Source organism: Pteronotus mesoamericanus, unplaced genomic scaffold, assembly GCF_021234165.1.
Source record: "Pteronotus mesoamericanus isolate MK-2021 breed Mesoamerican mustached bat unplaced genomic scaffold, CSHL_Meso_final contig_171, whole genome shotgun sequence".
Classification (NCBI taxonomy): Eukaryota; Metazoa; Chordata; class Mammalia; order Chiroptera; family Mormoopidae; genus Pteronotus; species Pteronotus mesoamericanus.
The window spans coordinates 1,281,943-1,351,756 of record NW_026555070.1 but is presented as its reverse complement, the minus strand read 5'-3'; the positions used below and the strand labels follow the sequence as shown (position 1 = coordinate 1,351,756).

The following is a 69,814-nucleotide window of genomic DNA, read 5'->3' as shown; positions in this document are numbered from 1 at the left end:
TCTAACAAACCATCCTCAGCTCATCCCAGTTGAGTATGCCTCATAAAACACATCCCGAAAATGGTTGCTGGGATTCGGTTGCTCACGTATTTGAGGAGCACACAGGTCACCCCTCCTTGCAGGGGGAAGGGGACTTGGATATCTGTGCTTCCCCAGAGGATGGCTCGTGGTGGCATGAGATGAGTGCAGGCGAAGGGCAAGACACTGGAGCGTCAGGTGGCGATGGCACTCGGTTGCTATAGCAACCTTGACCCCAGAATAGCAACGGCCCTGGAGCAACACTGTCAGAATGCGGCATTCCAACCTCAGGCCATGCCATCCGCTGGCTGCTCGTTGCCGGTCAGAGAGGACAGAAGCTCAGAAACTGAGCATGTTTGGACACCTTCCTAGAGCTTTGGTCAAGCATGACGCGTGCTCTTGTCGCTCAGGGCAGAGACGTGTGCGGGCACTGTCCGTGTCACACGCAAGCCCGCTGTGGTGCAGGCGAGTCCTCAACGTGCACAGCAGGACTGTGCCGCCACGTGCAGAGTTCTCAGGTGAGTCTTCACTGCAGCCCAAATGCATTCTTTCAAATACAGAATCGTTTCTTTGAAAGGTCGTTTAACTGTAACTCAGAGAAGAAAGTGTTGGGGCTGCTACCAATGAAGAGTAGGAGATGGGTTGTTAAAGCGGGACATCACTTTATTTGAGACAAAGGCTTGAAGTGAACACCTTGCGTTTGCTGGTGGCACTCTAAAGCCCCTACCTCCCTGTCTGTCAGTGTACCTGTGGCAGTGGCGGCGGAGGGGGGACTGGTTTCCCTGGCAGCACGACAGACACCCAGGCGCGGGGACAGAATGATGGCTGGTGGAGGGGAGGGGCCGGGAGACTGGGCGGGAGGATTGGGAAGCACAGACTGGTAGTTACAGAACAGCCACGGACGGCAAGTCCCTCGAGCGGATGCCGTGGGAAACACCGCAGGGACTGTGGTGGCGCCAGGTGGGGAGGGGAACGTCAGGGGGGCCGGCGCCGAGCTGCGCGACTGTCTGACCACCGTGCTGTCCGCCTGAAACGAACACAAACTAATATTGAGTGTGAACTGTAATTTTAAAGGTCCAAAACCCAAAGGAACACTGAAGGGTTAAGCCAGAAACTCAGAAAAATGGTCACCTGTGAGGGTTAGAACAGGTCAGAGGGAAGAGAGAAAAAGCAGGATTCCCCTGATACTGGTTGGTGTGGTTTTGACTTCTGTGCCATGTGTTTCACATACTCAGAAAATAAAGTTAAATAAAGAAGATAAAATTACTAAAGCAAAGACAAGAAAAAACTGAGGCGTGCATTGCTCCCTGCAAGGAGCGTTGTGCCAATTGAGGCGTTAACAAGCCAGGAGCAACTCCACTGAGACCTTCCAAGCGGGGAACATCATCAGACTCGCCTTTGTTGCAGAACGGCAATAGGCTATAGATTAATTGCATTCCTTTATATTAGTCACCTATATGTAAATGTTGGTGAAATGTACAGCTTTTGTGATTTTAATAAATTTTTCCTACGCTATGCTTGTTCTAATTTATTGAAAAGTAGGTTGATGTATGTCGAGTCTACTGTTTTGTAGGTCTGGTACTTCTGTATGTCCGTTTTAAAATGTTTTAAGTCACTTGTTTTCATTGTGATTTTATAGCTGTCAGTGCGCAGTGGACTGGACATTTTTGAACGGCCCTTCCCCACGGGCAGCAGAGAGGCCCCACGCTGCAGAGGGCGCTCAGGGACGCAGGTGCAGGGCGAGGCGTCCGTCCGAGAGTGCGGGTGCGGGTCAGGGCGCGCGTGGCAGCTGCGGCAGCAGACGGCGCGCAGGGCCTGACTGGGACGTCAGATGCTCAGCTCTGCTGGCCTCAGTCCCACAGGGTAAGGGCATGGGGGAGACAGGGATCCCGGGACGTGGGACAGGCAGCTGGACAGGCGCAGGTGAGACTGAGCTTGGAGTCCCTGGATGCCCCCAGCCTCCCTTCACAGACGAGGCTCCTGCTGCCTGGGAAGGGCCCTGTCCTGCCTGAAGGCCTCAGGGACCGTGCCTGGACATGCCTGCGCCCTCAGGGCCGCCGGCCCGCAGTGAGGCACAGCCCGCACAGCCAGCCAGAGAGGTCTAGGGCCTGATCGCCATCCAAGCAGGGAGCCCGAACCTGCTCCAGCTGCATGGCCTTGCCCATCAACCCACATGGCCAGGCGCCCGGAGCACATGGGAGTGCGGAGGGGGGTGCAGATTCTAACGCATTGAACCAAGCGGATGAATGTAAGACTCAGCCGGCGCTCGTTCATTCATGGATGCGCCCGGCTGGCATGTGACGCTGTCCGTCGGCCAGGGGACGCTTGAGAGCCGGCCCCCGCGGCACACGGCCCCAGGAGTCTGGAGGCCTAGGGAGGCGGGCACTGGGGTCCTGGGCTCGGTGCGTCCTGCGTCGCCACTGCCCAGCCACCACGCCCGCAAAAGCCTGGGGCGGAGCCTTCACCAAGGCACTGAAGGAGACTTTGCTGGGGGCCACCCACATCCTTGGAAAGCTTGGTGGCAGCTGCCTCTGGGGGACATACAGTCGGGGACGCCGCAGTGGGACTGGATTTCCCGGTCTCAGCGGGAATAACATGGCCCTGGAGAAGCAGAGGCCGGACAGCAGCGTGCAGTCAGCGCTGAAACATCCAGGTGGCACAATGGCCGCAGGCACGCGTGGCGGCCGCAGAGCGGTCTGACCTGGGGCCTGCGGTGGCTGAAAAGCGACAGAGCTCCTGAGGTGAAAGGTAATGAAAGCTGGCACAGCAGAGATTCATGGCCTCTGCCAAGGCCCTCCTAGGCCCAGAGCGCTTGGCAGCAGGGCAGGCCAGGCCCGTTGAGGAGGAACCCTGAAACGCCAGCGCCATGCCACACTCTCCCCTCCGCTTCCCCCCTGGGATGTGCCGCCACTCGCCAGAGTCACTACGCACCGCAGGGGACACCTAGGCCTTCCAGGAATTAGATACCCCTCTGAACAGACGCTGATCCTTGGAGACCTGGTCAGGGTGGCTTACAGAGGTGAGGGGACAGCGGCGTCTCGGCGAGGCCCACCCCAGGGTGGGTCCAGCATTCGTTTCCCTGCTCCCGGCTCGCGTGGTGAGGGCAGCACATGGCGCAGCAGAATCCCCACGAGGGGTGCTGACGCGAGGCCCTTACGGTGCAAGGGTGGCACCGTGGCACGCTCCCAGCAGGCAGCGTACCTGAAGCCACGCGGTGCCACTGGGGGCAGGCGGAGAGTGGCCCACCCTCAAAGAAACGCAGGGCGGTCTCGCCACAGCCATGCTCACCTCACCCGCGTGTTCTGTGCAAATGCTGAGGGGCAGGGAACGACAAAAGGTTATCACGAACCCCACCAAGCGAGGACACTGGTAAATCTGCACCTTCCTGTGTGGCATCTTTACCGGGACAAATAAGCTCAGCTCCTGGCACCTGTTATCCAGCGAATGGCCAGGAATTTGTCCTATTCCCTTTGGTAAAGGAAATTCAAAGCAGCTTGTCCTCACAGGCTCTGGGGCTGCGTGACTTTCATCTTGAAATCCCACAGAATGCACCGCTGGGCCACTGCACCAACCACAGTGTATCTGGAGGGTCAGAAGGGCAGGGAGCAGCAAACGTCCATGTGGCAGAGTCCCGCCGGAGGGTGGGAGGTAACCCACGGGCCCTTTAGGGCCCTCCGCACCCGCGCAGTGTCTAAGGAGCCAGGACCTCGGGCCTCCCTTCTCGGGTGAGAGAGAATTGCTATACCTTGCTCCACCCACCAGGAAAAAGAGGCAAAAGTCTTTGGATTTTGGAGCAACATATGCTATTTTGAGTTCCTGTTTCAACCCATTTCGTGGGTGACGTGTGGTTGTGGGTGGGGTCTAGAGTAGGAAAGAGCCCCCTCCCATGGGCGCCAGGGTCCTGGAGTAAGTGCCTCCTCCTGCCGCCCGGTTCTGCCCCTGGAAACAAGGTCTGGGCGCTGGGCGCTGGGCGAGCGTGCCTGCCTGACCTTGGGAAAGCAAGTGCTCCGAGTGGCCCGCGGTGCCTGGCAGGAGCTGGGTGGTGCCCGAGCCAGCGCCTCGCAAAGTGGTATGTGCAGAACAGCGTTCCATCTGAACACAGAAATGGTAAGTGCAAGCAGGTCTGGCAGGCACAGTGCGCCATCGGAGCAGGGGGCTGGGGTCCAGGCACGCCTGTCCCGCGCTGCCTGCTGCCGCGCCGGCCCCACGACTGTCACCGGGCCCTCGTCCGGCGCAGGTCCCTCAGTAAACCAGCAGCAGAGCGTAGTGAACGGCAACTCCCCCAGCACCCTGCCCCCAGCCGACCGGGAAGAACGCGGTGAAGGGAAGTCATCCTGGAGGAGGCTGTGCCCCACGTGGAGGTGGGGACAGGGCGGAGGCTGTGCTTCAGCTCCGCAGCACAGGTCGGGCTGCACGAGGCCTGATCTGGCTTTGGTCACCGCTGAGGGTCCGCCTGCCACGACAGCAGCAGGCGTCGGCGCCCAGCCCCCACAGTGCACCGCTCCGGGGGCCCTTCTCTGGTGGGTTTGTTATGGTGGGCGCCTGCTTCGTCCTTCCAGGACGACACACATTCTGAGCGCACTCAGCCTCCGCTGCCTAAGGGCCTCTCGGCGCAGACCCTGGCTCACAGACCTGAGACCCCCTTACCCGCTGTGCGGCACCCACTCGACGTTGCTTCCCACCAAGGCACGCGTTTTACAACACAGGAGCCTCCCAGGGGGCTGTCACCCCCACCGTGGGGAACCGGCTTGTGGGGCCAGCGGGCAGACACCAGCCGAGAGATGACACCTGCAAGGCTGCAGCGCTGGCCCGCAAGGTGTGTTATCTGCCTCAGATGGCGGCCAAAGACAGTGCCGTCTGTCCCCCGGCAGAACCCACAGGCCTGCGCCCCAGCGGTGGAAGGGGGAGTGGCCCTCTCACTGTGTCACTAACAGCCACTTACCGAAGTTTTGCTTTCTCCCCCGTCCCTGGCTCTGTGGGAGCCCACAGGTCCTGGTGCCCAGGGAAGTATTTCACAGTTACGGGTCCTACTACCAGAAGCTGAGGCATTCCCTTGTCACTGGGGCTCTCCGTTCACTGCACCAAGAGGCAGAGGGAAGGGGACACTGGACTGGGCGGGGGACGGACCCTGTAACCAAGAAGCTACGCAGTTAGAGGAGGAGGGCCCCGTGTGAGCCTGGGTGCCCCCTGGCCGGGCAGTGCTGGCTAGTGGGAGGGCAGGCCGCCGCCCCAGTGAGGACTGGCCCAGGGAGAGAGGTCACAGACCTGCAGGAGCGGAGGCTCCGAGAGGGGCCGCCAGCCGCAGCAGCCGCGCTGGCCCAGGGCCGGCAGACGGCAAGGGGAGCACAGAACGGGCGGCGTCGGAGGGGCTCCCAGGGCCGCTCGGGTCCCCGGGGCAGCCACAGAGTGGGCCCCTCAGGCAGCTACGGGGTGGCAGCTGTTTCTCCACTGACCCATCGCCCACGTTCCTCCTGCCCTCACACCTGAAAAACGCTGATGTGGTTGGTGTGCGGTTCGGGTTTCCTGCTGGCCCAAATCGAAGACCCACCCATCCCGTAGCAATGCTATAGCTGGCAGTTTGGCAAACTATGGCCTATGAGCCAAATCCTCTTTGTCACCTGTTTTTGTAAATAAGTTTTCCATTGGGACATAGCCACACTTGTCGTTCCTGAATTATCTGTGGCAGCAGAGTCGGGGTCGCGACAGGACAGCACGGCTCCCAGAGCCCGAGCGTTCACGGCCCGGCCTCGGCAGGAAAGGTGGTTGGGGCGGGGGGCGGGGCGGGGGCACGGCCGGCGGGATGTGAAATGGTGCAGCCGCTGTGGACAGTCCTCAGAACATTAAACACAGAACTAAGTACCACCTGACCCAGCTATCCCACCTCTGGGTACTTAGCAAAGAAAATGGAAGCGCTAATTCAAAAGGATACGTGCACCACCACGTTCACGGCGGCATTGTTTACAATAGCCAAAGCATGGCTGCCGCCTAACTGTTCATCAGTGGATGAAGGGATAGAGAACATGTACGCGCGCGCGCGCACACATACATTTGTATACGTATACACATAATGGAATGTTCTTCAGCCATAAAAGAAGAAGCCAGTCCTGCCGTGTGTGGGCAGCGTGGGTGGACCTGGGGGCACAGGCTGACTGAGGTAAGTCAGACGAAGAAGACAAGCACTGTGTCGCCTTGTTTCTGCGGGGTGTCTACGCAAACAAACAGACGGAATCCATAGACACAGAAGAACAGACTGGCGATCGCCAGAGGCAGGGGTACGAGGCCGGTAAATAGGTGACGGGGTCAAAGGCACAAACCTCCACTTATAAAATAAGTCAGGCCGGGGGGTGTGACCTGCGGCACGGTGACGGCAGGGAGTAATGCCATAGTGCTTATGTGAAAATCGCGGAGAGAGTCGACCTTAAAAGTTCTCATCCCAAGAAAAAAATACTGTGACTCTGTGTGGTGATGGGTGTGACACCCGTGGCGATCATTTTGCAACATACACAAACGCCGAATAATCGTCCATCTGGGACTGGTATAAAGGTGTACGTCAGTTACAGCTCAATCTTTAGTTTTTATTTTTTTAATTATGTTTTATTGATTATGCTCTTGCAGTTGTCCCGACTTTCCCCCTGTGCCCCCCTCCACCCGGCACCCCTACTCCCTCAGGCACTCCCCGCACCATTGCTCACGTCCATGGGTCTCACACACGCTCTGCGGCTGCGCCATTTCCCATACTGTGCTGTACCTCCCCACGGCTATTCTGTGACCACTTATTTGTGCTTCTTAATCCTCTCACCTCTTCACCCGTTCTCCCCAACATCCCTCCCGTCTGGCAAGCATCAAAATGTTCTCCATCCATGATTCTGTTTCCATTCTTCTTCTTTGCTTAATTTGTTTTAAAGATTCAATTGTTGATAGATATGTATTTTTTTTGCCATTTTACTGTTCATAATTTTGATCTTCTTCTTTTTCTTAAATAAGTCCCTTTAACATTTCATATAATAATGGTTTGGTGATGATGAACTCCTTTAGTTTTTTCTTGTCTGGGAAGCTTTTTATTTGCCCTTTGATTCTCTATAGATAGCTTTGCTGGGTAGAACAATCTTGGCTGTAGGTCCCTGCTTTTCATGACTTTGACCATTTCTTGCCAGTCCCCTCTGGCCTGCAAAGTTTCTTTTGAGAAGTAAGCTGACAGTCTTATGGGAGCTCCTTTGTAGGTACTAACTTCTTTCCTCTTGCTGCTTTTAAGATTCTCTCTTTATCTTTAACCATTGGCATTTTAACTATGACGTGTCTTGGAGTGGGCCTCATTACGTCCATCTTGTTTGGGACTCTCTGTGCTTCCTGGATTTATATGTCTATTTCCTTTTCCAAATGAGGGAAGTTTTCTTTTACTATTTTTTCAAATAGATTTACAATTTCTTGCTCTTTCTCTTCTCCCTCTGGCACCTCTGTGATGCAAGTGTTGAAACACTCGAAGTTGTCCCAGAGGTTGCTTATACTATCCTTGTTTTCTTGGATTCTTTTTTCTTCTCATTGTTCTGATTGGTTATTTTTTTGGTTCCTTATGTTCCAAAATCTCGATTTGATTCTCAACTTCATTCCCACTACCGAATTGCTCTTTATTTCGATTAGTGTATCCTTCATTTCTGACTGGGTCTTTTTTGTGCTGCTGAGGTCCTCACTAAGTTCCTTGAGCATCCTTATAACCAGTGTTTTGAACTCTTTATTTGATAGATTGCTTATCTCCATTTCATTTAGCTGTTTTCTGGAGTTTTGATCTATTCTTTTATTTAGGCCATGTTTCTTTGTCTCCTTATTTTGGCATCCTCCTTGTGTTTGTTTCCATGTATTAGGTAGAGCTGCTTTGACTCCGTGTCTTGGTGCTGTGGCCTAATGTAATAGGTGTCCTGTAGGGTCCAGTGGCACGGCCTCCCCTATCACCCAAGCTGGGTACTTGAGGTGCACCCTTCGTGTGGGCTGAGTACACCCTCCCCTTATAGTTGAGCCTTGGTTGCTGTTGGCAAATCAATGAGAGGGATTTACCAATGTCTATCAGCTGCAAGGACTGGCTGTGACCACTGACCACCAACCTCCACTCTCTGTGGAGGATCAGCTGTGCAGGGGCAGGGTGGCGGTGCTCTGATGTGGTCTGTAGCTGTTCACTGGGTGCACAGGCCCTGGGGTTACCCGGCTGGTGCAGGCCACGGTCAGCCCCCACCTGTGTTTTGCCCAGGCCACCCTGCCTGAGCGATAAAGAAATCTGAGATGGCGGCTACTTGTGCTGGCTGGGAGATTCCCAGGCAAAGCCAAGCAGTGAATATTGCTTGCCTGGCTGCTGCTAGTGCCTGGCCTGGGGCTCACTGTGGCCAGCTGTTGCTTTTTTGAGAGGACTTAAGAAGTTGTGAGGCATGAGCCAAGACCACCATTCATATGGAAAAGCAGCTTGGGTGGGCCTGTAAATTTGGTGGGATTGAGTCTCTGGGGATCTCCAAGGTGGGTCAAACAGTGTTAGCCAGGTTGACTAAGTCTCAGATATGGCACCAGCTTGTCAGCTCTGTGGGGTGAGGGTTTAGAAAAGGGACATTGGCCTCTGCTTGCCTTGATGCCAGACACTTCAGTTTCTCCCTGTGCACCACTGGTGCCTTTCAAGCTGCTACCCTCGTGCTGGAGCTCAGAGGGAGTAAGTCTGAGTAGGTGAGTCCATGTGTGGATTCTTTAAGAGGAACTGCCTGGGGCTCCAGAAGTTTCTTCCACCGACTCAATCCCTGCTGGATTTTGCAGCCAGAAGTTGTGGGGACTTATCTTCCTGTCACTGGAACCCTGGGCTGGGGGTCCTGGTGTGGGGCTGGGGCTCCTTGCTCCCAAGATATCCCTCCCGAATTTTTGTCCACCACATGTGGGTGTGGGACCCAACCTGTTCTGCATCTGCACCCCTCCTGCCAGTCTAGTAAGGTGTGGTTTCTTTAATTCCGTAGTTGCTAGACTTCCATTCAACTCAATTTCTGATGGTTCTGAGTGATAGTTGCTCTCTATTTTAGTTGTAGTTTTGATGTGGTTGTGAAAAGAAGTGAGCCATGTCTGCCTATGCCGCCATCTTGACTGGTAGTCTTCCTCAATTTTAAAAAAAAGACCAAAAAAAATGGCTGATTCCTGCTATCATTACTGGGAATATTGGGCCCCAGTACACACACTTTTCCTTGAGTGGATGAAGGCTGAGGGCCAAATGGGAGGGCTGTTTGGGGGCCTTGAAGAAGGAGAGAGTTTTTTTACTGTACATTTCTTGTCACTGGAGAATCGAGCTCACACTTCTGAGCACAGCCCCTGAGGTCTTTCACACCATCTGCTGACCTCCAGCTTGTTCTTAATTCACACACACACACAGACACATGCAGGCACACACAGACACACATGTACACACAACTGCCCAGAATAGGCTGGACCCATCTGAGCCCATGCTGAACGAACACGGGCCACGGATAGGTTCGGAGGGTGCGCAGCACGGGCCAAGGCCGGGAGCGCGTCCCGCCTGGAGGGCCGCTGTCAGCACCGAGGCCCCCAGCCAGCCCGAGGAGTGCGCCACGCGCCCAGCTGCCCTGGCCCTTGCCCGTCGGCCCCGCGGGCGGGCTGGCCTGGGGCTCCGAGTCCCCACAGCCCGCATGGTCCGTCTTACTCGCTCTCTACAAACAAGCAACCCATAGCTCATGTTCCCGTCCATTGATGATGAGACGATCTCCAAAATCCCCACTGAGCTGGGAGGGGTGGCAGAAATGCCATCTGGCCAACACCCGTCTCTATGGACAGTGGTCGTTTATTTCCCAGCTGTGTTTTTAGAAGAAAATAATTAAGGCTGCAGATGCTGCCAACAGGGCGGCCCTGTGACTGTCCTCAGAAGTCACCCTGCAGCAGAGCTTCCTGCCCTGGCTAGAGCCCCGCCCACTGGTGCTTGCTGGGCCGCTGGAGTCCAGCTCAGGGGGCACCAGCAGCAGCTGCCCCGCTCCGTGGACGGCGCGCCCCTCCTGGCCGCAGCCTTCACGCCCCCTCTGGCCGCAGCCGTGCCAGGCGCGCCCCCGCTGTCCTCTGAGCGCCTGCGCTTCCTCGCTGCAGAGCCCATCCTTATCTGTCCTCAGAACTGCCTGGGAGCTAGGCTTTCTCAGCTCTGTTTTACACATGAGGAAACTGAGGCCACAGGCCAGCAAGAAGTGACCACAGCTCTGAGCAAGCCCCTGGGTTCCTCAGCATCGTCTCCCTCCCCCTCCCCCTCTCCAAATCGAAGTCCCGACTCCAAATCCTTCCTCCAGCACAGTCTTCTCTCTAAGCTCCGCACACGTATCCAGCAGCCTGAGGACTTTCCACGGAGGGGGGGGGCGGGGGAACAGGTATCCACAGGCACCCCAAGTTCAACAAGACTCAAACAGTCGCCCCACCCCCTTGGCCTGCTGCCATCTTGTATTCAAAGACCAGCAAATGGCTCTCCTGTGGCCCCCAGAGGTGGATACGGGCCAGGCCTCTGCTCTCTTCCCCCCACCCACCCACTGGTAGCCTGCACAGGCCCCCCAGAGCCGCCCCGCGGCCTCCCGCCCCCCCTCAGGCCTGCGCCACAGCTGCTCTCCTGCCACCCGCTGCCCCAGAGGGGGCTTCCCGAAGTTCGAAGCCCACAGCCCCTTCTGCCAAGGACTCCCACTGAGCCTCCAGCCGCAGAGGGGCCCTGCCCAGCCCACCCCCCATGCTCCACCTGCCACCCGACCTGAAGTCTGGTCTGGCTGGGCAGTCTCACCGCATGCCTCCCTCTGCCTGACCCGACCTGTCCCACCCATTTGTGACGGACAAAAGGTTCTTACAGCCCATTAGCCATGCCCTTCACCTGGTAGCCGTACCTCAGATTTTACTTGGGGACGCCCACCCTCGCCTCACCCCCACAGTGGGTCTATGATGACACATACAGGGATTGGATGACACCCAAGACTTCTGTGGGCCCCCAGGGGAAGGGTGCTACAGCCCTCGGGCTGCTCCGTCAGCAAGGGACTAGCGGGAGCCGCTGCCAGGGCCCGCCCGGGGGGAAGGCCAGCCCGAAGCCAGCGCAGAGGCGAGCAGAGCCGCGAGGCTGAGGGAGAAGGACCGGGGCATTGGGTCCAGCTGCACCTGCGTCTACCCCCCGCACTTCAGAGTCGTGGGAGACAGGAAAGCCCTTTTAGACTGGCATCAGTTTGAGTTTTTTTTCTCCCAGTGACACGCCATCGAGATCAGTTCACATAACCCTCCACGACCCGGGACAGTCAGTGGCTGCCTCAACTTGTTCCCCATTATCTGTTGGTCTTTGCAGCACAGGCAGGGTTTACCTCTGTCTCCCACTCTGGCCGCGAGCTGGCGAGGGCGAGGCCCGGCACGGGCCGGTTCAGGGTCAACCTGGGACGTGCTCAGGGCTGAGGGAGGGTGGGAGAGGAGCCACAGGGGAGGTCTCCTGAGCAGGCCCTCATGCCTCTGGTGTTGCTGCACTCCCTCCGTCTCCCCTCAGGAAAGAGCCGAGTGTGTCTCTCTCTTGGGCAAAGGAGAGATGGGGAAGGAAGGCTCTCGTTGCCTCTGCGGCCTCTCCCAGCCTGAGCCCTCCTGTGGCTCCCAGACACCCAGTGAGTGCGGCGGGAGGATGAAGTCCTGGACCACCCAGCACCTTCCCTTTCCCATCAGGGCGCCCTCCCCTTCACCTCTCACCCCAGGTGGTTTCAGGGTGAGCCCCAGCCCCCAGATCCCAGGACTGGTCCAGGAGCGGGGAAGGGAGCTCATTTCTCACCCCTCACCAGGGTGCCTCATTGTATAGACGCCAGCCACCAGGACCGGGCACCTGCCAGAGCCCCAAGACCACCCAGAATCTGGCTGGGGAGGAGACAACACCATGAAGACACTGTCGGAGTCCTGAGGCCTATTTTCTCAGAAACAGTAAAATTTCTTTCTTCCTTTCTCCTCACCTCCTCCTTCTCCTTCTTCTTCCTGGTGACTTAGCTCAGGCTGCTGTAACAAAATAACCGTAAATCAAGTGGTTCAAGCAACAGACATTTCTTTCTCAGAGTCCTGGAGGCTGGGGAAGTCCAGAGTGAGGTGCCAGCCGAGGTGAACCTTTGGGTGTTTGGTGAGGGTTCTGTTCCTGGCACAGAGACAGCCTCCTTCTCTGTGTGCCCACGGGCTGGCCCTCGGGTGTGCACGAGGAGAGCCCTCTCCCTCCCTCTTCCAGGGAGGGCTCGCGTCTCTTCCCGGGGCCCCGCCCCACCTAGCTTTGATCACCTCCCTAAGGTCTCCCTCTGCCCCATTATACTGGCATTAGAGCTTCAGCGTAAGAATTGTAGGGGAACATGGGCATTCAGCCAGTCGGCTGGTGCAAGAGGCTCCTGCTCCGTGGGCTGTGCAGAGGCCCCAGGCCAGCGGCCTGCGGGACTGCAGCCAGCCTCTGCGTGGGAGTGGGGGGTAGAAGGCAGGAGGGAGACCTAGTCAGAGCCCTGTGCCCAGTGGAGGCCTCAGGGCCCCGTCGCAGTGAGCTGTGGAGGTCGCTGGAGTGCAGGGGTTTTCTTGACAGCAAATGACAGAACAGCATGTTATGTGCCAAATTCTCTTCAGTCAGCCGGGTGTGGAAGGCACCTGGGACAAAGTCACATAAAAGCCAGCACCCCTGGAACAGAGAGTCACCACGGCCTACCTGTGTGTTTGGGGCTCACAGTAAGGATGTCCCTTCCTGTAAAAACTTCTGCCTTCGCCAGGGATCAGTAGCTCTGCTCGCCCCGGTCTCACCTGTACACACGGACATGCCAGGTGGGAAGGCTCAGAGTCTGCGCGTAGGCCTGTGCTCAGTTATTTTTGCTCCCCAACATCTGCAGACCCATGAGAAGACCCAGTGCATTTCCTCTTCCAGCTGAGATTGGTCAGCTTTGTGACTTGGGACAATTTGCAGCCCTAGGGGATGCAGAGCCCCTCATTCCGACTGCCCTGGCTTCTCTGCAGGAGAGGCTGGCGACCGCAGCTCCACACGGGGGCAGGTGGGTGAGCGCCAGGAGCCACAGAGGGAGCCGGCAGGGCAGCGAGGCAGGGCCTCGTCATGCTTCTGCGGGCGCTGGCCCTCCAAAGGGCTTGCAAGGGTCCCAGAACTCAGGGGCGTGGTCCTCAGAGGGCCTGCACGTGCTCCATAGCCCAGGGTCTGAGCCACAGGCCTGCACCAGCCACTTTGCAGGCAGGACAGGCAGCCCGCCGTGTCCTCCAGGGCAAGGGGCTGCTGCTTTGCTTCCCAGGCCCTTTGGATGGGAAGCCTTTCCCTTCAGGCCTGGAGGCTCTCAGTTTCCTTCCTGCAGGGGCTGATGAAAATGCTCTCAAGTTGGTTGTGCTGATAATCACACAATTCTGAATGTACTAAAACCATTGGACTGCAGGCTTGGAGCGGGTGAATTGTACAATCTGTGTATCATAACTCAACAGAGCTGTTACACATAAAACAAAACGCAGTGAGAATTATGCATGCACAGCACCTTTGCAGCCTCTCTGCTTACTCAGCATCACAGCTGTGCGCACCTGTGCCATCTTCTGATCCTCAGGGCTGCGCAGCCTCCCGAGCAGGTGGTTCCTTCTGGAACCGGTTGCCCAGAGAGGGGCATGCCTCTCAGAAGGCTGTGCCCGCGGACACTTTCTCGGGCAGGGTGTGAGAGAGCCTGCTCCCCTGTGTCATGGAAGTCGGCCCCGGGAGGCGGGGGGAGCCAGGGCGCAGACAGCCCATGTGGCGTCCCCTGCCCCTCTGGCTGCCTGTGCCTCCTGGGGCGCGTCCCTCCTTCTCTGCTCCGCGCCCCCTGCTAGGACCTTGGGCCGCTGCTCTGCCAGCAGCACGGGGACTTGAACCGCCTCCCGCCTGCCCTGGGCCGGGCAGGACACGGCCAGCGCCCGAGGCCGCAGGGCCTCTCAGGGCATGAAAGCAGCGGCTCCTATCAGACCACCCCAGGGGCGGAGGGCGCCGGCCCGAGGCGGATTGTTTATGTCTCACGGATTATACATTTGAGTCTCAGGGACAGGCAAAGGCAATGGGCAGACACTGTGGGTCCCAATTTGAACCAACAAGCTGTAAAAAGACATTTCTGAGACAATTGAGGAATGTTGAATATATTCCAATATATATCAACTTGTATTGATACAAAGTGAGTGTTAGATAATATTAAGGCATTGCTATTAATTTTGTTTAGTACAATATCGGTACTGCAGTCATAGAGCCTGTATTTGTAAATACACATAATGAATTTTTTAAAAGATTTTATTTTATTTATTTATTTTTAGAGATGGGAAGGGAGGGAGAAAGAGAGGGAGAGAAACATCAATGTGTGGTTGTCTCTTGCACACCGCCCCCCCGCCTCCAGGGACCTGGCCTGCAACCCTGGCATGTGTCCTGACTGGGAATCGAACCGGCGACCCTTTGCTTTGCAGGCCAGCACTCAGTGCACTGAGCCACACCAGCCAGGGCATAAATACACATAATGAAATATTAACGAATCAGATCATTTCAGGGCTTGTTCCAGCAAAACCAAACCAAACAAAGGCTGGGCAGGAAGGTGGGGCAAGGTGGGCTAAATGTCAATTACTGTGGACTCTAGAGATGAGCATTCGACCAGTTTTGAATATTTTCCTAAGAAAAAGTTGTGTGTGGGGGTGTGTGTGAGACATATCTGCTAAGATCAAAAAGATCGTCTAAGGAAAGGAAGTTACCACTGCACAGGCTGGTTTCCATTGACCAGAACGGGGAGGTGGTGTGTGCGGCCCCTGAAGGTCAGAACGCGGGCAGGACGTGGTCGTGCCAGCAGAGCAGGGAAGCGCCTTTCCCTGTCCTGTGGCCTTGTCTCAGCAGGAGGCGCTTGTCCCCTCGAGGCGGCAAGGACCCGTTTTCAGGCTCTGGCAGGTAGAGCTGGACTCTGTCCCCAGAAGCATAGGCAGCTTCCTGGTGCCAGGACCGCAAACCAATGCGCAGCGAGCGCGCCTGCGCTCTCGGCAGGCTCCTGCCGCCCGGGAGCCGTGACAGCCACCGATGCCTGCACTCCACGGACCGTTGGTCCGGGTTACACCAGCAGTGGGCGCGCAGGCGACCTAAACAAACACACATGGTGCCACCCACCTTCTGTGAGACACTCTAGCCTTTCCCAAGGATCAGTGCTTGGAGGACCCCCCACTATAGGTCCCGGCGCGTGAAGGCAATGCGTGCCTGCTCGGTGAGTGGGCGGGCTGCCTGGAAGCCCCCACACATGGCCAAGCGCGAGCAGCGGGGCCTGAGCACCCCTGGAGCCAGCGCAGTGGCCCCGGGGGGAACGGCCAACGGAACCAGGGAAGCCAGGGCCCCCACCCGAGCAGCGCAAGTGCCTGAGAAACCCTGTGCATGCCTTATGCCAAGGGGGGCGCTGACAGAAGGCCGTGGGGCACGCCCCTCCAAGGACACAGCCACACTCGGCTCCAGGCAGCTGCTGCCCGGCAGGTCAGGGCCAGACCTTCCCATCCTCCGGAGACCGGGGAAGTCCAGGCCAGAGGCTGGAACCTTCCTAACCTCAGCTTAGCAGGCAAGAAGGCAGGAAATGAGAAGGCAGGATCGCAGTCTCCACAGGAGACCACCCCGGCCTCCCCAGGACTGAACTTCAGTGCTGAAATCAGGACAGAACTGGGCCAGCTCAGCGGGCGCCCGGGGCTGTGCCCTCAGGCAGGCAGGCAGTCCGGGCGGCTGAGAGCGCTTTCCGAAGGGACGTGCAGGGCTGAGAGAGGGCAGTGGAGGCCCAGCCCTGGGGCCGCGAGGCCTGAAGGTGTACGACCCAGACAGGGCGGCTGGGGGGAGGCCACCAGACAGAACCTGGGCCCCTGGGGAGACAGCAGCCTTGTCCCCCCGACTGCTGCGGGGCATCCCCCACTGGCGCGGCCACCCGGGAGTGAGGGACCCTAATGACTGGGCCGCAGAGGAGGGATGAGGGCTGGACCTGCAGGGCAAATTTAAAGACCTGGCCAGAGGCAAAATCGCCAGAGAGGACAAGGCCGGACACAGGCCCCTCAGGAGAATGCAAACTCGCCCGGGCAGGGTCCACCTGGGCCCGGACCTCTGCCTCTCCCGACCGTGGTGGCTCAGAGAGTGGCCCCGGCAAGTCGGTCGCCCCTCAGCTGCGTCAGAGCTCCTCCCCGGGGATGTGCCCTGGGAAGCCTTGGACTCCCCACACGTGGGGCACCTTCTAGGGGCCCCTGGACAGAGCTGCTCTGACCTCCCTGCCACACTGCCTGCGGAATGGGCCCGGCAGCACGCAAGCACCTTTCTCGGGAGAGCACCCAGACCTGGTCCCTGGCGTGCAGGGAGGACTCTGGTCGCAACCCCCTCCCTCCACTCGTTTTCTGAGCCTGCTCCTCTGGGCTCCCCACTGAGCATGTGCGCTCCGCCTACCCCGTGCCGGCAGCGGGGGCGGGGCGGGGGGGGGTGCTGGACGGCCACGCAGTGGACCGGTGCAGTCACCTTCTCCCGAGCACTGTCCTCAGAGCCTCGGGCAGCTCCCCGGGCCTGTTCCATATTCCCAGAAAGCTTGGAATGGCTTTCCTACTTACAAAGGACTGTAATAAGCACAACAACAAAAAAAAAAATTCACAACACAGAGAGATCTGCTGTGGCCCATAAGCCTAAAATATTTACCAGAGGAATTCTCTGCTGGGTCCCTGCCCAGCCGTCGGCCGCTCCCGGCCAGGCCAGCCACAGCCGTGGCTCCCCTCCGGGAGTGCACCGGAAATGCCCCAGCAAAGGAGAGGCTCGGCGGGCCGCGGGCCACGCTGCGCCGGGCCTCCCGCTCTCCGGCCTAAAACCACGGGCGCTCCTGCGGCCCCTCGACCCACGCTTGCGCCAGCGCTCCACTCGCAGGGGTGCCTTCCAGGAAACGCCTGCCTGTAAACAAAACTGGAAACACCTCCCTTGAATTATTACTTTTTTAAAAAAGATTGTATTTATTTATTTATTTTTAGAGAGAGGGGAAGGGAGGGAGAAAGAGAGGGAGAGAAACATCAATGTGTGGTTGTCTCTCATGTATCCCCACAACCCAGGCATGTGCTCTGGCTGGGAATTGAACCTGAGGCCCTTTGGTTCGCAGGCCAGCACTCGGTCTCCTGAGCCACACCAGTCAAGGCTGAGTTATTTTTTTTAAAACAGCCGCTTAGAACCTTTGGGTCCTCCTTCCCCTAGCTGATCCCTGCTTCTTGGCCAGTGTGGATGAGAAGGGGGCCACATGCTGAACCTGACAAGCTCAGGGGGCCCGCGTGCCGGCCTTAGAAACTCAGCGACTGAAGTGACCACATAGGATGGCCTGAAATTATTAAAGCTTTCCAACTACAAGCCTGTCATGGCAGGTAGTCATGACCCAGGCCAGTATCTGCCCCGACAAAGGTCCCATCTCTACCTTAGCTGAACCTGTGTGTTGTCTTTTTGCACCTAGGATGACACCCCTTTGGGAGGTCAGGGGCATTTCCTTTTTCCAGACTCCTCAGGGCACCATCGGTGCGCCAGAGAGAGACCATGGAGACCGTGGTGATTTCATTATTGTATCATGTTAATTGTTAACTATCCTTTACCCGCCTGTGCAGAGGAAGCAGTACGTGTTTGACCACGTTAAGTTTTATCCAGCCTCAGAGATTTCCCCGCTTCGGTTCTTCCCGCCTCCCTGATCCATCTATCACCAATGGCTTTCACATAACCACCTTATAGCCTCTCCGTTGATGCTAATGTATAAAATAAGGTACAAAACTGCTGTTCTCTGGAACATTTCCTCAGTCCATTGAGATTTTGCTTCTTGGCAATTGTCGTCAGTTTGTCTCAAATAAACTCATGAAAATTTTCTACCGGTTTAAACGTTTCTTATGGCAACACCAGCTCGTGTCTTTCGTTTGGTATCAGGACACAGGGTCCCAGGGCCCACGGCCCCCACTGCTCTGTCACTCCATCGTGTCCTCATCTCCACTCAGCTTCCCTACCTGCGTTACCTGCTTGGACCCGGTGCGCTAGTCCCCGACAAGGCGTAGGCTGCACCACTGAGCAGGTCCCCCTTCCCGTGCCTGACTTGGTTCTTCCCACCCCTGAGCCTTTGCATGTGCTGTCCCTCCTGCCTGGAAAGTCCTCCGCTTCACTTGCCATTTGAATACCCTCTCAGCTTACAACGTTCAGCTGGAATCTGAGCGCGTACCTATTTTCCCTGTGCGTCTGTATGTGCGTGTGTGTATGCGGGGGGCCCCCAAAACCCAGTATTTATTTATTAAAAATTGTGTATTTATTTTTCCATGTTTAAACTTTAGTCGCCTTCAAATTACTCTCCATGTGATGCAATACACCTATTGAGACATTTTTTCCCCTGCTCAGAACAGGTTTTGAATTCATAGACTTTGATGCCTTTTAGTGCTTCTGCTGTTTTTTGTTTTGCCTCTTCCACATTGTCAAAATGATTCCCTTTGAGGACTTTTTTTTTTGTTGTTATGGGAAAGACTCAGTTCTTCTTGCTGACCCTGTGAAGAATCACAGATCAGCAAGCTGATTAGTTTACAGGCAAAGTTTTTTAGTGACATGTTCTCGTGGAAGAGGCCGGGTGAGGTGGGGAGGAAAGCAGGAGGCGCGGTGAAGGCAAGGCAGGGCCAGCGGCAGGTCCTTTGTCCTGAGGACTGACTGAGTTAGCCGGTGGGCCACGGAGCTCCATACTGATTGGTGGGTAAAGGTGGAGCCAGCTTCCCCCAGGGGGACAGGAACATAACTACCAAAAGCAGGTACGCGTGGAGGGTTGTTAATCCAGAATCCTTACCTTGCTCCAGACCGCATTTGTTCATCTTGTTGTAAGACAGATACGTGACAGGGGACAGTTAATTCCAGTTGAGGCACGTACCCAGTTATTTATGGGCTCTTTCTGGAAGCACGAGGGACCTCCCAGTAAAACAGATAGTGACCAGAGGCAGGCAGTTAGCCAAAGCTGTTTTATGGGCTTTTCTTTGAATGCTGTGGACCCCCTCCCACCTTCCTCCTGCATTCTGCTAACTGCTAGCTTACGTTTTCATCCGGGGAAACAAAAACATGTCCCTCGGGGTGAGATCAGGTGAATAGGGAGGGTGGGGCACAGGGGTCCTGCTGTTTTTGGTCAAAAACTGCTGAACACTCCGCGTGGTGTGGGCAGGTGCACTGGTAAATCCCCCGTCGTGAAATGGGCAAATGCACTGAGAGTCTTCAAACAAAATTCACCGAAGCTGAACACAGCCTCGCACAACAGCGCCAGCTGGTGCAGTGATACAGACGGGTTCCTAGGACACTTGCCCAGCAGGGGAAACCTGTACAGCAAGGGGCCTGCCCTCCAGGAGATAATTCTGGGTTCTGGGTCCCCTCCTGTGTGTTGATGCACGTGTTTGCCTGCAAAGGCCCGTCGGCTCCTCACCGGGCTGGCTTCCTCTCTGCGCCGCCCCCTACCACGGAGCGGGGGCATGCGGGAGAGTCCAGGGCATTTGTGGGAGAAACGCATAACCGAGCTTTATTTCACCTCATTGTCGTGAATGTGAAGCCTCCCCCGGCTCTGGCAGGAACCCCACACGTGCCGTTTTGTGTCTGAGGGGATGTGTGCCAGAAAAAAATCGAGCTTGAAGTATTATGCTGCTCGGAGCAGGATGAGCTTCGGGAGCAGGTGCTGCCGCAGACCCTGCACAGGCAGGCGCGGCTGCGCCAGCCCCCTGCGACCTCGCCGGGGCCTCCAGGGCTTGGCCGCACTCCCGACTCACCGCTGTCCCAAAGCCAGTGCTCAGTGCAGTCCAGGTTTCTGCTCGTCCCACTCAGACCTCCAACCCTCTCCTGGCCCAGCCAAGGTGCCTGGACTCAGGGCGCGAGAGCCTGGGCCAGATCCAGGCTCTGCAGCGCGATTTGAAATTCTTTCTCATCAGAAACCAAACTGCAGCTACAAGACAGTATTTGCAGTATGATCATACCATTGTTTAAATAAGGACTACAGATGCAAAGAATAACATGGAGTATAAAAATTGACAATTTTTTATTGTTTTTCCTAAAATGACTATGCATTTCTTCTATGAGAAAAAAAGTTATCCTAGTAAATAATTAGCCTTATACTTTTGAAAAATCAACAGGCACTCATAAAAGAGCACACCAGCCCAGCCCGGTGGCCGGCCACCCTCCGCTCCAGCCCTGCAGGAGGGTGGGAGGCGCACGAGCCCCGGTCTGGGAGCTCCTCGGGGTGGGCGGCTCTGTGCAGCCCTGGCCTGTGCCGGGGGGGTCCTCTCTCGACCCGCACCGGGCTGGGCTGAGGTGGAACCACATGGCAGCCACGGCTTCCCCCTTTACTGTGTCCTAGCCAAGCCTCTGAGGCCTTCCGCCCCCGGGCCCTCACTCTGTAAAGGGATTTCTGCCTCAGTTCCCCACCCAGCTCTCCATTGCTGGCTGTCCTTGAGCCCTGGTCAATCTCTCAGACCATCCCGAGCCCTGGGCCTTTGGCACCCCCCTGCCCACCCACCCCAGCCCAGCGGCACAGGAGGGCGGTGGGAGAAGCTGACGAGGTGGCTCCCGACCTTGCCATTCCTTGTCCCGCCCGTCTGAGGTCTGAGCTGAGGGTTGGCAGCCCTGAGGCAGGGCACCCATATCTGGGTCAGGACACCCAGGGCATCCGACCTGGGCTCCCCGAACCCTGCCCTCTGTGGGTACCATTCAAGGACCCCAATAGAATCTCCTGCCCAACCCAGATGAAGTGACCCAGTGCAGGGCTCTCGGCCACAGGCCTCGGTGTGCTGCACCCCCAGCCCCGGGCCCTCCCTCCACCGAAGCCTGGGAACCCCTGTGCTGCGCGGCGCTGGGCTGGGTCTCTGGGCTCCGGGAGTTGTCATCAAGGCCTGCCTGGCATGTCTTCTCTCAGGGGGCTGCAAGGCGTTGGGAAGAAGAGGGACCACTCCTGACCGCTCAGCAGCCATGCCCAGCTGAGGCACTTGGAGGCTGGTGGTGAAGACCCTACTGACGACGTGGGACCTGGTAAAAGCCCCGTTGGGACTCCCGCAGGAGGCAGAGGGCAGCCCTCGCCGCAACACTCTTGCCGGTGGGAACGGTGTCCTTTCACGGAGTCCCAAGGAAAGCATTCAGAGAGGTCCCCGCGTGGGAAGTGGTGGCGTGGTAAGATTAGAAGGCTGCCCCCAGGTTTCCAATGTCTCATCTTGGTGCCCCCTGCTGTAGAAAAAGTCCAATTTTGTCTTCTCCACGTCTAGAAATAAGGCCAACGTACACAGATCCCGTGTTCCGGGCCCCAGGCGGCTGTTAGACCCGCATGGTTGCTATTGAGCATGCAGGGCGAGTGCCTGTCACAGTGAGAGAGAGAGACACGGCTCTTTGCTAGCTGGGAATATATTATGTTGGGCTTGGGAAGGATCAGGAGCTTTTTCAAAATAACTAATTAACTCTCCAAGCTTTTGCAGGCTTCTGATGGGCCCACCCCTAACCCCTCCGTTTCCTAGATCTTCCAAGGCTGTATCCAATCCAATCTTTTCCCAGGCCAGATTGCCAGGCCCTCCAGGTCGCCCTCTTGGCTCGTACTGTGCAGTGCTTACCTCTCGCTTTGCGGCCCGCTTCCCTCCCCCAGTGATCGGCAGTGCAGACGACGGGGACCTAGGGCGTGTGTGAGGCTGTAGCTCCCCGGTGAAGCAAGCAGGCTTCTGCTCCCTAGTTGATTTTGCCTTATAATGTCTGATTCCCTTTGCCCTCTTCCTTTATTAATATCTAGCTACCTGCGCTAACGCCATGGACCCCATAACCCTCCCCAGGGCCCAGTGGAAATGTCAGAAGGAAAAGCAGCTGAGCAGGGCTGTGGTGGGGAGACCACAGGCTGCTCCATGTGTACCACACAGACATGGGGCTCAGCCAGAAGCGGGGCAGAGGGCTGGGGAGCAGATCTCTGGTTGTTTGGGAAAAGCCAGGTCAGTAAGCAAATCTCCCAACTATATAGAAGTTTACTTGAGGTTTGAAAAAAAAAAAACTGAGGCAAGAAAGATGTGTTTGTGGCTGCTGTTTGCAAATTCCCAGTGTGTGGTCCCATCCCCTAGCCAGAGGGGTCCGGTCATTGCCAGAAAGTGGGGCCTGAGACAGCCACACAGGTCAGCCATGACGCTGGACGCCACAACCCGCTGGCCCCGCCCCACCAGGCCCTCTGGGCCTTTGTCGCCAGCTGCTCAGGCTCACCCTCCTGGAAGCATGAGTGTGGGCCAGGTTGGGGGAGCCACCTATGCCTGGTCCCACATCCTCCCTTGTGACAGGGCCAAGCCTGGCCTCCTGCCTGACCAGCCCCTACCTCCCAGCTGTGCGACTTCAGGCAGATTGCTTAATCTCAGCCAATTCGGGGGCTGCTTGGGCTCTACCTGGACCACGTCACTGACAAGTCCAAGGGCAGGAGGGGGCTTCAGGCTGCAGGACATTATGGGCTGGGGCCACCGGCTGCCCAACGGCTTGCAGTTCCAGTGGTTTGAAGGAATCAGCATTCTACTTGGTTACAAATGGAAGAAGTCACTGAGAGTGCCTCAAGCAAAGAGAGGGACTTACCAAGCAGTTCAGGGGTCGGTCCTGGCTTCACACCTGGCTGAACTCAGGGCCTATGAAAATGGCAAGAGGGTCCCCAGCATCTCCAGTCCCCCTGGCCACCAGCTGTGCCACCGCAGAGACAAGTTCATCTTTTTTGCTGGTGACCCCCATCGGGATGCCAGGGGGATCTCGTGAGTGCGCGGCCCGGCCCAGGCCTTTGTGCTCCCAAAGAATCTCGGGGGCTGGTCCCGGTAGCAGGGGGGATGCTGGGCCAGCAGCAGCTTCAGATACCTCCACAGGGGGCCTTGCATTCACTCCCCACCGGGGAGCTGAGAAACCAGGAGAACGGTGGGAGACAGATCTGGGCCCTGCTAGAGCCTCGGGCTCTTGGTGCCTGGGTGCTCGCAGAGAGCTGCTGACATCACCCTGTCACAGAGGGTGGAGGCTGGCCTGGGGCAGAACAGCCTGTCCTGCCGAGGCTAGCTCTAGCCCCCCGCATGGGACTTCGGCACATTCCTCTTCCGCCCTCCCTTCTGGACACTGTTCTGGTAACTGCCCTGGCCCTGCACTCACCTGCGCCAGCCCCAACCGCAGCCCGGTCCTGGCAGAGGCCGGCATCCTCCCATAGCCCCGCCTGCCCCTCCCCTTATGCCACCCGGAATTGTCTGGCTCTGTGTGACACCGGACTCGTGTCTGCCTCCCAGCGCTTCGGAGGTGCCAGCGGGGCCCAGGCTGGGTCTGCTTCCACTCCGCGTTAAACCCCTTGCGCCAGGACAGGCATCAAGCCCCGCCCAGAACTGAGGGCGACCCCGCCAGCCAGCGCAGGCTGAGCGCCGTGCAGAGGCTGCTGAGCCAGCTGCGCTGCTCCTTCCTGCTCCGATTCAAGCCAAACTCCCTCCTCGCTGCCACTGATCTCTTTTCCTCAATAGGCGAGTGTGTACCATAGACATCTCCCGCAGGGCCCGCAGAGCCCGGTGAAGAGAGATTGCATCAGGAAATGCTCTAGACAAGACGTAAAAAGCTTCGTTTTGTTCTCTAACATGACCGGGAGGATCTGTTTGTAGTTTCAGGATTTTTTTTTTTTAAGTTAAGTAAAAAACACCAGATGGCTTCAAAGTACGCAAATGTTGGGCCAGTCCTCGTGACCTCCCACGGGAGACTGAGGCCGGGAGCGCAGCGGAGAGGGGAGGGGACGGCCGGGAACGGGCGGGGTGTGTCGGCCTCGGTGAGTCACGGTGGGGGGGGGGCGGGTTGGGGGACTCCCGGCCCCGGGGGCAGGGACGCGGTCGGCGCGCGCGCGGGCGCGCGCGCGGGGCGCCGCGCGAACAGCTGGCCCGCGCGGCAGCCAAGGGGCAGCTTCTTGGGTCGTCCCAGCTGGGCTGACCCGGGAACTCGGGAATCCCCGCCTCCGGTTCCAGCTCTGCAGTGGGGACCGAGCTCGGATTCTGCCACCGCCTCCACTACCCAGTTTGGTCAGTCCCTTTCCATCTCTGAGGAGCCTCCGTTTTCTCATCTGTCAACCAGGCGCTGGAGTTCTCTCCTTAGAGGGCGGCGACCAGGTTGAAGGCCACCTGGCGCTCTGAGGAATCTGGCCCGCGGGGGGGCGCACACCTGAACCCGCACGTCGTGCCTGACAACGTGCTCTGTGCGTTACACAGACTGTCGTAACCCTCACTGCGTCCCAGTTGGCGTACCATTGCCACCCCCCTTTCGCAGACGGAGGAACAGGCACCTGCCTCAGGTCCTGCGCCTCCGCAGCATGTGAGGCCGAGTCCGCCGTCCCCTCGAGCTCCTCCAAACCCCTCTTCAGGACCCCGTGCCCGACACCCGCTTTCCCGACGGGACTGGCGCCTCCAGCCGCCTCTCGTCCTCCTCCTTGACTGGAGGGGCCCAGTCCCGGCCGTTGTCACGACAACCGGGGGCCAGTGGGGAGCAGGGACCGGAGGAAGCCCCGCCCCAGCCCCGCCCCTGGCGGAGGGCTCCGGTCTTTAAGGGCCGGCGCCCGGCGTCTCCGAACTTCAGCGTGCACTGAGTGTGCGGTGTTTGCTGAACGCAGGAGCTGCGAAGGGCGGGAGCAGTGGCCACGATGTGCGGTGAGTGCGGCCCCTTCATCCGCAGGGGCGCGGACTTCGGCGCCCCGGCCTCTCAGCGCCTGAGCCCGAGAGCGGGTTTCTGGGGACCGGGAAGCGTCGCGGGATGGGGGCGTCGATCGGACTGGTCCAAGGGTGGTAGGGGGAGGGGACTGCCCAGTTCCGGTCTTGCACTTGGTGAGGGCGATCTGGCCAAGTCTACACAGACGGAAGGGAATCAGTTCTCTCCCGCTCCCGGACGCTTGCGACACAGCGATGCCCGCAGCCCCTGTGCAGTGAGGGCGCTTTTCTCTGCTTTGCTCCAAGTCTCGAGCAGAGCCGGCCAGCGCGGGGTTCCCCCACCGGCTCTCAGTGTTCCGCGCCCACCGAGGAGAGGCGGCCCCCACCTGCGCCCTCCCTGCAGTACCGGGGGCAGCCCTTAGTGTGTCCCAGACAGGCCTGCGCGCCCTCTTCACGTCCCAACAGGAACCTCTGCCCCATAGAAATGTTGATTCCGTGTTGCCGTCGCTTTGCTGGAACGAGCTCTGGGCGAGGCGCGGGGAAGGGGCAGCAATGACCGCGAGCCTTTGGGCCGAAGCTGGGAGGGGGCCCAGGACTGGAGCGGGGTCGGGCTCCGGGCTTCCTGGATACCGCGGCGACCCGCAGCTGTCCGGCGAGGTAGCCCTGCCGTGGGGAAGGCGGCCGTGGCCCCGCGTGCACATCTGCAATTCCTTACTCCCCTGGCTGAGCCGCCTCTGCTGGCTGGGGAGAAAGCCGGGAACTTCTGCTGGGACAAAAGGTCACTGTGCCTTTTTTTTTTTTTCCTTGAGTAGGATTCAGTTACCCATTCCAGCCTCCTGTGGCTGGAGGACCTGGTGGAACTTTTGAAGCCATGAAAGGCCTCTGTCTGGCTTTGCGAGCCCTGCGAGGTGGGGTGCGCCGCGGGGAGCCCTGGGCCGAAGTCTGTGCAGGCCTTGTTTCCGAGGCCAGGCCGTCCTGAAAAAAAGTGAAAAAGGAACCACCAACCTAAGAGCAGGCAGCGGGCTTAGGAGTGCAGCCTTCCCCCGCGGAGCAGGCATCAGTTTCAGCTCCTGAGCCCTCAGTGAAAACCTCCGGACTCCCAGCATCATTTGTAGTTTGTAGGGCTGCCTGTGGGCAGTTCTGGGGAGAGAGATGAGGCAAAGGGGGCAGTTTTGCCAGAAACCCACTGGATTCTAAACCTGTCAGTGTGGCATTCAAGGCCCTGGGCCAGCTGGTGGCCGTAGGGCCAAACTGGTGCACTAGGAGGGTCCACACATTCTGTTCTGCTTTCTTAAAGGGCTCCACATGTTTTGTTCCCCGGGGAAGGGATGGGCGTGCACTCCAGACTCCCCGGGCCCCACGGGGAGCGTGGCCCTGGCACACCGGCCCTGCAGCGCTCAGGGAAGCGCGGAGCAGCTGTGGGGTCCTCGAGGTGGGAACGCGGGTCCCTTTGCCAGTAGCCAGGAGGCGGCCTTCTCTGGGTGTCCGTGTGTCCTTTACGTCTCCCCGACCCTTGCCGAGCACACAGCAGCAGCTGTCCAGAATCGAACATACTGGCCTGGTTTCTTTGGATTAAGGTCTCTGTGTGTTTGGCAAATGATACTGGTTTTCCTTTTATGGTTGTTTTGTAATGAATTCACTTAACGTTTTCAAACATATAGCTAATTTTAGAGAAAGACATTGAAGAAATGTTTGTGCCTTTAGTACAAGGATATGGCAGAGGTTGCGAAGGTGCCCCTGGAATGAGGTACTTATGCTCTTCACTCTTCATCTGGGGAAACTGAGGCCTGGAGAGGCCTGTGCACACCTGGGTCTGAGCAGGAGTAGTTTAAGGTCTTTTCTCCGGGCTGGCCGTGGCCCGGCTGAGGTCTGCCGTCACTGGGACGGTCCCACAGGGGTCCTACCAATGGATGGCCTCTCCGTGGGGAGCGTGCTCGGGCTGGCGCTGGCTCTCTCGTCTAAACTGCTTCTCCCACAGGAAGCTGGACCTGGTACGGCTGGCCCCCCGCACACCAAGCAGGCAATTCTCAAAGTGTCAGAGCACTGAGCATCCAGCTGGATGGCACATTGGCACTCATGGGTGTTTGTGTTGACGTCAGAGACTTCTGGCACGTTGCTGACTTTCTCCCAATAGATAGGTTACTATAGTCCCTCCCTGTCACCCTCCGTTCCCTTCTCACTTCCTTCTTCACTCAGCCACTAGTGTGGTTTCCGGGCCCCGGGGCCACGTAGGCACAACCCTGCCCTGGGATAAGGGCTGGGTAGTTGGAGGGATAGTCCAGAGGTGGGCGCTGGCCAGTGACTAGCGACCCCTGAGGGAAACGCCGCTACAGAGCGCAGGCCTCGGGCACAAGCTGTGGCCTGGCAGCCCTGTGCCAAACCAGCAGCCAGACAGCTCTCTGTTTTGTGCACAGGGCTTCAACTTTATTCTTTAAATTAGTTACCAAATTATAAAATCGGGGAAAATTCACCTAAGTAGGTGGAATTTTTTACTTCTCTTGAAAAAATTCAGAGACGAGCAAATCCTGAGTCCATATTTTCTAATAGCGCTCAGTGGCCCCCAGGACGAGGGGCACAGGCTCCCCAGCTCCCCCAGCCCCACCAGCCGGTGGGGCCCATGCCGCCCGAGCTGGGGACCCCAGCACGGCAGAGGCTGGGAGCACCGCCTGGCCCGGGCGGAGGGGGTCCCTGGGGCGGCGCCACGAGGGCGGGGTGCCAGGCGAGCCCGGCGGCAGGCCCAGCACACGCCAGGGCGTGGGGGCACGGGGCGGCATGTATGGGGATCTGACTGGAAGGATGGCACTTCCCACCCATTAGTCTTAAATCTTGCCTGTCCTTTGCTGCTGAGGGAATAAAAGAGATTTGGTTATGGAGAATTGGAGAATTCTTAGTTTTTGCTAAATGGTACAGAGAGTCCTTGCTTTGAATCCATTATTTTTTATGTTGGGTAGTGCACCGGCTTCCCGTGGCTGCTGTAGCAAATGCCCACACGCTCGCCAGTTTGAAACAGCATGTGTTCATCCTCACACAGATCTGAAGACTGGAAGTGCAGAAATCAGTGTCATGGGGCCAAGGCCAAACTGCCAGCCGCGCTGCCTTCTCCCCGAGGCCCCGGGGAGAAGCTTTTCCTCGCCGCTTCCAGCCTCTGGTGGCTGCCAGCTCTCCTTGGCTGGTGGCTCCTCCCTGAGGCCTCCGCCTCGTCCTCCAGGTCCGCTCTCCCTCTTCTGGGGACACTTGCAGGGCCCCCCTAGATAATTCAGGATAATCTTCCATCTCAAGATCCTTACCTTAGTCACATCGATAAAGACCTTTTTTTTTTTTTTTTAAATATGAAGATTCCATATAGAGAGTCTAGCGATTAGGACCTGATATCTTTGGAGGCCACTAATCATCCTGTGACACTTGGGTTCTTGCTTTCAGTTGCCTTTCCCAAGAAGAGCCCAGTGCTGCCCATCCCAGACGCCCAAGCCATGGGCACAGGGATGTCGGCAGCACCCCCGCCCCGCACGCCCCACCCCCGTCGCCGGGCGCAGCACTCTCGGGCTGGACCCCCGCAGTCAGAAGGCGAACCTAGGCACCCGTGTCTTCAGTCTCCTGTGGCTTAAAGAGGTAACACTGGTCCTTCACCGGTGCGACATGCCCCCGTTTGGCCAAATGGTTTGCAGTCCGTGTGTCACATCCAACTGGGTCTCACTGCACCTTGCCCTTCGCACATGTACCTGCCCTTCCTGCTCCTCTCCTCCCTGCCGGGCGCAGGCCTGGCCTCATTGCCCGGGATTGAGAGGGGCCAGGACCCCCGCACATGGTCGGTCAGCTTGCACAGCGGCCGTCAGGACAGCTGGTCAGGGGCCCGCCTTGGGGCTCAGCGGGGGAGACGGCAGCCCCGGAGACGGTGCGACTCAGGGGAGAGCTCACTTTTGTCCCAGGGCCCCGTCACATGTGGCACCCCTGTCCTCCCTGCAGCCGTTCCGTTTGTGGAAGGATGTCCCAGGAGGGCCTAGGCTGCAGTGCATGGAACATAGATGCTGGGCTCAGTCGCTGGCTTGTTGCCTCTTTAAGACATAGGAGACTTAAGACACAGAGCCTGCTACTCAGTGATGGGCAGATAAGTGCTTACCAACCAGCTCTCTGGTTTGCTAGTTTCTGTGGCGGAAATACTGTCTCCATGGCTCATTCCAGGTCACCAGTGGGAGATCCCTGAGCGCAGAGTTGGGAGGAGAGGTGTGCAGTTGCCTCTGTGGAGCCTGCTCTGTCAGCTCCCTCATGCCACCGCCTGAACGATGGGACTCCGGTGGGCCCTCTCGGGCGGGGGGCTCAGCCTGGGGGCCGCACTGCCCCCCCAGCCCCTGTCATCAGGCCATCCCATCAGCCGCTCGTACACCTCCAGGGTGCCCAAGTTCTGAGCAATTTCTAGAATTTTCTAGAAAATTCTAGAAATTTTGTGATATAGCATTAGTAAAGTGTGCTTTTAAATTGAGCAATTATATTTCTATTGAGTAACATCCACTTCTGAAGGGAGATAACCTGAGGCTACAAACACTCTTGGGGGAAAAATTCTGATTCAGTGCAGAAACAATTAAGTAATTTAATCTGATCCTCTGTCTCTTTCTCATTTTCAATGGAAGTATTTCTCTCACTGATAATGAAGTCTGGCTTTTTTTATAACCCAGTCTTGGCAGCTTAAACAAGACTTCTATGTATGTATATACAACCTAGAGTACATGTTGCTTCCCCTTTGGTGTTGGTGAAATCCTAACCTGACGAGGACACCAGCAGCTTCTGTGTTAGACAAGGAAGTGCCTTGCCTACCACACTCGCTGCAGGGAGCAAGCAGGTTCCGTGATCTCGGGGACTCCCTGGGGCTGCCACCTGAACCCCGGGAGTCCCAGGGACGCCTGAGGCAGCACAAGGCTGTCCCCAGAGGGGCCAACCCTCCTGGCCCTACGCCAGTGAGGACCGCTCCCCCGTGGGACCTTTGCCCTTCCTTGGAGAGGATGCAGCAGAAATTGTCCCCACTTCAGGAAGAAAGTGGCCCTCCCCAGTCTGTGCGTGAGGACAGGACACCGAGGGCTCCTCTGCAGCCCTTGCCCTCGGCCCAGTGGCCTCCCCTTCCTCGCCCCGCCCCCAGCATGCCACACACTCACACTCACACACACAGACACACATACTCAAGAGTTTTATGAGGCACAAATCCAACTGGCCATGTCCTCTCTTGGGCAATGACCAGTGCGGCTTGGGACTTACAATAGTGTCTCATTAGACTCTGCTCATGGGCTGAAAAACAGGGTAGATGCCTCAGGTCTGGGAGGCACGGGATGGGGGCGGAAAGTGCGCCCGTTGCCGGGAAGGGGCCCCGCCTGGCTGGGCAGTGACGCAGCTCTCACAGTGCGGCCGGGCCGCCTCCTGCGTGCGGTGCAGGCTGGCTCTCTACCTGGGACCGTCACTCGCACGCATGGTAGGGGCAGCACTTTATTAAGAGCTGACGCTCAGAGAGATGGAGAGTATTTCCCAAGGCTACAGCCACAGAATGCGGACCCCAGCCAGCCCACCGTGAACTTGCCCTCTTCGCTCATCCTCCAGGCCCCGAGCAGCCTCCCCGCTGTTGCACCCTGAGCACTCCACGGGGTGTGGAGGAGATTCCCGGAGTTCAGCCCTCCTAGCTCTGGCCAGGCGTTCTTCCAACGTGGTCATTGTCATTACCTGTCACTTGGAGATGGAGGTGCCCCGGGCGGGGGGGACGCAGCGGGAGCCAGCCTTGCTGTGGTTGCGGGCCCCGTGTGGAGTCCGAAGCAGGAGTGTCCCCTGGTGCAGCGGGGGTGCCCAGGGGCCAGGGGAGGCTCTGTCAGCATGGCCGGACCCGACCTGGAGAGTTCAGAGGGCCATAGGAGCCAGGTGGGCGCCTTCCCTCAGGCCGAGCCTCCTCTGTGCGAGCTGTTCTTGCCCTTCAGGGTAGGTTTTTAAAACCGGTTTTAAAAGGTGATTGGGTCGGGGGGCGGGGCACCTGCAGTCAGACAGACCTGGCTGTGAGTGACTCACGTGTTAGCCTTTGAGGCACACACGTGCCCTGTCTGTCCCTGCGAGTTACAGACTCAACTCAGGGCAGCGGGAAGGTCAGGTGAAGCAAGGTTCTGGAGTACGGGCGTGTGAGCTCCGTGAGTGCCGGCGGCGGGGTTTCACCTGCGCCCTCCTCCAGCAGAGTCCTGGGGTTCTTCCAGGGCTTGGTTTAGAAGGCGCTTCTCACTCTGACCCTGCGGTCATCACAGCCTCTGTGGGCAGGTTGGTGGTAGGATGGGGACATAAACCTTGTGCTGGAGGGTCTTGGGGTACCCCTGGACACGGGCAGTGCCACGCACCTGAGCTCAGGAGGCTCAGCACCACGCACCTCCCGGCCTTCCTGCCATGTGCTTATAGGGGCTCCAGAGGGTGGACCTGCTGCGCATGGCGGAGTGTGGCTGTCTGGGCCCAGCTCCAAGGCCACCTTCTCTGACCCCCGCACCCATTCGTTCGTGCATTCATTTACTCCGTCATCACAGTTATTGAGCACCTAAAATGACTGGGCTTTGGGCTAGAGGTTGGGGATACAGTGACGAGTCAGACAGACAGACAGAAGTGTTCCATCTGTACAGAGGTCACAGTGCAGTGGGGAGTCAGTCAAAAGACCAGGAAGTGAGCGCTCTGCGGGCAGTAAACAGGGTCACTGTGGCTCTTTTCGAAGGGGGAGTGGGGAAGGCCTGCATTAGACCCAGTGGGTGGTGGCCAGTCGGCGGCCCCCCGAAGAGTGAGTTGGAGCCAGCTGGGCACAGAGCCAGCCCAGGAGCTCTGCCCCTCCCCCTCCCAGTCCCCAGCCCGCTGCCTGCAAACTGCGGGAGGGGTTAAGAGGTTCCTGAGCATGCGGTCCTCTCTACACCCACCCCACGAGGTCCCCTGCTCCTCAGAACACCCAGACCAGTGATGAGGGCTCCATGGGCCACAGAAGTGTTTGGGGGATGACTTAAATCTTGGCCAGCCCTGGCGGGTGTGGCTCAGTTGCCTGGGCATCGCCCCTTAGACCTGAAGGTTGTGGGTTCTGCCCCCGGTTCGGGCACATGCTTGGGCTGCAGGTTCATTCCCCCATCAGCGCATCTGCGAGAGGCAGCCGATCAGTGTTTCTCCCTTTCTCTAAAAGCAATGAAAAAATGTCCTCAGGTGACGGTAATCCATAAATCAATACGTGAATCTTGACCAAGCTGCAGCGTAGTCACTCATTTGTCTAATCATCATTTCCCCAGGAGAAGCCAAGAAAAAACACTGGAAAATGGTTCGATCTTGCCCTCGGTTTTAGTGGATGATGCTCTGTCCAGCGTTTACCGGTGCGCCCCGCCCCCGCAGGCTGGCCCTTCGCCTACTGCCTCCAGGAGGGCCGCTCCCGCCAGCCCCTCTTCAGGACCCTCACTGCAGCGGGCACAGCTGTCCCTGGGGCTTTGCCAAGGCTCCAGGGGCTCAGTGACTGTGTTTAGCGCAGGCGGCAGGCCGCAGGCAGCGCCCCCCTCCCCCCACCCCGGGCACTTTCAGCTGTCATGCCCGTGAGCCGGAGGGATGAGGCCCGCAGGTGGGTGACCCTGAGCCCGTCCTCCCACGCACTGGAAGGTGCACTCAGACAGTGCCCTCTCCTTACAGGAGGCTGTCCTCCAGGTGCGTGGGGCGGGGGCCCTGGGGAAGTCGGTGAAGGCGGACTGGGCTGGACGCCACCCTGGGAGCACCTCTCTGAGTCGCTGAGCGGCCTGTGCTGAGCCAGAGCGCCAGGCACACGCTGCAAGAGCCCGGCCGCACGCAGAGCTCCTGTGCGGTGGGAAGAGGCTTCTGCCCCGACCTGCCCTCCCCAGAAGCAACCACTGGCATGTGTTTTGGGGCCGTTTCCGTAAACGCCGTGTCTCCCCGTCCCTGCCTAACGCACACATGAGGTATGATCTGTGCTTTCCCCTGGATGCACCCTGGACAGACGGCTGGTTTTCCAAATGAGCAGACAGCTTCACCTCATTCCTGCCAGGGCTGCACAGTGGCCCCGCGTGTGGCCGCGCCGTCACTTACCGCTCCCTGCCAGGCATCAGGCTGTCCCCAGGCCTCCGCTGCCACAGACAGCAGCAAGCAGCTCCCTGCAGGGGAGCACACGGGTGTCTCTGCAGAGGTGTCTGTTGGAAGTACCGCCGCTCTGGTCAACAGATGTGCACCTTTTAATTTTGAGAGATGGCCAAATTGCCTTCCCGAGAGGGTGCACAAATTTAAACTCTCACTTACTGTCAAGCAGATCTTTACTGATCTCAGAGGTAAAAAATGGATTTTCAGCATAGCTTTTTTTTACTGTGGATGGAAGGGATTCCAGCAGGGAATTCTGATCTGAATCGTGCCGAGAGAGTCCCGGGAAGGCAGCTTCCTTTTATTTCATTATGATTTAAAACAGCAAGAGCACAGCAGAAAGGCTCGCTCCTTCCCGCCCCCTCAGCAGAGGGCAGGCGCAGCCAAGAGAGCGCGCTGAGGGCAGAGGCGGTGCTCGGCGGCCGGGGGGCCCCTGAGCGGATGCCGGCACGCGGGCCAGCCATGCCCACGATCAGACAGATGCTGCCTGTGCAGAGGCCTCGAACGCCGGTCCTCGGCAGCCCCGCCGCACGGCTGCCGCCCCCGGGCCGCGTGGGGCACAGCTGGGGTCCTGAGGACAGGACCTGGACCCGGACCCCTGAGCCATCCTGTCCACCGAGGAGGCGGCTCTGGGTCTGAGCACGGAGCCCCGGAAGCACTAACGTGCCTGACGGGAGTAGGGAGTGACGCGTGGGCGCGGAGAGCGGCACCTCGGCGTTGAGCCTCTGCCGGCGCGGTCACGGGCCTCTGTGCCGCCTGGGCGCCACCCGCCCACCCCTCTGCGCCGGGCGCGGGTGCAGCTCCCGAACGGTCTCCGGGAGGCCGGCAGGGACGCGTCGCGTGACGGACTTCAGAAACAGCCTGGGCTGCGCCCCCCTTCACCCAGAGCTGGGTGGTGTTTACAAGTGGCAGGAACCTGATCGTGGCCCCCCAGGGGGACTAAAAACTTTCTGAACTTTTGAAATTCAGAAATCAGTGTTACTAAAGGTTTCACCTACACGTAGCTTGTGCTAATAGTTGTACAACTCTGTGAATATGCTAAAAACCATAGCATTTTGCACTTTAAATGAGAAACTGCTATGGTACGTGACCTTTATATCCCAATAAATCTGTTAACATTTTTAAAAATGTTTACATTAGAAGGCAATTATCATTTTTCCATGAGTGAGGTGACAACACACCCCGCCTCCAGCCATGTTCAGGTGCGAAGTGGGGCAGAGCGCGAGCCCCGGAGATGCGCGGCAGGCGGCTTTGCGGGGAAAGCGCCCAGACTGCGCGCACAGCCCTCTACTCAGCACCTGCCGCCTGAGCTCCGCCGGCCAGGACAGGAATAGCCGACTGTCAGAACTGCCCTCGCCATTTTTAACAGAAATCGTCTGTAACTGCTCACAAAGCACAACTTGCATGCTTTTAAATATGAACTCTGTGCCTCGCGATGTGTGTGAAAACAGGCCCTGTGCACAGTAACACACAGTGCATAGGAATGCAAAGCATTTTAGTGTATTTGATTTTGTAACCTATTTTTGACTGAGTTTGTCTAGATGAATTTTAGGAAATTAAATATTCATGTGATTTGACCCTACTTACTGTTTAAGAATATAACATTCACTTCATTGAAATTTAATCATTCATTCAGTTATGCCATATTGACTTAAATCAGCTGGAGGGATTGCAGGTGGTTTTGCATATAATGTACGCAGTCCTCAGACATCCTCAGGCAGGCTATGCTGTCTGAGGTCCACCTCTGGAAGAATTTTTCCCATTTTTATTGAGATACAAGTGACATAACATTGTATAAATTTAAGGTGTACAGCATAATAATTTGATGATTTGGTAAGATGATTACCACAGCAAGATTACTTAACATTCATCACTCACATAGTTAAGATTTTTTTCCTTGTTATGAGAACTTCTAAAAGATACTCTTTCAGCAACTTGGACATGTATAATAAAGTGGTAACTGTGGTCACCATGCTGTGCATTACGTCCCCCGAAGTTATTTATCTTGTAACGGGAAGTTTGTGCTCTCTGACCACCTTTACCTAATTTCTGCACCTCCCACACCCACCTCTGACAATCGACAGTCTGATCTCTGTACCCATGACTTTGGGGTTTTTTTAGATTCCACCCATAAAGGAAATCATAGAGTGCCTTTCCCGGACTGACTTATTAGCAGGATGTTCTCCAGGTCCATCCACGCTGTTACACATGGCAGGATTTCCTTCTTTTTATGGCTGAATAATATTCCATTGCGTGTACAATGGAAGGTGCCACATTTTCTTATCCACTCATTTGCCAGTAGACACAACGTCTGACTATTGTGAATAAAGCTGCAATGAACACAGCGCAGAAATACCTGGCAGGTTTTTAATCTTGGTCAAACTTTTTTGTCATCCCAGGAAAGTGTTGGAAAATAAAAATAATAAAAAATTGTTACTCACTGGTCATTGGCATCAATTCAATGCCAACAGGGACCCCAGCCTGGAGTGCAGAGAAGGAAATTATATTCAGTGCAAACAGTTTCATTGTGATACAGCGCAGCCCCGAGAATAGCCGGCTGGGAGCCGGCCCCGGGGCCAGGGCCCGCGGACTGGACGGCTCTGCGATCTGAGTGTTCTGCTCCGCGCCGGTCTGCGCCGGTCTGCGCCAGTGAGGGGTTTCAGTGTTCCAGCTCCAGCCAGGAAGTCCTCAGGGGAAAGGGAAAGCGCGCTCTAGGAGCCAGAAGGGGGTTGACTTGTGTAGATGGAAATCTGCGCCCTGGTCCCTGATTGGTTTGTCCTCATGCAAATAAGGACTGCAAATCTTTGCAGTTTGATTGGTCCAAAAGGTACTCTCCTGACTGGTCAGAATGACGCTGCTCTGATTGGTTGTTGAAGATGCTAATTGGGATATAGTTGCACAGCTCTGATTGGACAGGGAAAGTCTCAGTCCCCTCGATAGAAATAGGATTCCAGGAGCTCCTTTATAAAGGCTTGCTCGGACAGCAGGGACACAGTGCAGGGGGCAGTTTGGTGCAAACTTCTCCCTGAAGCACAGCTTGCATGAGAGCCCCCAGAAGTCCTTCTTGGTAGGTATATTCTTTCCTAAAACTAAAATTGGGGAAATAAGCCTTTAACCGCACCCATCCCTTAGCGCTGCCCAGTGCTGGGAGTGTTTAAGTCAGGTCCCCACGGTTCTGCTCCTGACTCTGGCCCAATCACAGCTTCCCAGGCTTCTGAGTGATAGCAGGTCTGACCTCTACGGCTGCTGCGAGCTTTGATTGACACCTGCGTGGGAATGCTTGGCCAGTGCCTGACACAGGGTGAGCCCTCAATGAGTTACTACGAATATGCCAGAAACCCAGTAACTTTTTCATAATCTGTACCATTGCTTCACTGATCAGTACAAGTTCAGAGTCACTCTGTTCCACAAGCATCCATTGAACAAGGGTCACATGCTGAGATACAGTGATAAAGATACAGAGAGGAGTGCCAGCCTGTGTCCCTGTCAGGGAATACAGAGGTCCCCAGGTGCCAGAGCACCGGGGCAGCCCTGTGTGAGTGGGGGTCAGAGCCCAGGCCTGACAAGCCTGCCCTGGGAGGTGGGGCTGGAGCTGAGCTTGGAGGAGGGCAGGGAGGATGTAAGGACAGAGGGATGACCGGATGGGGCACTCGCAGGGCGAGACAGAGACAGCCCAGAGGTCTGTGTTCTCAAGCAGGGGAGTGAGCAGAGGAGCTTGGAGAGAACCAGCATGACGTCTGTTATTTCCTAGTTAGGAAAATATGATTTTGCAATATGAATACAGAAAATAAAGCCAAAAAAACCCTTCCTTGCATGTGGGCCTCCCTTAAAGATACCGATCCTCCAGGGCCACGGGACGGTTTTCCTCCTGCTGTTGTACAGCGGAGCTTCCCGGTACAAGCGACGGGCCTGGGTGGGGGTGGGGGGCAGAGGCCGCAGCACCCAGTCAAGGAGTCCACGGAGGTGGGGGCTCACAGATGCCCTGGGGTGGTCGAGTGGTTTTGCTGGTCTTTGCTGTTATGGACATGCTGTAGTGAGAACCTCATCTCCTGCAAGTCCATCCATGAAAACCTCTCCTTGGTGGAGTGGCAAGGCCGGGGGGCGGGGGGCAGTGGGGGGCGGGCGGGGGTTTGTCACCTGCTGCGTTCAGCTGCAGTGTGGGTCTTTTTGCCACCTGGGAGGGGTGCCTGTGACGCCCTCCAGAGGCAGGGGGAGCGTGGCGGTCCCTCTATGCGTGGCCAGGAGCCCTCCTGCAGGACCACGGGTGTCTGCGTGCCCAGACTGCGTTCTACACACAGACCTGACGTTTAATAAACACGCAGTGTCCTTCTCTTTCAACAGGAATCTTTGCCTACATGAACTACAGAGTCCCCCGGACCCGGAAGGAGATTTTTGAAACCCTCATCAAAGGCCTGCAGCGGCTGGAGTACAGAGGCTATGACTCGGCAGGTAGGCCCTGCAGGTTCCACCATAGGAACGGTGCTTTGATCGCATCTGGAAGCTGTAGAAAAGCTGAAGGAAGAAACCACTAAAGAAACCGGCCTCCGAAGTGCCCCCCGGGCGCCTTTGTGCCCCTCCTCCTGTCGTGGTTGGGGTGGTCTGGGGGTGAGGGTGGCCAGGGCAGGTGTCCTACGTGGACGTTTTTGTTTTCACCTCATCGTGATTATAGCATTTTGTACTTTTATAAGTTTTTTCACTCATCTCAGCATTGTCCATCACCCTGAACCCCTAACGGCCCTCTGGGCGGCTGCACAGCCCCCGCAGGGCGGCCCTCTCCGAGCTGGCCCTCCTCCGCCCGGCTGGGGGCACTTAGTCTGTTTCCCACCTTCAATGGCACCGCTCGGGAGCAAGGGAGGGCCTGCCATCTCATACTCCAGTCAGAGCTTACCAGAGGGCCAGCAGTGAGGGGCTGGGCCACTGGCAGCAGAGGACCAGCTAAGGCAGCAGGAGCACAGCAACCAGCCAGACGCATGCCCGTAAGCGGAGGGCGGGTGTTGGGGTGCCTGTGCCCACAGGCCCCCAGGGATCCCCCGGTGGTGGCCTGGGGTCCAGGCACACAGTCCCTGCTGGCTGCTAAGTGCAGCCACAGTCGCAGCCTTCCTTTTCCAAGACGATTAGGAGGTGGACCTTACGCTCCAATACAGAAACTCGTGTTCACCTGCAGGTGTGGCGATCGATGGAAACAACAGTGAAGTCAAAGAGAGACACATCCAGCTGGTCAAGAAAAAGGGGAACGTGAAGGCTCTCGACGAGGAGCTTTACAGTAAGTGGAAAGCACGGCGGGTCAGAGCAGCAAGTGCTGCATGGGTCACTTGGAAATCTTCCATTCCAACGGTATTTGAAACGAAAGATACTGGCTTGTCTTAGCACGGATGAAGAGAGGGGGAGTCCAGCCCGCGGTGTGGAACTGTGTTTCCCAAAGCGCGGGATGGTTTATCTCAGGTAGTGGTGCGTGAAGAAATATTTTTTTAAAAAAATGTTTGGTACTTATGTATTTATTTTAATTTTTCTGGCAAGTGATACTACTTTTTCACTTGTAGTAGGGATAGACATTTTTCATTTTAGAGTAGGTTTATTTCAGTTGAGTGAGTTGGGTTACTGCTGAGTACTACACAAAAAGCAGCAGGAGTCTGACTGAAACCCCAGGAAGGCGGGGCCTGGGGGTCGCTTGTGGGATGTGCTGGCGTGTCTCCACGACGCGACACCACCTTGACACATCGCTACTGTGCCAATGCTCACTTTGAAAGTGTGGCCGACGGAATTTTTTTTTTGTTTATCTAGAGCAAGACAGCATGGACTTAGAAGTGGAGTTTGAGACCCACTTTGGCATTGCGCACACACGCTGGGCCACCCACGGGGTTCCCAGTGCGGTCAACAGCCACCCGCAGCGATCAGACAAAGGCAACGGTACGTATCGAGGCCTTGCTCCCTGTCCCAACCGTGCCAGGCTGAGCCACGCCACCGCCACTGGGCTCCTCAGCTGCCCTGTCATCCCCCTGGGCCCGAAGTGGTGGCACCAGCCCCGGACAGGAGGCCGCGGCAGCCTGGCCCCAGGGCAGTGCTGACTGCCCCCCCTCCCCGTTGTCCACAGTAAAACGAGGCACTGCTGGCTCTTGGGAACCCAGCCTGAGGGGACTTGGCAGTACTAGGGGTGAAGGGCCTAGACGCTGTTCCCGAACAAGGGACTGAAGTGTCCGGGCACTCGAGGGCAAGACAGTGCTCCCTCGCTGACGGGAGCCTGAGGTCCCTGCTCCACACGGGGCCCCCCCGGCCACAGAGGCCTCGGCTGAGGGCTTGGGATTTGGAGAAGCAGAGGCTGCAGGTGGCGGCCCAGGAGCCCCTCCCATAGCAGGACCGTCGACCCGGCTCACCTCACATTTTTTTAAAAGGAGAATGGCTGTGTGTGCAAGTCCAGACTTCTCTGGCATCGCTTGACACACCGGAAGCCGTGGTGAGTGGGCTCGCAGAGCCTCGCACTCCCACTGGCAGGCAGCAGGGCTGTGCCAGAGCAGGGACAGGGCCGCAGCTCGCGGCAGCCCCTCTGCTGAGCTGCGGGCCTCCACATCCCCCTCTGCTCCCGCGTGCCGGCCCCAGCTCACGGGTCCTCGTCACCTGCCTGGGCTCCCAGGACATCGCTCCACGCCCTGGTTCCCTTAGCCACGCCCCCCCTCTCATGGGGGTGGGCTGGTAGGTCTGAGCCCCCAGTGGCAGCTCCTGGGGGCCCTGTGGTCAGCCCCAGGGTGGCCGGTCCTCCTGCAATAGGACGCAACAGGCACGTGAGCTGGGGAGGGGCTGAGCCCTTGACTGCTCCCAGGGCTCCAGGCAGGGGCGTGAGCCATCACTTGGGCCCTCGTGTGGGTCCCCGTTCTGGGTTGGGCCTGGTCAGGTCAGGAGCCCCAAAGGCTCCCGGCCAGGCACAATGGAGGAGGGTATCCAGTAGGAGAGTGGTCCCTGGAGGCAGCTGGGAGCCCGCCCTGAGACCCCCGTGGCACAGGGCAGCTGCTTGCCAAGCCGCACGTCAGAGCAGGGACCAGACGCTCCGACGGGCTCTGGGTGCTTATTACAGGCGTTTAGCTGAATGTTCCACCAGACGCACTGCAGTTAGCGCTCCTGGGAACCGGGCTGCTGGGCAGAGCCGCCCCCGCCCCCCCCCCCGCCCCCCGCCCAGCCTGGAAAGCAGGGTGGCTTCTGCAAAACAGGACGCCACTCACACCCTTCTCAGCAGGGCAGCCGGGGACAGCACAGGGGCCAGGCGACCCTGCGGCCACGGGGTCGGTGGGGTTTTTGCTTGGACTTTTCCCTGGCTCTGGTCCGTGCCCTGGACCGTTAGGGCCTCCCACTGCTGGGGCAGGCACCCTACCCAGGAGGAAGGCAGCAGACCCCAGGGTGCTGAGGACCTAGAATGCACGTCCAGCTAAACCCTGAGCCAGGCACGGGCTGGCTCCTGGAGCAGCCGGGTGGCAGAGGAGGCTGCGGAGCCGTGTCCGTACCAGGCCCCGAGACGTCACGCCCCTGCCCACCAAGGTGATAAGGCGAGTGCCACGCCACGGCCGATGACGGTTCTGAGTCCCCAGAGCAGGGAGGCTCCCAGGAGATCCCCCCACACCCAAACTTGGGGGTGCCTGCCCTGACTCAGGATGACTAATTAAAAACAACATGGGAAGTAAGAAAAGGTTAGTAAAATGTCTGTGGCAATTCATCACTGATAGCTGGAGAGCATGTTTTTAAGCAAGGCTGACACCCAGCAACCATGTCGCTCAAGAGAAGCAAGCACGCAGAGCAGCTTCCACCGAGAGTACACAGATTCTAGGAAACACATTAACGCTGAGAAGACAGTAGATTGAGGTGGAAGAAAAAATAGTGTAAGAAATAATGTCACAGTAGACGTGAGAGCAGCTTGAGAAGGGGGTGGCTCCAGAGGCGATGAATGCGGGAGAGGCCCAGCGGTGGTCCCTGGGCAGGACCAGCGCAAGTGCAGCGGGGAAGGCACTCAGGCTGTAAGGAGGGCGAGCTGGGCTAGTGCCCCTGCTGGCAACAGCTTTTTTTATTCGAGCCCTCTCATTTTTTGGTGTGACCACACCAAAAATAAGCAATATGCTATAAAAAACATATAGAGGAAATTAAGGTAAAAATAAAGAAAAGGAATGAAGGAAAAGGTATTAAAAGATGTAACAGGAAAAATCTGCCTTGTACGGAAGAAAAACTTGAGTTGGTGATCCAAAGTTTCGCTGAACAGTCATAGTCGATATTTACGGTGAACACCCAACATCTGGACACATCCTGCTGGAATTATTGATCTCAAGTGTAATGGAGCCTTTCCGCTGTCTAGGCTGAAGGGGGAATAAGGTTACTTGCTCAGAAAAACTTTCAGGCTGGTCTCAACTATTGATCGAGGGGTATGAGGCAACGAAGGGGGCTGCCCTGGCCCTCCCCCACCCCACCCCCGCCCGTAGGGGGGCTGCCCAAGGGCGCGGTTTGCTGCTGGAGCGCGGCCGGTGCGGCCCAGCAGGGAGGCGTGCTGGTGGCCCATCAGACGCAGGATGTGGGGGAGCCCAGGGACGCCAGAGCTGCTTGGGATTTTCCTCTAAGAAAAGCGGGATTTTTATGTGAAAACTCAAAAATTTTCAGATCAAATCTTTTAAAAAACTTCTTTATCCTCGCTCAAAGACATGCTTATTGATTTTAGAGAGAGGGTAAGGGAGGGAGAAAGAAAGAGAGAGAAACACAGGTGTGGGAGAGAGACCTAGCAATCGGTTGCTTCTTGCACACACCCCGATGGGGTGGGATTGAACCTGCAACCCAGGTGTGTGCCCTGACTGGGAGTCGAACCTGTGACCTTTTGGTTTACAGAACGATGCTCTAACCACCTGAGGCACACCAGCCAGGGCTCAGCTCAAATCTTTTTACAGTTCACTATGGTCAAACAGAAGCACGTGCGTGGACCTTTAGTGTGTGACTTCTCTGAACCAGTGGGAATTCCTGGAGTTATTTCTGGGTAATGAAGGGTTAATCATCCCCATTGACATAAATAGCAAAGCTTATCTGGGGACCCTGTAGACCACAAGTGGAGTTCTGTCTGCGGTCAGGTTGGTGGATGGTTTTTACTGAAGGAGGAATATGTAGTTTCTCAGGCTGAAATTGTAGTCCTAGCAGACGTCAGTGCTGGCAAGTACAAATGACGCTTGCTTAGCAGCCATGCCTACAGGAGCAGCATGTACAGTTTCAAGCTCCTGAATTGTTTCCCTTCGCATCTGACTTGAACTTCACATCTTCATAGCCCTTCTCTCTTGACTAAACTTCTCTTCCAGAATTCGTGGTCATCCACAATGGGATCATCACAAATTACAAAGACCTGAGGAAATTTCTGGTAAGACACTACTCTTGGGTAACGTCTAAGTCACGTGGTCTCCCCAGAAGCTGCCAGCCAGCTCATTTCCCTCCGGAAGCCGAGGTGGAGTGGAGTGAAAGCTGCTCTTGGCCACGTCACCACTCTGGACGCAAACCTCGGCCCTGGCTCAGCGGCCACCTCAGATCTTGCTGGAGGAGATAGCAGCGCGGCCGGGCCCACAAGGGCCACCCCCTTGCCGCAGAATCAAAAGAACACGCACTTTCTCTTATTAAAGTGCCTGCACTCAATTATCAACTCACCACGTGGAACGTGGGGCGGGAAGGCAGATGGCCAGTGTCTCAGGGGCGGAAAGGTTGCGGCATTGGCCGGGATGTGGGTGGATTTGACTCAGCTCATTTGATCACTCTCACTGCTGTGATTTTGCAACAGCCAGAGGCGTGGCAGGGACGGGCGCGGAGGTGGGGCCATCTCTGGGGTTCTGAATGACTCAGCTGTGTTGCGCTGCGTGATCCTGGCAAACATTTCTCATCTTTTTCCCATTTTTCTTGTTCGCTCCTTAAGTCACTCTAAGGGCAAGTCAGAAGGGAGGAGAGGAAGCTGGCCAGGCCAGCGTTTCACAATGACCGTCATCTGACCCTGTGTTCAACCAACTATTCCAGGAAAGCAAAGGCTACGAGTTTGAGTCAGAAACAGACACAGAGACCATCGCCAAGCTGATCAAATATGTGTTCGACAACAGAGAGATGGAGGACATCACGTTTTCAACACTGGTCGAGAGGGTCATTCAACAGCTGGTGAGTGACAAGTCCCAGCTGCCTAGGGCACCCCGCCGTTTTGCATGAGCATTTATTAGGCAGGTTTGTGTAAAGTATCTGAGGATTCAAGTTGGCTTGTCTGCAACACCTGGCCTTAAGATGTTACTTCCTTATAATATTTGGAGAAGTTCTGAGGTAACCCTCAACTGGAAGTGCCTTGCCTCGCCTTAACACCATGAAATTGGGGCAGGCCTCCGGGTCGCAGCTGGCGCACAGGGCCCTGGTGGTAGTTCCCAGTGTTTTCTTTTCAATTGAGTTGTTGGCGCCGTTAGTTATATACCCCAGATGCATTTCACTGATGTTGACTTAGAATTGCGGTCTTTCGGACCGTTTCAGTAAAGCAAATATTTGTCCCGCGGGCGCAGGGGCCCAGTGTCCTTCCTGAGTGCGTGGATGGAAGGAAGCCAGAGGCGGTGCAGGGCGCTGGTGCCCACAATCCAGGAGTCTGCCTGGAGAGGGAGGGCGCAAAGATACGGCCCAGTGGCCGGAGGGGTTGCAGTTCGGAAGGAGGGTTGTGCTTTTGGTACAGACATCAGATCAGGTCTGGGAGCTGAAGGGAAGGATCCAGGAGGGAGATGCGTGGCATCCCAGAGGGCTGGGCCCACAGCACAAAGGCCCCGCTGAGAGGCCTGCGCCGGGGGATGACCAAAAGGAGCCCCTACTCGGAGGAGAAGGGGGAGCAGACTGGGCTGCCCAGGGATGGCGGGGGAGGAGGCGAGGTCTTCAGACCTCCCAGGACCCGCCCCTCGGGCCTCAGTGCCGCCCAGCAGCCCCTCCCCAGGGGGCAGCCTGGGGACAGTGCTCAGGCCAAGGAGGATCCGTCACGCTGCAGCCAGAGGCGGCTGCGGCCACACCGCTGTGCGTCAAAACGTTTCACCCTCTGGAGTTTTCAGAGTCTTTTAAAACTAAGTCCACCGTGGAGCCCTTTGCTCTGTGACTCCCATTTGGGGGGTTTATAGTGTAGTGGACATATTTATAAGAGTCTGGCCCGTACATCAAGTCTAATGAATATGCTGTGTAATGTGTGAGAAGACAACTTGGCTTTGCAGGCAGTACTTCCTCTTCTCCATTTGTAATTTAAAATTTCAGAAGTACCCCCCAAGGAGGGCACTTTTCAACTTCAGCGACTTCTCTTACCTGAAGCAACACAGCTCTTTGGAGCAGAGAACGAGAAGCATATTCTGCTCAGTCCCACTTTGTTGGAGACCAGCGATTTTCAGGCGATGGGCCCCAGGGACTTGTCACACACGCCGTACCCGACTAGTGAGTCAGGGCACTGACTACTTCTTCCTTAGATTGTCAAATGAAAAACGAACAACAATAGCCATCTTGTATGACTGGATCAAAATTATACCTATTTTTTTTATCAGATGAGTAAAAAAACAATTTTTGGCATGCCGCAGGATTTTAGTAGTTTAGGTGTGCTGTGAGATGAAAAAGGAGAAAAATTGCCTCCTTAGACAAGTCCTGCAGAGTAAATGTCAGGCTGCTTGGGTCTGCCTGGCGCCCCTGCGAACTGGGCCACATGGGGGGCCCTCAGAGGCCCGGGGGTGCAGACCTGGTCCCTCGGGCTGGAAGGCGGAGCTGGCAGCGGCCACAGCACGCTGGCCGCACAGGGCCCCACCACGCCTCGGGGATTGCGTGCAGAACCCCAGACTTAGAGCGGTCACTCCTGACCACAGTCTACTAGGGTCATGGCAGGTTAGTGCGGGGTGGTCAGAACGCAGGAGAGAATTCTGCACCAAGGATCCTACATGAAAAAAGCATTTGGAGTCTTGAGTTAGGAGACCGGGATTCTAGTTCTGGCTTGTACGAACCAACAAGCGGAGGCACAGAGGACAGCTGACAGTCGTCGCCATAGAAATAATAATCACAGTAATGCCAGCTCGTGCTTCTGTTGTGTCCTCTGTATGGCAGCCACCGTTCCGATGCAGTGGTTCCCAGAAGCCAGACAGCTGGAGGGCAGAGCCAGGATTTGAACCCCAGCTCCTACGGGAGTCGAGCTAAGCACAGGTCATGGGGCATCGGCCCCTCTCGTCTTCACAGGCGCTCGCTGAGCAGGTGCTGTCCCGGGAGGAGCCCTGGCCCCGGCGCTCACCGGGGCCCTCGTTTTCATGCCCCCCATGAGCCGCCGAGCTGGCACGTGCTCCTCGTGAGCCTCGCCAGGTGTGGTTCCTGTTGCTCATGAGGAAATCCACGGGGTCTGGCCTTCGTAGTTCAGCGCGGCACCGTCTCTGCCGCTGTCCTCCTGAAGTCACCCTGCCATTGTACTTGGTGCCCCGAGTGAGCACGGCTGGCGTGACCGTAGGGCCACCGCTGTGACGTGGGGCCCAGGGAGCCTGGTTGGGCGCAGGCTGGGTTGCAGTGGCCTGGCTCAGCCAGAGTGAGGTGTTCTTGCTTCTCTTCCCTGTGTTTTCAGGAAGGAGCATTCGCACTGGTTTTCAAGAGTATCCATTACCCAGGAGAGGCTGTCGCCACGAGGTAAGACGAACGCATTGATATTTCCAATAGCAAATAACTAAGATATAATAACTTCTCCTGTGGCACAGGGGCCATGGGGCCTCTGGAAAACTGGGAGGCACTGTTGTTTCCAAAGGCCACCGGGAGCTTGGCCACGAAGACTGTACCCTATCATCTCTCTGGTCAGAGCTTCTGATTCGTTTAAAGAAAAACCAGAGGGTTTTTATTTGAAATCTCCATATTTTTTAGAAGTTGACAACACATTAAAATTTAAAGTAAAATTATATAGTAAAGGTAGAGCCAGCTTTCATGGGGCTTAAAACATGTATAATTCCAAAGGCTCCCTTTAGAAAAAGCATGCAAAATTATGAAAACAAATATTTCAAAAATTTATATGGAACCACAAAAGCATAGCAACAGCAGTCCTGAGAAAGAACAACAGATTTGGAGGAGTCACACTACCTGATCTCAAACTATACCACAAGGCCAGAGTAACAGAACAGCAGGCATAAAAACAGACACATAGATCAATGGGACAGAATAGAGAGCCCAGAAATAAGATGCACCATTATAGTCAATATTTGACAGAGGAAGCAAGCACATGCAACGGGCTAAAGATAGTTTATTCAATAAATGGTGTTGGGAAAATTGGGTACATACATGCGGAAAAATGAAACTAGGCCACCTTCTTACACAACACACAGGAATGAATTCAAAAGGGATCAAAGACTTAAATGTTAGACCCGAAACCATAAAAATCCTGAAGAAAACACAGGCAGCAAAATCTTGGACATTGATGGCAGAAATTTTTTATCAGATATATCGCCCCAGGCAAGGGAAACAAAAGGTAAAATAAGCAAACGGGACTACATCAAACTAAAAAGATTTTGCACAGCAAAAGAAACAATCAACAAAATGACAAGACAACCCATGAAATGGGAGAACATATTTGCCAATACATCTGATAAGGGGTTAATATCTAAGATTTATAAAACACAAAACTCAACACCAAAAAAACAAATAATCCAATTAAAAAATGGGCAAAGGACCTGAATAGACATTTCTCCAAAGAGGACATACAGATGGTCAATAGACATACGAAAAAATACTCAATGTCACTAATTATCAGAGAAATGCAAATTAAAGCCACAATGAGATACCACTTCACACCGGTCAGAATGGCTGTCGTCAGTAAATCAACAAACAAGTGCTGACACGGATGTGGAGAAAGGGGAATGCTTTTGCACTGTTGGTGGGAAGGCCGGCTGGTGCAGCCACCGTGGGAAGCAGTGTGGAGGTACCTCAAAAAATTAAAAATGGATCTGTCTTTCGACCCAGTGATCCCACTTCTGGGAATATATCTGAAGGAACCCAAAACACTAATTCGAAAGAACATAAGCACCCCTGTGTTCGTTGTGGCAATTTGCAATTGCCACAATATGGAAGCAGCCCAAGTATCCATCAGTAGATGAGTGGATAAAACAATTATGGGACACTTACACAATGGAATATTACTCAGTTGTAAAAAAGAAGAAAAATTTTACGCGTTGCAATAGTAAGGATGGAGCTGGAGAACATTATGCTAATAGGCCAGAGAAAGACAGATACCATATGATTTAACTCACATGTGGAATCTAGTGAACAAACTGAACTAAGAAGAAAAATGGGGACAGACTCAGAGCAGGTGACAGCTAGCAGCAGGGGAGGTCAGGAGGTGGAGGGATGGAGCAAAAAAGGAAAAAGAACTCATGGGCATGGACAACAGTGTGGTGACTGCTGAGAGGAGGGAGATATAAAAGGACTAAATGGTAATGGAAAAAAATACAATAAAGATTAAATTTTAAAAAATATGAACATTGGTTTGAATCCAGTAAGGAAGGGGCCTTGCGGGCCCGGAGCTCCAGCTTCATCACCTTCACGGAAGCAGGGGCGGTCGCAGGAATCAGCCTACATGTCCCTTTGTTAGAGTCCCCTAGAGTCCCCAACACTGTAGATTTACACAAGCAGGTGTGTGAGTGACATCCTACTGTTTTATATTCAGGTGGGTTGGTTGTCCACCCATTCATCTGTCTGTCCATCCATTCATCCATCCATCTGTCCGTCTACCTATCCATTCATCTGTCCATCCATTCATCCATCTATCTGCGCATCTGTCTGTCCATCTGTTCATCCATCCATCCATCCATTTGTCCATCCATCCACCATACTTTTATCCATTTATCTATCCATCCAACTCATATTTGTTGAGCACATACTGTGTGCTGGGCCCGGGGGACCTGGTGACACCAGACCTTCCCTGCCCTTAAGGACTGAACATTTGTGCAGAAGGACAGAGCAAGGCAGAGATGGTGATGCCCTGGGGGAGCCGGTGTCAGCCTGGGGGAGGCCGGCAGAGGGGCCAGTGGGAGGAAAGGCAGGGGCCCCGAGCCAGCGTGGCGCGGCTTCGATCTGTAGTTAGGCTAGGAGGGAGGGGTACTGGTGGGACTTGGCTCTTCCAGTCTCTGTGTGCTTACTGCCAGGCATGGGGACAGCAGTGAACAAGGTCATGGGGCACTCAAGGGCCGGCGGGGACTGGGACGTGGGCAGTGGGGCAGCTCTGCGGGGCCTCCGGTCCCCTGCGGGCACTGGGGAGCCATCGAAAGTGCGCCTGCGGCCCTGGAACGCCGGGCCAGACGAGGGGGCCCTTCCTTGCAGGCTGTCCGACCATCTGGGCAGGAGACGCACTGACATGTCATTTTTTTATTTCTTCTAAGACAGGACTTAATTCATCATTTGGAATTTTATTCCTTCACACCATAGAATTATATAATACCAGTTGGTCCTTATCAAATTTAAAAAACCCTTTCAAAATCCGATATCATCATCATATTACTGTTCTAAATGAATGAGAAGACAGTGTGAAAAAGCAATAAAGCTTTATTTTTCTAAACTGCCTGTAATTATGGCTCTATAATCTGCAGGACAGACTTGGGGATGAGTTGGGAGCGTTATAGTTTAGTTTACAAAGTCTGGAGAAGCCACAGAGCTCAACCCATAATAAAAAACTCTGGCGGGAGACATTTGCCAAGAGAGTCAGATAACCATGGTACTGTCCACGGTCGCTCTTGCAAAGACTACCTAAGCCAGCTCCACGCTGGGCCGGAACTGTGGTTCTGAAATGCTTTATATGTGACGAAAGAGTGTCTCAAATACTCCAGCAGCTCACAGAACCTTCTGCAAAGACACAGACTTTGTCCCTCTCCTTGGAGAAATCAGAGTGAGGGCCACACAGGCAACACCACTGGAAAACACCGTTATGAAGAGACTTAGGGTCTGTGTTGGGTCCTAAGGTTACAAGAGCAAATGGATGTATACGGGCTGGATGCAGGCTGACTTGACACGTCATCCATGAGTAAGCTGTTGATGTTAGGTAGCAAGAAATCGGCTGATGTAAATTATTACTCCATTGTATTCTAATTAATGTGTTCGAGACAGAGCTCTGAAATGGTCTTATTAATACATTCTCAGTGTTTTCTTCTTATTAACAAGGCAACACGTAGGGGAGGAAAGGCACGTGTCCTTTAGTAGCTACGGGAATGTTACTATCCCCGTAGTTCTGGCTGAGAACGGCAGGTCTGAAGTGTGTGAGTTTCAAAAGTGAACTGCTTACTGCAGTGCACACGCGTTGTGAATTTGATTTGCACACTGTAATTTATAAGAGTGAGCAAATAATTAGGTTTTGGAGGCAGGATGACATTTAAAACACGGAATAATACCTTATAAACACATTAGCTGCACAAGCTGGGAACCAGAAAGGAATTCCGTGAGGCGCTTTACTGAAGGCGGCTTCTGCAACTGGCGGCTTAGCTGGGGTGGAGGACGCAGAGGGCTTGGGACAGGGGCCCTCCCGCGGGTCAGCTGCAGGCCTTGGCCACCACCGTCCCCTTGGTGATGGACCTCCCAGGCTTCACTGAGGTATTCCTCAGGCAGAGACAAAACCGCCCTAAAAACGCTTTAAATAGCCCACAAGGTCAAGCAGAACCTGTCAACTGAAAGCCCCCTGAAGCCGGAAGCCGCCTGAGCCAGGGAGGTGGGGGTGAGGCAAAGAGAGTCTCTGTGCAGACCCTGGGGCTTGAGGGCGTCGTTCGAGAAGAGCAGGGGGCAGAGGCAGGCGGAGCCCCCGGTGCACCTGCTGCCGCCAGGGCCTCACAGGCACGTGGCCTCCGACGCCAGCGCCGGCAGGGACCCGCTGGGCAGGTGGGTGGCACCACAGGAATGAGCTGGGGTTCCTCACGCTAACCTGCTGGTCCCTGCTCCAAGCCTGGTGAGCACCCCTGCGGGGTCTCGGGGAGCCGGCTGGGTGCTCAGAGGACGCCCAGCCCCATTCGGGTGTCGGGGCGATGGCCAACTCAATCCCCTCTCATCCCTACAGGAGAGGCAGCCCCCTGCTCATCGGCGTGCGGAGCAAATACAAGCTCTCCACAGAACAGATCCCCATCCTGTACAGGACCCGTAAGTACTTCAGCAGGGCCGCCGGTGCCGCTCCCGCCCACCTGCACACACGGGGCCCCAGGTCCAGAAGTTTCTCAGCAACGGAGACCTGGCCCCGTTTTTCCAACAGCCTTTTTGTCATGGATACTTTAAAGCACATACCAAAGTCAAGGGAACGGCGTGTGGGCTCTGGTATAGGCAGGCACCCGGTCCCAGATTCCGTTGTTGACTTGGTGCATTCTCTCTGTGGCCGTCTAAATGCTCTTGCTATTTGGGGATCATTCACACAATTTGGCTGATGCAGCCAAAGCTAAAAATTGCAAATTTTTCCCACACATATTCAAAGGGGAAACGGGCTCCATGCTTCATGTTAGTCAAACAAAAGAGTTTAGCGGGATTTGGGATTGCTCCCTCATGCCAGGCAACATTGAGAACGTGAAGAACATGTGTAAATCGAGGGTGCAGAGGCTGGACAGCTCGACCTGCCTTCACGCCGTGGGCAATAAAGCCGTGGAATTCTTCTTTGCTTCCGACGCCAGGTAGCGAGACCTCCCTCCCCACCCGTCCCCCCCAGCTGTGGGACCTGTTTTCTCCTGGCCCAGCAGAGGTGGTGGCTGATTTCTGTCCTGGGTGGCCCTCCTCCAGGGAATAAGTCAGGGCGTGATGTCCCATCCCTCCCAAAAGGCCACCCAGGGCACCGGTGTGCACTCGCACTGGGGAGGCAGCGAGTGACTGCCGACCTGCAGCTGCTGAGCACCGTCCCCGCCGGTGATGCCGTGTTTTCCTTGCCTCAGTGCCATCATAGAACACACCAACCGGGTCATCTTTCTCGAGGATGACGACATTGCCGCAGTGGCTGATGGGAAACTCTCCATTCACCGGGTCAAGCGTTCGGCCAGTGATGACCCGTCTCGAGCCATCCAGACCTTGCAGATGGAGTTGCAGCAGATCATGAAAGGCAGGTGTCCTCTGAGGGCCCGGGGCACAGCCCTCCTGCCTGCCGGGGCCTCCAGGAAGGGGTTGCAGGTGGTCTCGGGATGTGGGGAGCCTGTCCTGGCTCCTGGAAGGCAGCGTCAGAGTATACCGGGCGCCAGCCCCCTGCTCGATGTGACGAGGACATCAGCCGCCCCCCTTCACCGACTCTGGGGCCCTTTCCCAGCGTTGTTTCTTCTCTGGGCAGGAGACCTGCGGGGAGAGGGAACTGCAGACCACTTTCTCCTTTCAAGGAGAGTCCCTCTCCCTGCACCCACGCTTCCTCCCTGCACCCCCTTCTCCACAGGACAGCCTGGGTAAACCTTTAAGGGCCTAGATCGGGCCCTTCGCCCTGCTGCTTACAGCCCTGCGATGGCTTCCTTCCATTCTGAAAATCAAAGGCACGGCCCCCACAGGCAGCCTGTTCCGGCCTCACTCTGCCCTCTCCCAGACGCCTGCCCACCTGACCGCCCTGTCGCCCACCTGGGCAGGTCCTGGGCTTGCCCCGGAGGCGGGGGGGGAGGGGGGCCGGGCACCGCCTGTGCTGTTCCTCTCACAGGATGGGCTCCTTTCGATTGTGTCCCCTGAGGCACCACGGCTCTCCCCGATCCGGTGTCTGCAGTGGCCCTGCCCCACCTCGCCTGTCTTGCTTCGTGGCCCCTTTGGTCCAGGTCCCCTGTGAGGGTAGCAGACGGATGCTGTGACACTGGGCCTGTCCCAGAGGACGTCCCCACCTCGTCTGCACACCCCCAGGTCTCCAGCCGCAGTGGCCGTCGGGGGCCTTCGCGTGTTGTGGCCACAGGGTCCCTTGGACCTCACCCAGCCCCATTCAGATCAGAGCGCTGAGCATGCACGTGCGGCTGGAAAGGCTTTTCTGTAACGCAGGAGCTAGGAGGGCGTTTGTTAGGAAGAGGGTGGCCTGTGTCTTTGGGCTTCATTTGTACCTTCCCTAGGCAGGGCAGGCTCAGAGTAAAGCGTTTTGCTTCTCCCGGCCTCGCCAAGAGCAGCATCGCCCAGGAAGAACAGCCCCGTTTGTTGCTCCCCCCACCCTTGATGGGAGGACCAGATGTGTAAACTGAGACCTCACCTGCTTCCCTCTCACTCGCCACCGCGAGCTGCAGGTGGGACACCCCTGGGGACTGTACTCTGCACTGGTCTTTATACGTGTCACGCTGTCTCACAGCACAGTGACTTCTGCCTTGATTAAAAGATGAGCCGTGGGAATGTAACTAAGTGGCCGCTGACCTGCCTTGTCGGCATTGATTTGAGCAGGTAACTTCAGTGCGTTTATGCAGAAGGAGATCTTCGAGCAGCCAGAATCCGTTTTCAATACGATGAGAGGTCGGGTCAACTTTGAGACCGGCACAGGTAACCGCCGGGCCTTGCCCCGGGCCGCCGCGCGGTCCCTGTGGGACAGGGCTCGCGCTGACAGCCTGCGTGTGCTCCACAGTGCTCCTGGGCGGCCTGAAGGCCCACTTGAAGGAGATTCGACGGTGCCGACGGCTCATCGTGATTGGCTGCGGAACCAGCTACCATGCCGCAGTGGCCGTAAGTGCAGTGCGCTGGGCCCTTGGTGCGGGGCCGGGGGAGGGGCGGGTCCTGCGGCCCCGGACCGGATGCGTCTCACAGCCGTCATGTGTTCAGCCTTCCAAACGTGGTTCCTGTGATCCGGCGTGAAAGCCGGCACGGAGTCCTCACTCCTACCGTGCTGCCCCGAGTGCCCGGACACTGAGGCTCCACATCACAAACGGTCCCTGTGTCCCTGGAGCGTTGTGACTGACATTAGTCCCCATTCTTGTTGGCTGCAGACGCGGCAAGTTTTGGAGGAGCTGACCGAGCTCCCTGTGATGGTTGAACTTGCCAGCGATTTTCTGGACAGGAACACGCCCGTGTTCAGGGATGACGTTTGCTTCTTCATAAGCCAGTCAGGTAAGGGGTGCAGGTGTGTGTTGGTTCCCTTCACGGCTCTGTCCCCTCGGTGCCCCACTGTGCGCCTCCCTCCCTCCTCCACCCGGTGGAGTTCTCTGCACTGACTTCGTGCCACCCTCTCGTGCACCTGGGCATTTAACTGTCAGCCACATCGGTTACTGCCCCATTTTATCCCAATTTAAGGGGAGGACCACGCAATCAGGGCTGCTTCCTCCTGGTGTTTCAAGTCCAAGGCTTACGGGACCATCCACCAAAGCACCATAAATGTGTGCTGGGTTAAATTGAGAAAGTTCTTCAAAATTCTGCTGGTTCAAGGGCTGGATGGTTACTCCCAGCAGGGGGGAGGCGTGGCGAGACACTGCTCCAGGTAGGGCCCAGGGCGCCCCCGGCTCAGCAGACCCCCTGGCTGCCCCGAGCACTGGGCTTGGGCATTCGGTACAGTCAGGCACACAGAAGATTGGAGAGGTGACTCCGGGCCATGTACTTGAGTCACGGTGAGCTCTAGGAGGACTTGTAAAACATTCTAATTATGAAAAACGCCCAGGCCTTCACAAAAGCAGAGACCTCCGTCCGGCACCGCCGAGCCTCGGCGGTGATCAGCTCAGCAGGCCTCATGTTGCCCACACCCATGCGACCCCTGCCCTCCCCTGGTGACTCGGAACCCGCCCAGACCACATGTTGTTTCGTCTAGAAGTGCTTCAGAGTGTACCTCTTTTTGATAAAAGGAAAGAACCCAAGCACAAAATGGAAGCAGCACTGGAAGTCCCAGAAGATACTAGGTCTTCCGTCTGCACTGTGAGTCCCGCGCCCACTTCCACGATGAGCCGAGGGACACTAGCGCAGCACAGCCACCGCTGGGCGGAGCGCCTGGGCGCGGAGCTGCCGTGCAACCGGCACGGCCAACGTTGCCTTTGGGTTTAGGATCCCATCCAAACCAAAAGGTGTTTCATGAATTGGTGGGACCCACTCACTGAAGAACAGAGGCAGATTTAATGTGAAAATAACATAGTGGCAGCTCCTAAGTGTCTTCACAGAAGGAGTTTAAAGTTTCATCTCTTTTGGCCCTTTCTGTTCGTTAAAAAATACTTTTCCGAAAACTGGGGAGCAGGGCTGATGAAGACAGAGCTGTCCTGCTCCCCGCCTCTGAGCCCCGAGCCCTGCGGGCCCTGAGGAAGGGCCCGCAACACCCCGGTGTGTGCAGCGCGAATCTGGAGGGAGGACAGGACTGTGCCGTAGCAGCTGCCTGCGCTGCAGAAGAGCCAGGAAGGGCCCAGCCACGCGCAGTGGTCAAGGAGACGTCGACTGAGCTAGATTTTATGGCCTGGATTGTATTTAATTTAGTTTGAGCTCTTTAGGGAGTTTGTGCTGGCTTATGCACGAACCTATTTAAATAGTTTTATTATAAAAATAACTTTCTACACTGGGAGGCGGCAGGAAGTGTTTGTCTTTAAAAGAAGATTTATTTGAGACACGCTATCTGGGAGCATTCTTGCTTTTAGATGTTCAGTCTGGGCCCCTTCTGAATAAGGCAGCTTAGAGCGTATACAGGGCATCAGGCCCAGGCCCGCCCAGGTGGGCGCTGACTCGGTCCCCGCAGCGTGTGGCCTTGAGCAAGCAAGGTCTTGATTTCCTCTTCTGAGTCCTGCATCCTCAAAGGGAAGATGGGGACAGTGGCCCGCACGTCATTGCCCTGTGTGTCAGTGAAACAGAGGGTAAGGAAGTGCTTGTCATGTAACAGTGGTGAAATCTTGAATCTACGAATCAACCAGCAAAATTCTTGAGCATGCATTTTCCTTTCTGGGTGCAAAGTGGCTGTGCCTGGGCACCGACTTTTGTGTAAGAATGGGGAGCAAATGGGTGGGGGCAGGGGGTCGCGCAGGCAAAGCCATGCACCTGCAAGTGCACAGCTGAACTGAAGGGTCTTTGTGGCAGGTGAGACTGCAGACACCCTCCTGGCACTGCGCTACTGTAAGGACCGCGGGGCCCTGACCGTGGGCGTCACCAACACTGTGGGCAGTTCCATCTCCCGGGAGACCGACTGCGGCGTCCACATCAATGCAGGCCCAGAGGTCGGCGTGGCCAGCACCAAGGTGAAGAGCCGCGTGCGCCCCATGGGAGGCCCTCAGCTGGCGGGTGGACGGCAGGCGAGAGGGGGCGTCGTGATCGGCCCCCATGCGTGGTGGCCACACAAGCATTTGCCCCTCGGCCAGCACTGCCATTTGTCCACAGGCTTACACCAGTCAGTTCATCTCCCTGGTGATGTTTGGCCTGATGATGTCCGAAGACCGCATCTCGCTGCAGGGCAGACGGCGCGAGATCATCCGCGGCCTGCAGGCGCTGCCAGGTATGTCCCAGGGACGCTTCTGGTGGCCTTCCCATCCTGTGGGCTGTTCTTGCGCTTTCTTCCTGACTCTGTCAGTGATGCTGTTGTTTTTTAAGATTTTTATTTATTCATTTTTAGAGAGGGGGGAAGGGAAGGACAGAGAGGGAGAAAAACATCAGTGTGAGAGACACATTGATCGGTTGCCTCTCGCAAGCCCCCAGCTGGGGACCTGGCCTGCATCCCTGGCATGTGCCCTGACAGGGGATCGGACTGGCGACCTTTTGGCTCGTGGAACACCGTCCAGCCCATGAGCCGCACTGGCCAGGGCAGCGATGCTACCGATCGCGCCCTCCTTCCCCAACCCCCCGCTGCATACCTGCAGCAGCTCCCACTGGGCCAAGGCTGGAGTCCACACTCCTCGCCAGGCCCTGGCGCCCTGCACGCGGGGCTCCTGCCGCCTCTGACCTTACCGGGTGCCTTTCCCCTGCCCTGCTCTGGAGGTCTCACCGACCTTTGATCCCCAACAATGCCGAGCTGTTCCCACCACAGGGCCTTTGCACAGTCTCATTCCTTTAGAAGCCCCCTACCTCCAGCTCTTCAAACAGCTGATGGAGTCACAGCACAAGTCTCAGCTCCAGTGGCACCTCCTGGGATGCTCTGTGGCCACCCTAACAGTTTCCATCCCCTTCCCCAGCTCTCTGAAATGTTAGCAGTTTCCTCGTAGCACTTGCTGTGATCCAGAACTGCCTGTTCATGTGCATACCGGCTCATCTCCCCCAACTAACATGCCAGCTCCGTGAGCACACAACCTTGTCATGGTCCCTGCTGGATGCCAGGGGCCTGGCCAGGGCAGGCGCACAGTAGGTGCTCAGGAAATACCCGAGCAGGAGCATGTGGCTGGAGTCTCCTCCTGTCCCAGACAGCTCTGTCCCAGCCTCACCCAGGTGCTCTTCCACTCAGTCCCATCTCCCACTGGCGCTGAGATACGGCGTCTGCTGCACAGAATCGCAAGCTCTTTGGGGAAAACGTGGTTTCATCCACTCATTCACTCCCTTGGTCACTCATTCCCTGCACACACGGACCTGGGGCCGACCTGGGGCCGACCTGGGACAGCCAGGACAAGCAGCAGCTCCTTTCCTTCAGCCACTTAAACTCCAGGGCAGCACAGAGACCTCTCAGGTTGTCTTTGTGCAGCCCTGAGAGTGTGAAATGGGAAGACCTCATCCCAGGGCCGGCAGCGGCTGGGGCAGCCCCCGTAAGAGACAGGGCAGCCCTGGGTCCTGCCCGGGAGCCGGGGCCAGGCCCAGGGAAGGCAATGAGGGGAGGCCACCACCTACCACACAAAGCCTCGGGATCTGAATCTGGCCAAGAGAACATGCTGGAAATTTATTGGCAAGAAAAGCATTCTTAACTTTAAGCAGATAATAACCTTGTGTAAACAGGACTCTACCCTGATGTCTAAGTCTGCAGTTCTTAGGACGAGGTCCACGGGCCCTCGGGGTCTGCAAGGCCTTTGCATCAAAACAGTACTCATAGTAATACATTGTTTCTAATAAATTAAGACATGTTTGCCTTTTTGACGTTTGAGAAGGCAGTGGCAGCCACCACTGGCGCCACCACTGGCACCTCCACCCACTTCCCGGCAGAGGAAGCACCCTCTTCAGCCACCACGCAGCCAGCTACACACAGGGAAGCCCTCAGTGACACAGTAAAACGCATTCGTCTTACTGCATCGCAGCGCTTTGTAATAGTCCGCATGACCAGTAGGAAGTATGCACAAAGCCCTTCCACTAGACCCTGAAGCACGAGGGGCGTTTCAGAGAAAAGTGATTGATTGAGTAGCAAGGACTTGGGTGTGTGGCACGCATGTTCCCAAAAATGAACTAAGTTAGCCTGACACTTTGAGAAACATAACTGACTGTATTTATTACCAATGATAAACTTCCAGCTTTCAACAGAAACTTAAGATTTTGCAAAACTGAGAACTTGACCACGTTCCCAGCACTTAAAGACGCTTCTGATGAGATCGTGGTGATTTTAACAGATGTGATTTTTTAAAAATGTTTTATAGTGAAATGTGTCCATAACTAGTAAACCAATAGTTTTCAGATGGACAGTATGTGATGTTATAAAATCATGCACATGCCCTGGCTGGTGTGGTTCAGCGGACTGAGCGCTGGTCTATGACCTGGAATGTTGCAGGCTCGATCCCTGGTCAGGGCTCAGGCCTGGGGTTCAGGCCAGGTTCCTGGTTGGAGGCGTGTGAGAGACAACCAGTCGATGTTTCTCCTGCAGATGTTTCTCTCCCTCTCTTTCTAAAAATAAATAAAATCTTCAAAATCATGCACATGTAAAAAACCCACTGAAATAAACACAAGTCAGGCCAGTACGGAACGGGGTGGGGGCGGAATTTACTGACCTGGTTTCACATTCCACCTTTGCAGCTACCCTTTTAAGAAAATGTTGCTTTTTGAGTTTAGCATGGTAGCAGAGAAGAACATTCACAATGATTTTGAACAGCTATTTAAATATTCCTCTCTTTTCCAACTACAAATTTCTATGAGATTGAATTTCCTTCCTATCCTTTAACAGAAAAATCAATCACAATAGACTTAATGGGGAAGCAGATATGAGAATATGTGTTTTATACGAAAGTCAGACATTAAAACAGTTTGCAAAAAACAATGCCATTCTTCTCACTGATTTTTAAATATATATATATAATGCGGTTTTTGTTATTTTAAAAGATTTATTTTTTTAGAGAGGAAGGGAAGATGGAAGAGGGAAACATCAGTGTGTGGTTGCCTCTCGAGCGCCCCCTACCAGGGACCTGGACTGCAACCCAGGCCTGTGTCCTGACTGGGGATCGAACCAGAGACCTTTTGGTTCATTGGCCGGCGCTCAATGCACTGAGCCATACCAGCCAGGGCTGTTATTTTTATATAATGACTAAATGCCTTTAATTTGACCAGTTTCTAATCTAGTAAATATTGATAGATATAGCCCACAAAAACAGACTCTTAGGGAGTTGCCATAATTTTTAAGTGTTTATAGGAGTCCCAAGACCACAAAGTTTGAGAATCATTGGCCCAGTTTACACTGGCTTCGTCACGAGGCGTGGCCTGGGGTCCCGAGAGGGGTGCTGATTGGAATGTCGCTGGCCGGCCTGGGACTCAGCTGCGCTTCCTGTAGAATGGAGCTGGAGCTAGCACTTCCCTGCTTACCCTACGCGCTTGCAACGATTGCATGCAAATATGAGTCACCGTCCCAGCAAAATCCTGGCCAGTAACCCAAGTTATTTGCCATGTTCTAAGTTTAAAACTCTTTCAAATTAATGCAGGGAAGCCAAGTGTGCTAAGTGATATGAGTTCCCAAACCTTGTCTTACACGCTATGATCTTTGTTTGTGCATCTCGTTTTAAAATTACCATGACCGGTTCTCCTCCTCTGCTGTGTGCATGACTCAGAGCTGATCAAGGAAGTGCTGTCACTGGACCAGAAGATCCACGACCTGGCCCTGGAGCTCTACACGCAGAGGTCGCTCCTGGTCATGGGGCGGGGCTACAACTACGCCACGTGCCTGGAAGGCGCCCTGGTGAGCCCCTCTGCCCAGCCCAGCACCACCAGCCCTGCATGAGGGCAGGCATGGGAGACGCCCTGGGAGCCAGCAAGAAGGGGAACAGGGCACTGGGGTAGAGCAGGGGAGCGCCTGGGGGCCCGTCAGCCACTGTGTGCAGCTGCATCCAGCGCCAGCTCACTACCAGGTGTTCTAGCCCCGGGGACGTAGAGATGGGGTACCAGCCTTTACTCTCCCAGGATGCAGGGACAGGACAACCTTGCGCGAGCCCAGGGGTGTCACCCTGTGCTGGGCCGCATTTGGATTAGCTGAGTTTTACCTCCCGAGCAACACCTGAGAGATGACAGTTATGGTCCACATTTTACCCAGGAGGAAACTGAGCCTCCAAAACATTCATCTTGCTCAAGGTTACGTAGCAGAAGTGATCAGCCTGGGATTCGAACTCAGGCCCACGTGGACTTTGCCTTTTTCCCACTGTGCCAAGCAGCTGGCCTGGGAGGATCTGGGCACACCAGAGCTGAGGGCGGGGTCCCTGCGCCCCACAGACTTCCAGGGGGAGCGGGAGGCCCCGTGGGAACGAGCCCTGCAGGCCCTGCATTGCCTGAGCCTGTGACGGGCCGTCTGCCCCCGCAGTGGTGCAGCGCCGCGGGGGCCAGTGGAGTCCAGCAGGGGTGAGGCGCAGGGCTCCGAGGCGGGGCCGGGGGCCACGGGGAGGGTGGGCCGGGCTGTCCAGGGGAGGTCTGGGTCCAGAGCTTGTCCCCACTCACTGTGCGCTTGCTGTTCATGCTCACCCGAGGTGACCGGCAGATGGCGTCACAGGTGAGGACCTGGTCGGCTCCCCTCTTCTCTCTGTGGAGAAAGTGGCTGCTCCTTTCCCACCACCCTTCACCCTCGCCCCCCGCCCACCCCCACCCCTGCCCCCTGTTTGAGACAATGCCATTGGAAATAGGTTCACAGGAAACATTCAGGAGTAATGGGGCGGGGCAAGGCATGAGGAGCCTGTCTGCGTGTACTCCAACCTCTGCCCCTTCCGGGGGAGGTGCTGGCCCTCGCCAGAGGCGGGGAGCGCGCCCTGCTCCTCAGGGGCGCGGCAAAACAAGGCCTGGGTGGGGTGTGCCGCTGGCCCCCATGCCTCTGTCACCTGGGAGCCCAGCTACAGTGCCTGCGTGTGCTGCTGAAAGAGGTGTATTCAACCACGTCTCCAAGTTAGTCTTTGGGGAAAGAAAGGAGCCTTCACACTGCTGCTGGCCCCAGTCAATGGCCCTCTGTGATCGCTTGGGGGCCGGCGCTGCGGCCGTCTGCCGCCTGCAGGGTGGAGCCGCGCTCCAGCAGTGCTTCCCAGCCCAAAGAAAGGGCTCCTGGGGCGTTGAGAAACGTATTCCTCGTCACTCTCACCAGCCCAGGGTCGGGTCGGTGATACTGGAGAGCACGGATCTTCCTAAACACAAGGAAAATGCCAGTAACGGCCCCGTGTGTGGGGTGTCACTCGATGCGTACGCTGGAGCAACCCTTTGCAATTTGTTAATGGTCTAGAATTGGGGAAATAATCAGATAGTTGAATGGAGGCCTATCTAGACAGAATCCAATACTGTCACTACAAACCCTAACTGTGAGAGGCCCTGGGGCCTGGGCAAAGCCAGGCTGACGCTGACTTGTCCATCCGGAGGGGGTGGCTGCGCCCAGGAGCTGGCCTGGGACACAGGCTGCGTGCTGACCTTTGCGTGTGCCCTGGACAGCAGCCGGCCTTCTCCCTTGGGCCTGGCCTTGCCCGCTCCCTCGGTGCTGTTGACCGCTCCGGGCATCCATCCGCTGTGTGGACACCGCCCACCCCCAGCCGGCCCTCCCCTCTGGCTGGCGCGATCCAGCCTCCCTCTGCCCAGGGTGACGCTCATCCCGCCTCGTGTTTCCCCAGAAAATTAAAGAGATAACCTACATGCACTCGGAAGGCATCCTGGCTGGGGAGCTGAAGCACGGGCCCCTGGCGCTGATCGACAAGCAGATGCCCATCATCATGGTCATCATGAAGGACCCCTGCTTCGCCAAATGCCAGACCGCCCTGCAGCAGATCACGGCCCGCCAGGTGGGGCTCTCTGCTGGCCCAGGGCCACCTCCTCCTCCTCGCCTTCACGCGTGCCCACCTCCCCCACCGTCTGCCAGTGAGCAGGCGCGACCACACACGCTCCCCTCGGCCCCTTGCGGTGGCACGTGCACCACCTAAAGGGACTGGCCAGCTCCCGGCAACGCGCACAACAGCTCCTTAGTGAGGCGCAGTGACCCAGAGGGCCCGGGGCGGCCTGGGCCCCAGGCAGCAAGGCCACGGAGGCGTGCCTGCTGGGGTGCCCTGAGCGCGGCGCGGACACTGTCCCCTGAAGTTCTCTCACACTTCCCAGGCGAAGGGCGCTGTCCTCCACCAGCCAGCCCGCGCTTCGCACAGCAGCTGCAAGCTCCGGGCGCCCAGGGTTTCACTGAGGTTTCATTAGGCAGACACGGTAGATTGCATCATAGGCCATGTGACTGAGCTAAATTTCCAGCACCTCTTCTGTTCCTGGAGGTCAGGCTGATACCACGTGGCTCAAAACCCCAACCCTCTAACTATGGGCTCAGGATCGGATCGGTCCTCCTGGCACGGCCAGCCCCCATCCCAAAAGTGTCCTTGGGCCTACGTGTATCACCTCATTAGCATAATGGTGTGGTCTAAGGGTCCCGTCACAAAAAACAAGGACACTTCTGTCACTCGGGAAAGCCCAAGAGTTTAGAGGCCCCTCCCGGGGGTCAGGGACAAAGAGCAGCCAAACTCTTTATTACACTACGGTGCCCCGTGGTGTGCGGAGGTGAGGTCCGGGGGTGGGGCAGGGGGCTGGCGGTGTAACTGGGAGGAGAAACCTGAGCAGGCGCCTGAACCGGCGCTGCCATTCCTGCTCGGCACAGAGGGGCGGGCAGAAGGGAGCTAAAGAACAGCCACCAGCCTTGTTCTTAGGGCCTCCCGTGGCTTCTGACAAAGCTCCGTCCACCCCTCCCTCTGTCTCCCACCGGCGCCTGCTCCTCGCCTGCTCCTCCCCGCCTCGGAGCCTTGGTGTTGGCTGTTCCCTCTGCCCCATGCGCGCTCCCAAGCGCCTTCCGAGCACTGGCCTCCCGTCATCCGGGTCTCCGTCCAACACCCCCGCTATTGAGAGGCCATCCCAGGTGTCAGCAGTGTCTCCCAACCACATCACCCGGCTTTATTACTCTTGTGGTGCTTTCCCGAAGGTCATCATTGCTTACTGGTCTTCTTGCCTATGTTTCTGTTTCCCACCCTTCACTGGGAGCCCCATTAGGGCAAGGGGTGGTTGTGCCCTGCCCTTTACAGGGCACACGGAAGCCACACAGAAGCGGGCGCTGAGCGATTAAAGCAGGAGGCCCATTGATCTGCCCGGGAAAGGAAAGAAACTCACCAAAAAGCCTCAAACGCTTTGTCCTTTACATGAGTTGTCCAGAGCCCCTCACCCATAATTCCAGCAAAAACAAAAAGTCACTGTCTTAACTGCAAAGCCAACCTCAGAAATTCCGCTGGGCGGGAGGGACGCTGCGCCCGGAGAGGGGCCGCGCTTTGCCATCACCTCTCTCTGCCACAGGGCCGCCCGATCATCCTGTGCTCGCAGGACGACACCGAGAGCGCCAAGTTCGCCTGCCGCGCCATCGCGCTGCCGCGCACCGTGGACTGCCTGCAGGGCGTCCTCAGCGTCATCCCCCTGCAGCTCCTCTCCTTCCACCTCGCCGTTCTCCGCGGCTACGATGTGAGTGTGGGGAGCTGCCCGCCCCCGCGAAGGGCAGAGGGGCCCGAGCTCCCCTGTGTGTTTACATGCTGCTTGGGTGTGTCAGCCCAGGCACAGCGTCAACTAGGAGTTTCACCACCAAAAAGAATTTTATTGGGGATGAAGAAAGGGCTGCGACCCAGCGGGGGGAAAGGACAGCCACTGCCCTCTCTGGCCGTGTGTCCAGAGGAGGGGTATTTCTAGGAAGGAAAGGGAGGTTAAGGGAAAGGGAAGTTAGAACCATGGAGCTTTATTATAAACACAGGGTCCGCTGTGAGGTTCTTGCCCACACAGTGAGGGCTTCCCTAAGCCCCAGCTCCTCCCCGGACCCGCCCACCTGGTGCATTTTCTTGAAGTTCCAGTTAGTCTTTACCAGGCATCAATATTCGTAGGATAAATATTTTCAGTTAAAATAACTCTTTTTAAGGTAACTTATACCCCCTAAAAACTGCTCAGGAACTGCAAGGTGTATAAAGACCGTCTCATTAAACCATAAGCTCGTCACCCAGAAGCAGTGTTAATAAGCACATTTAATATCTTCTTCTAGTCTTTTCCTTGTGCATGTGAATTTCTTAACATTTTTCAAGATTATATTAAGGGTGATGTTTTACATCTTCCTTTTTGATACATTTTCTCACATCTTGAACTTGTTGCAAGCAACACAATCACTGCACAATATTCCACCACAATCTTACAACATGGATTTAACAGTTACTTAGCCAATCTTCTATTATTAAACTGTTTCTAATTTTTTGCAACATCTGCATAAATAACACCTTCAATGAATATCTTTGTACCCACAGCTTCATCCCACATTTAAGATTCGTCCTCAGTCTAGCACAAGTTAACATTATGAGACTCCTCACATATATTGTCAACTTATGTTCCAGAAAAGAACTAATCTATGATCTCACCAGCAAGTGTGTAAGCACACACAATCCATTGTGCAAAGAAATAGAAGTTTGATTATAATTTATCTTGAGAAGGGTTTTTTAAGATTTTATTTATTTATTTTTAGAGAGAGGGGAAGGGAGGGAGAAGGAAAGAAACATCAGTGTGTGGTTGCCTCTCGCACGCCCCCTACTGGGGACCTGGCCCACAACCCAGGCCTGTGCCCTGACTGGGAATCAAACCAGTGACCCTTTGGTTCTCAGGTTGGCACTCAATCCACTGAGCCACACCAGTCAGGGTGAGAAGCTTTAAAAAATATATAATGACACACAAAAAATAAGAAACAGAAGGTATATATGCCAACATTTTTTCATAGTTGTTTATTTTTTAAAAAACATTATTATAAACGAAATGAGATGTCCCAGATAGAGTTGAAGCCACTTTATCAGCCATCCCAGTCACATTTCCTTCCCCACCTCTATCTTGCACTTACAAGTCTCTTGGGTTTCATGTGTATCCTTTCAGGAAAAGTGAATATTTAACAGTACAAATTGGGCTAGCTGTCTTCAATAGCATGACTCATGTCCTTTTAATAGTGACACTGCTTGAAACATATCACGTGCACAGTAAATGTTTACTGGATGAACTAAACACTGTACAGTTCATTGAAGGTTCTGGAGGAAGGATCTACTTGCAGGTGCAGGTCTCAAGGGGGCCTGTGGTTGGTGACCAGGAACACTGTCTCCACTTCAAGCACTCTGGTGATAGATTTTACAAACAGTGCATGGCTGAGATCTGCCAGATCCTGAGCAGTTACTTTCTATCATTTTAGGTTGACTTCCCCAGGAATCTGGCCAAGTCTGTAACCGTGGAATGAGAAGGACATGAGGAGACCATCACCATGTGTAATGGGGCTCAAGACCCAGTCCAGTGATAGCATTCTCATCTCCTAGATCCCAGCAGAGCTTGACAGCTTCCAGTGCCTTGTACCCCAGTGCTTTGCTTACGGCAGATACGGTTTCTCTGTGTCCTGACGTCACCAGAGGAGAAGGGACTCCTTGTTACATGTGGGGATCAGAGAGGACTCTTCCACTACCGTGCAATATACAGCTCATCCGAGTAACTGTGAACCTTTTTTAACCAATGCTAGTTAGTTTTAAAAGACAAAATATTTATAATAACAGTTGTATAGCTTTTAAGTTATTTTTCTAGTGTGTGGCTTTCTGTAGCCAGGGTCATGCCCAGATTGTGCCCCTCGCTACCCAGGCACCCAGTCTCCTGGCGGGGGCGTTCAGATCTCAGATTTGAGCACAAGGTACTTCCTCTCAACTCCTTTCTCCTTCCTCTTCCTCTCTCCACCGCCCCTGATCCCAGTCCCCTGATGTCAGGGAAGCTTCTCCCCCGTCTTCCTTTGCCTCCTAGGAGTCCTGTCAAAATCTCGGCTTCCTCCAACAGCTCCGTACCTCCTGTCTGCATCCCCCTCGCCCTCCATGGAACCCTGTTGCCTCCGATCATGGCTCTTTTCAGGCCCAGGCAGCATTTCGGTCCCTGCTCCCGCCCACAGCAGAACGCTTGAGACTTCCCACGCAAGAGAGTAGTTTCAAGTGGGTTCTTCCATCCTCTGTTTAAAAATGTGCACAAAGAACTATGCAATTGTAACACAATAAAGACAGTATAATTTTTTGTCTTGTGCATTTGGATTTCTGTTAATCTCATTCTTTTTGTGCATTTGGATTTTGAAGTTCACTCAGAACAGGGCTCAGCAGTGTCCAAGGGGAGCAGCCCCATTTGCTGGCACCCGCACCCATGGCCTCACTTCCAGTATGAAAGTGAGGACCATTTTACAGGATGGGACAACATGCAGGAGATTTGGGACTCTCTGCTGAGAGTCCACTGAGCAATTGTGGGAGGGCCTTGGGCCACGGGATGCCGCTTGAGATGGCTGCCCACGGCCTGAAGGCAGCAGGTGGCAGCAAACTCAAATTCGTACTTCCCCGCCCCGGCCCCCCCCCCCCCGCCCCGGCCCCCCGCCCCCCCCCCCGCCCGGTGATCCTGTTATACTCACCGATTCTATTAACACACAATCCGGCAGGAAGTAGAAACCCAGAGACAGTTCCGAAGGCTGGTGGGGTTGGAATTTAGACTCCCATGGAGGTGCCGGCGGGGGCTGGCTGGGCGGCTGCGGGACAGCCAGCTAGTGCGTGTCCTTTGTCCTGGGGCACCTGCGAGCCTCGGAGCAACCTCCCCTGCCCCGCACCCCCCCGTTCCAGGCACTCCTCCGCGCACGTTGAGGGCTGCACACCCGGGAACTACATTTCCAGGTTGCATTCCGCCCGTGAGAGGCACTTCCGGGAAATTTGGAAGAGTTTAGAAATCACTATATAGTCCTTGAGAGATCCTATTATCTGTTTCTCTTCTGACAGAGGCAGACAAGAAGCATGGCTTCAGGAGGCAGGAGGTCTCACGCTGTGCTGCTCCCCCGAACTCGCCCACCACTCAGTGCTCCAGGCAGGGGGGCCACCTGCTGCTGTTCCAAAACCCCAAGTCTGGAGGCTGGCAGGAACCCAGGGGCTGTGGTGGCACGCTGAGACCCCCGCCCCCCGCGCCCCCTCGCCGCTCGCCTCACACAGTCCTCGACCAGGGCGCACCCTGCCGGAGCGCCTGCCCCGCGTGCGGCCTTCCCGGCCCGACCGCCGGCAGTCCCGCTCCTGAGGCTAGCGAACTTTTCACAGACCGCCAGGATAGTTTTATCTGGACCAGAGCCAAAAAAGAGAACTTCACCCTAGGCCCGAGAGAGGATGGCTGTCCTGACTGTTGTGTTAGTTGTCTTTATTCACTGTTCCACCAGCCTCCTGTAATCGACCCCCAAACAGCGCTCTGCCTTAGTCTGGGAGGGAGACGGCCCCACTGTGCGCGCGCCCGCGGGACGAACGGGGGCTCCCGGAGGGGGAGGGGCGGGTGCGCCCGACTCGGGGGCGGGTCTGACTTCCGCTTCCCTGGGAGGCGACCAGGCCCCTCTGGGGACGTCTGAGCAAGGTCCCCAGGGGTCCTGGGGAACAGGGCTCTCCCGCTTCGGGCGCCTGGCAGGACTGCGGTGTGGACCAGGCGCGGGACGCGCAGCCGCGGGGTGGCCAGGGGGCGGGGCTGCTCTCCGGGCCCCGCTCCTGAGCCCACGTGGCCGCCCGCAGCTCTCGGGGCCCCGAGGACCCCTGCGCGCGCCCTCCCGAGAGTCTGGGCCAGGTTCTCCCGGGCGTCTGTCCTCGGGTTAGGAAGATGGCTCGATGGAACTGGGGGACTGGGTAGTGAGTCTGTTCCTGGGGTGACAGTGCACGGCTGTCATCCTGGGGTCCCTTTCACCACCTGCCAAGGGACCCCTTGTCACCTCTCGTGTTGGTCTCCTGCTTCCTGTCTCTCACGTCTTCCTTCAGAGTACTGTCTTTTTGGGTGGAATATATCCTTCTAGAGTAATGGTGCTTGGAAGTAAAATTTTCAAGAACTTGCATGTCTGGAAATGACTGTATTCCTCACACTTGATCGAGGGTTTAGCTATATATGGAGTTCAAGTTCAGAAAAAAATGTTTCCTTCAGGACTGGAAAGGTAATGCTGCATCATCTTGTTCGCAGTGTTACAGTCAAGGGGTCTAAAGTCACTCTGACGTGCCTTTGCAGGTGACCTTTGTATTTTCTTCTTTTGGTCCCTGTGCTCTGAAATATCCCAGTGAGGTGTCTTGTCTCTTTTAACTGAATGTTGGTTTCAGTTCAGTAACTCATGACCTTTAGATCTGGGAAGTTTTCTTGCTTTTTAATTTTTTTTTAATTTTTAAATTACAGTTTACATTCAACATTATTTTGTATAAGTTTCAGGTGTATAGCACAGTGGTTAGGCGATGGGAAATTTTCTTGAATTACTTTTTTTTAGTTTAAATATATTTTTTTCAATTACAGTTGACATACAATATTTTATTAATTTCAGGCATATAACCCAGTGATTAGACATTATATAACTTACTAAGTGATTACGCTAAGTTCATTGAGCAATTTTATAACCAAGTAGATTGCTTGTTTCCATTTCGTTTAGTTCTTTTTCCGGAGCTTACTTCTGTTCTTTTATTTGGGACACGTTTATCTCCTCACTTCGGCAGCCTCCCTGCATTTGTTTCTATGTATTAGGTAGAGCTGCTGTCTCCCAGGCTTGCTGGTGGTCTTATGTAGTAGGTGTCCTGTAGGGTCCAGCAGCACCACCTTCCGATCGCCGAGCTGGGAACTCAGGGTGTACCCCATCCCCCGCTGTGTGGGCTGTATACACCTCCTCTTGCAGTCAAGCCTTGACTGCTGTTGGCCTGTCAGTGGGAGGGATTTACCCCTGGGCTGGTTGCCTGGAAGGACTGACTGCAACCCCCATGGAGGATCAGCTGTGCAGGGGCCCACCCCACAGAGAAGGACTTACTTCAGGGGACCTCTGGTGACTGCGACGACCACCCCTTGAATGTGTCCCTTGTGGAGGATGTTGAATGGTTCTTCAACGTGGTCTGAAGCTGTCCACCAAGTTTGCTGGCTCTGGGTCCTCTCTGGAGGTGCAGGCCAAGGTTAGCCTCGTCTGTGCCCTGACTGGGCCACCAGGCCTGAGCAGGTGGCTGCTACTTGAGCTAGGCTTGCAGCAGCAGACACCAAGCTGCAACACAAGGCCAGATGCCTCTAGTGTGGGGCTGGGGCCACTTAGTGAGAGGCACACAGCACAAGAAAGCCTGTTTGTTTGAGAGATTATAGGAAACTCTGAAGCATGAGCCAAGACAGGCCACTTGTATGGAAAAGCCACCAGAAACAGATTAGATTAGGCCAGGTGAATAATGTAGCCAGGTTGATGAAGACTCAGACACAGTGCCTGCATGCTGGCTCTGTGGGACGAAGGCCAAAAAAAGGAACAATGGCCTCCGCCAGCACTTCTGTCTGGAAGAAAGCTGCCCTCCAGGTCTCGCCCTGATGCCTGACAACTCAGTTCTTCCCCACACGTCCCTGGTGCCCAAGCGCTGGATCTCAGAATGAGTTAGTCCATGTGTGGGCCCTTTAAAGGGAGTGCCTGGGACTCCGGAAGCCCTCTGTCTCACCCACAATCTGAGCTGGTTGTTACAGCCAGAAGTTATAGGGATTTTTCTTCATGGTTCTGGAGCCCTGGGCTGGGGCTGAGACCCCTTGCTCCTCAGCAGGGAACTCCATAGCCGAGATTTCCCTCCCAATTTGTATGATGCATGTGGGTGTGGGACCACCCTGTTCTGCATCTATGCCTCTCCTCCTAGTCTCGATGTGGCTTCTTCTTTCTATCTTTAGTTGTAGGACTTCTGTTCAGCTAGATTTCAGGTGCGTCTGAATGATGGTTGATCGGAGGTTTAACTGCAGCTATGATGTGGCTGTGGGAGGGTGTGAGTACGGCATTTACTGGCACCTCACATCTTGACCAAGATCCCGTGAATTACTTTTTTGTGTATTTCTTTTCCTGTGTTTTTGGCCTCACTGTTGTTCAGAGGTCAGAGCTGCTGGAGCAGCCTTTAATTTTTTATCTTTTCTATTGTGCACCTTGTTGTCTTTTCACTCTACCAAATAGGAGGTTTCTTCTGTTTTCTCTCCCAACCTGTCTACTACAAACATTTTTTTCATTTCTGCCAACACAGTTTAATTTCCAAGAGCTTTTCTTATGCTCTAAATATATAAATATATATTTTATAATACTTATATTTGTAATGAATCAAAGCCCATACTTCACTCCTATGCCCTTGGTTTGTATCAAATGCCCCTCTCTGTCCCAGGACACCACAGCACATACCTCCTTGGGCTCCTTCTGGCTCTGGCAGTTTCTCAGGCTTTCTTTGATGACCTTGACAGTTTTCATGACTAGTGGTGGCTATTTTGTAGAATGTCCCACATTTGGGTTTGTCTGATGCTTTCCTCATGGTTAGACTGGAGCCATCTGGTTTTCAGAGGAAGATCATGGAAGTAAAGAGCCTTTCTCATCATTTTGTATCAAGGACACATATATCAACATGTCTTCTCACTGCTGTGCGAAGTGGTCACCTGTCTGAGGTACTCTATCTTGCTCCCTTTCCATACTGAACTCTGGGAGTAAGTCGCTATGCATATCCCCCACATACAGAGGAGGGAGTTGAGTTTCACCCTCTGAGAGGGGAGCACCTCTGTCAATTATTTGTTATTCAGTACAGATTTGTTTCTTCTTCCCCATTTATTTTTATTTATTAAATCATTTATTTCTACTACTCTGAAGTCATGGATATGTATTTTATACTTTGAGTCATAACCCAATACTACATTATTTACTTTGTTGCTCAAACTGTTCCAGCTCTTTCAGTTGGCCCTCGTGCCCCTTAGGACATGCCCCCACATTGTGTGTGTCCTTTGTAGCCACGTCCTTGCTTTTGTGCACTACCAGATGCTCCAGGCCCATCTTGTACATCCT

At 55.8% G+C, this 69,814-nt stretch overlaps 1 protein-coding gene across 1 annotated transcript; it reads left to right on the top strand.

Moving 5' to 3' along the window:
- The first annotated feature begins 24,562 nt into the window (after positions 1-24,562).
- On the top strand, positions 24,563-65,019 carry GFPT2 (glutamine-fructose-6-phosphate transaminase 2). The gene is made up of 19 exons (XM_054566289.1): positions 24,563-24,663; positions 37,114-37,221; positions 37,937-38,035; positions 38,554-38,679; positions 42,081-42,139; positions 42,781-42,915; positions 45,356-45,417; positions 49,808-49,887; positions 50,288-50,405; positions 50,661-50,824; positions 52,111-52,206; positions 52,289-52,386; positions 52,647-52,767; positions 54,700-54,857; positions 54,997-55,111; positions 58,557-58,684; positions 60,579-60,746; positions 62,278-62,439; positions 64,181-65,019. Exons 1-19 carry the CDS (start codon positions 24,657-24,659, stop codon positions 64,223-64,225), a joined length of 2,049 nt encoding a protein of 682 aa, XP_054422264.1. The 5' UTR covers positions 24,563-24,656; the 3' UTR covers positions 64,226-65,019.
- Positions 65,020-69,814: the final 4,795 nt, after the last annotated feature.

Excerpts from the sequence above, each read along its gene's own strand:
- GFPT2 (XM_054566289.1), top strand. Across the intron at positions 54,858-54,996 it reads TCGGCGTGGCCAGCACCAAG|GCTTACACCAGTCAGTTCAT; the intron begins GTGAAGAGCCGC and ends ATTTGTCCACAG. Across the intron at positions 62,440-64,180 it reads CCGTTCTCCGCGGCTACGAT|GTTGACTTCCCCAGGAATCT; the intron begins GTGAGTGTGGGG and ends CTATCATTTTAG.